This window comes from Eucalyptus grandis, chromosome 8, assembly GCF_016545825.1.
Source record: "Eucalyptus grandis isolate ANBG69807.140 chromosome 8, ASM1654582v1, whole genome shotgun sequence".
Lineage (NCBI taxonomy): Eukaryota > Viridiplantae > Streptophyta > Magnoliopsida > Myrtales > Myrtaceae > Eucalyptus > Eucalyptus grandis.
In genome coordinates, this window is record NC_052619.1 from 3828542 (window position 1) to 3900251 (window position 71710).

A 71710-nucleotide genomic window follows, 5' to 3' on the forward strand; every position below is an offset into this window, starting at 1 on the left:
ACGGTCAAAAAAAGTTTGCGATGAACTTGTTCAAGTAGCACTGATGGAGGACTTTTTGTGGCATCAATTCTTAAAAGAAACTATCTATCTGATTAGGCCATGTGAATTTGGTTCTGGCTCAATCAAGCTCAAATTGGACTTTCTAATCAAACGTCATTTCCCAAGTCTATACAAATTTGTCATTGCACCCATTTCCCTACCATCGATCAAAGTCTTAGAACAACGATCAACTTTATGATATCTATTATCTCCCGTAAAATTCAATGCTCCCAAAAATGCAACTACCATATTTGTTGTAGCACTTGCAAAACTAGAGAAATTTTCATCAAAGAATTATATCAAGAAAGGACAATATATAGAGATTGAAAAAATTGTCCAAAAAGTCTTAAACCTATTGTATGATGCCAATTCAATCATAAATCTTTTGATTGTGTCGATTTAGTTCTAAATTTTTTGACAACTTGCCAATTTAGTCATAAACATTTCAATTATACTAATTTAGTCCTTAAACTTTTAATGATTTTCCAATTTAGTCATTTCAATCAATTTTGATAGGAAATTGCTGACATGGTAGTGTAGTCAACATCGACCATCCTACATAGTATGACCAGTATTGACGTTGACAATTTTTACAATTTTTTTTCTTTTTTTCCTTTCTTTTCTTTTCCTTTCTTTTTATTTTATTTTTTATTCCCTTCGCCAGACCTCGTTGATGGCCAACGATCACTTTGGCCTTAGGCGAGGGCCGCCCTCATTGGTCTCGAACGAGAGACATTGGGCCTAGGCTAGTGAGGGCCACCTTGTTGGATCGAGCAAGGGTCGCCTCACTGGGCAGACGAGTTTAGGACTAAATTGGCAAATTGTAAAAAAATAAAAATGGCAAGATGTCAAAAGGTTTATGATTAAATTAACACAATTAAAAGAGTTATGACTAAATTGGTTGCCGTGCAATAAGTTTAGGACCTTTTAGATAATTTTCCCTATAAATATGTTTATTACTTTGTTTTGCTAGGGAGGGACTCAATCTCAAACATATTGATATGAAATGGTAAATCGTAAGTACATATATATATTTATATATCTGTCAATTTAAACTTTTATAAAAGGGGCCATGCAAATGCACACCTAGCTAACTTCGAATCTTTTGACATGTTCACTATTACAAAAGACACTGCTGAGACAACTACTCCTTGACTTGTTCTTAACTATTATGATATGCCGTTCAAAAATTATTTCACAACCGACATTTGATTCTTGATAGGTTGTGGAAGCTGACAAAGATAAGTTACGTGTGGACTCCATTAAAGCATTTGAAAGATTGTGAAATCCACTAATTTGAATTCCATAGGAGTTTAAGTTGCGCATCAGTCTTGATATTTCTCTTTCTTTTCTTTTTCTTTTTTTAACAATAAAATGTTGCAAATCTATGCAAATATTTCAGAGGAAGAGCGAGATTCTGAATCGGTATCATTTTGCTTCGAGACAAGCTACAAATTTGAACAAGTCTAGCATTTTCTTCAGTGGTGATTGTCCACGGAGTCTGAGAAGGAAGATGGTGCATGAATTAAGAGTACCTGAATTAGAGAAAACAGGAAAATATATAGGGATTCCCCCAAATTGGGATCAAACTAAAAAGCAAATGTCTGCATGGATATTGGCAAGGGTAAATATGAAGCTTGAAGGGTGGAATGAGAAAGTGATGTCAAAGGCAGGGAGAGAAACTCTTATAAATGTTGTAGCGGGGACCCTCCTGCAATACACGATGTCAATCTTCAAAGTGCCGATCTCTATTTTCCGAGTGATTGAAAAGAAAATCGAAACCTTTTGGTGAAAAAATAGCAAAACAAAAGCAAGAATTCAATAGAAGAAATGGGACGTGCTAAAACAAAGAAAAGATGGTGGAGGAATGGGATTTGATAAAGTACAATAAGGCAATGTTAGACAAACAAACTTGGCAAATTTTCCATAAATCCTCTAACATATGGGTTTAGGTTTTAAAAGGTTTCTATTTCCCTAACCACAATTTTTGAAGTGCGAGAAAGAGCTCTCATTCTTCTTGGGGATGGCATAATATATTGATAAGTAGAGAAAACATATCTAAAGCGATAAGATGGAAAATGGGTAATGGCCAAGAGATTAGTATCAGGGAAGACCAGTGGATGTCGTTGGGTATTATGGAAGGAGAGACAATACAAGGGGAACCTAAAAAAGTGGCTAAGCTGATAAATTAGGTGGAATGCAAATGGGACAAACAATTAGTGAAAGTTATTTTGAAGAGAAGATTGTTGATGAAATACTAGCAATCCTAAGACAAAGACAAGATAGTGTAGATTATGACTAAATCCGAATCCTTCACAGTCAAGAGTGCCTACAAATCCCTAAGCGCAATAGTGAATTAAGCATTGTTGGCATATCAACCCCCAAAAGATCTATGAAATAGGATGTGGAATCTAAATAACCCTCAAGGTCAAAAAATTCATGTAGAGCTTATGCCAGAACGCTCTCCCAACAGCCAAGAACTTATGGAAGAGGAAAATCTTATCTGAACCTATGGGCCCTCATTGTTGGCAACACCCAAAAACGGTGAAGCCGTGTGCCCTCTTTGCCTACGCTTCTTCTATTCTACTTTTGAACTCAAGTATTCTCTAGAGTCAGATGGTTGGTCAACGACAAGTGCATTTTCAGATCAAGAACTGCCAACGTGGAGCATCCAGCCTTTTATCTCTAAAGACAAAAACCTACTGGCCCAATACCAGAGCATCCGATTAGCCCACTACAGGAGAGACGCGTGCTAGTTAGCTGTAATCATGGAACTACTTGAAGTAATGAAAGAAGTTTATTTCGAACAACAGGAAAAAAAAAAAAAAAGGAAGTCCATTAATTTGTCAGTTTAATTGCAAAAAATTCTGATATAATATTTTTTTTATCTCAAATTTTTAAGTGTAATATTCATTCGTCGTGAAGTTACTCTATGCAATTGCACTCAAAGAATGAATTTATTTGCCAAAACTAAATATGTAAATGTGTAAATCTTTAAATCAGGTTAAACCGGCAATATATTTAATAAAAAAATGATTTTTTTCTTTATGGTTTCAATTCGCGAAATCCTTTATAAATTTCTTCCTAAGTAATATACCTTTGCACGTGAGGCACATTCGAATCATTGCACTTCAAATACACCAAAAAAAAATCTCCAAAAAAAAACAAAAGAAAATGTGAGTTCTAGAACTGCCATATTTTAAGAGAGGAGGATCTAAACAATTCCCACAGTGAAAAGGGGTGATTGCAAATCCAAGTTAAAACCCATCAATCTTCTCAAAGCAAAAGTTTCCAGCACTTGCATTATTAAAGTCCACAAAAAGGAAAAAAAAGTCCACAAACTATATTTTTAGTCATTATTACATGTTTAAGAAAAGGTTTGAACAGTCATCTTTGTCTCCTAAAGCCTAAGCAGCATGTCAGATGGAAAGTTTCATAAAAACAAGAAAAAGTCTAAATAAATGCCACGTACCCGTTGCGTTTCGTTGGCCTATACACGTGGGGGAAGAAACACAAGAACCTTCATAATTTCTTCTGCGAGAAAGGCATTTGCTTTGCAGTAAGTGCAGTGCTGTTGTCGACATGGTTTACACCCAGCAGCAGCAAAATATGACTAAACCAACATACGACCAATGAACGAATTCAACTAAGATTGTCTCCATTGATAGTCCCATAACTTTCATTTATTGGTTCTTGGTTCGTTGTTTTCGTAGTTTCTCCGAGCACTTAAAGTCACCTCGAAAGCTGGACAGAGAAAAAGGATGAAAGCGATAGGATTGCGTTGGATTTGTCTGTGTTTTTTCTTCCTTTGCTGTTTGTGTTCCTGTCCATAGATATATGTGCATGTTGAACTTTGAAGCAAGGGACAAGAGAATCGTACATGTTCAATTGATATTCTAGTGCCTCCATGCAAGTTCGTCAGCTCTTTTTTTTTTAAATAAAAAAAATACATATTTATTTAAGTTGGCCAGTTTGATTTGAGGGGAATACACCAATTTTATTGGTTGGCCAGCTTGATTTAAGAGGAATACATCAATTTTCTTGGTTGGCCGGTTTGATTTGAGAGGAATACATCAATTTTCTTGGATCTGCGGATCACGACTAGGGTAACGAAATCTCTCGATTTTGATTGATAGATTATGACATTTGAAATTACACAAATTTAATTTAGCTAAGTTTGCACATTTTATCCCACCAATCCTGATCGAAGAAATTCCCCCCCAACCAGTGACAAGGCCATTTTCATAAAATTTACAAGTTTGACTGTTGTAATGGTAGGATGTCCATCGTGCGAGGTCGGTAATTTCCAAACTGACGCGTGTTCATAACCTCTAATAGACTTTAATTTACATATTACTCTGGTGTAATTTTGGCCAATTTGCATATATCAAATATAACTCGGTAACTCAATAACAAGTAATCGACTAAGTTGTTTGCCGTATAAATAATCTTCCAATTGCACAATTGCTTAATCATTTCAAAATTATTATCACTTATCGGAAACCTATGCTCAGATCCATGGAGATTGGATTCGGTGTGATGTTTCCTAACTTCAGCTGCCACTTCAAGTTTTCAATTTTTCCCCCAAACCACCACATTGACAGAGACTAAAGCAAAAGTTCTGGCAAAGCACAGGGCTGAATAAAGCATACTATTAACGGCTGCGGCACTAAAAACACGATAAGCAGGAAGAAACAAGCTAGCCAATATTCTGAACACGCCAAAAAACCCAAAAAAGCAAGCACAGATTACCTTCCACAAAAAAAAAAAAAAAAAAAAAAAAGATTCATTTGCCATGCCTTTTTTGTACCATGAACTGAAGCAACCAAAACTTTTTAGCAAAAGAAAATATGATGTCAAGTCTCAATACATATTCCCTTGTCAACACAGGCTGTGTTAACATATATCGACGGAAGAATTCTATACGAACTAGCTAAGTGGAGTAACTGTATTTTATGCCTCAGACACATGCCCTGTCGGATACTTTAAATCTTCTTTTCCCTACAGTAGTATTGGCCTGAAATTCCCGGGTTTTGACCTGTAAAAGAAAAACCTCCACTGCCTATGTTTACTCCTGAACAGCCTGTACGCCGTCTGAAGCGACTTCCATCGCAACGTCACCATTAGGTTATCTTATGACGAGAGAGACGATTCCGGAAAGTGGAAACTGCTTCCCTGATTAACATACTGAAGTGGTACATGCTGGATGCATTGTACTTTCCTAAAACAGGGAAAAATTAGAATTGCCGTGCTTATCAGACTTAAGAAATACATACACAACACTCATACTACTCCCAGAGGGAACCCTATAAGGGAGGGGCAGAGAGATCCTCGTCCACCTTGTTCTCTTGACACTTCTTCAAAAGGTAAAGCTGTCTCCGCAAGTGCAAAACCTGCTATGTCAAGGCTTAATTAGAACGCTGCTCTATGTTCTCACCAAAAAACATTGTCGAAAAATGTTTCTGTCAAGGAAAATACTTACCGGAGACCCCAAAAATGTATATTCTTCAGTTGGTAGATTTGGCCTTTTTGACATTGATTATTTGCACACCATATTTAAACAGCATGACATTTCACTGAGTAGTTCTCCTTACTAAAGCAAGTATCAACTACCAGTAATTTTATAATCTACCAAGGAATCTGATCAGTTCAAGATCTAGCCCAACCCCGACCCAAGGAAAAGAACAAAGCAAGCAAAATAGAGAAGAATATATATTAGAAGGAATAAAAGGACCTCTTCTCCCAAAGACACTTCCCATCAGCAATAAAAAGATAGCATAAATGGGCAATGGCATTACAGATAAGGTTTCGAAAAGGGATATAAATACCTCTTCCTGAAGCATGGCGGGAAGATTACCCGTCAAAACAAGGCTCTGCACTTCCTCCAGAAGTTTCTTATCTTTGATACCAGACCAGGTTTCAGGTGGCAATGCCAAGAGAAGTGCTGTTAAGATATTGCTTCCAATCGGTTGAGTTCTAATACAGTTATTGGGATCAGGGGCACCACAACAGAGTTTCATCATGGATTGTGGGACCAGCATGTCGACTTTTTCCTCACTTTTACCATTCACAATTGTTGCACTTAGCACAGTCAAAGGTTTGTCAGTGCTCCCGTTCACACATTTAAGGCAAGTTTCACGACAGCAAGAGCAGTTTGAGGTGCCAGACCTTCCGCTCAATATTTCTAATCCCTGGCAACAGACGCTGGCTGCGATTTCATGAAGATTTTCATTGCCACCAAAAACCGGTTCTCTTCTGCTGCATGAAGTTGAAGACAAAAAATGAACTATGTGCTTGAAAAGACCAGTATCCTGAACTTGCTTTAACAGTTCTTCCTGCAAAAGAAAAAGAACAGACTCTCGGTCTTAGACGAACAAAAGTCCATTTCAAGCTCACGAAACAACAAATGAAAATGAACAAACTGCACCATACCTTGATCGCAAGTCTTCCTTTTTCTTCTTCACTTATCCCTATACCACCATCCCGTTCCCTCCTAACTTCAGCAAACCACTGGATAAATTTCCCGAAATCAGATGGGAGTGATGTGCAAAGAATACTGAGAACGCTATCCATATCTTTCACATCCTCAGATTTCAACAGATGCGAAACATCATCCATTAAGTACTTTGCAACACCAACCCAACTTTCATGTTTGCAGCTCTGCATGCATTTTTAACATTAACTGTTAAAACTCACAGAGGCAGTAACATGCATTCAAGACACAGAGCAAAAAATCTGATTTAATGGATAAGAACAGAAGGGGAAAGTAAATCTTGCACTAGTCATTTAAACTACAAACAAGGGTATGCATAGCATAAGGGGAACAAAAGAAATGCTGATTATATTTATCCTTCGCTTAAACTAGCATTTCCTGGTTGTTTCCACTGACATTTTGTCTCCTTGAATCTACAGTGACCGCAAAAAAAAAGGGGGAATCTACAGCGACAAACATCCACAATTACCCTAGTCAGGACCTTTGCTAAAAAGGAAACTTTTACATCTAAGTAATATTTGCAATCTAGATTTCAGAGACTATTTCAGCGGAGCGATAAACAAATACACATGCCACGAGCCTAATAACTTTCAGCTACCAATGAATTGTGATGGGTCAAACAAGAACAGAGTCATTCACAGTGGAAATAATAGAGAAGTTACTGATAGAAACTCAAACCTAACATGATATGGACACAATCAATCCAATTGATACAACTTGACACGTTCTAAGATTTTCCTATAAAAACTTATATTTGATCACATTGACAAAAATATGTACTATTTTAATAATGACAATGATATTGACACAAATTAACATTCATAATAACACAACACATAACACTTATTGTCAGTCCTAAATCTTACTGGAACCAGACAATAACTTAAGATCATGTCAGTTATATGATTGGCAGCTCACTGGCTCACTGGCGCATTTGATCACTATTAGAAAGAAAACACATAATTATGGATTTAAGTTACTAACTATGAAGTCCATTAATTCTGTCAAAGTTGAACTCTTCAAGTTAAAGCTCTACAGTGCCATCTGCCTTACTCACTTTCCGTTGCACAAACTAGGATGTCCAAATACTAGTATTGACATTCAAGATAATAAAGTCATGTAAAATATTTTGAAGAAAGTAATTGTTGTTTTGGTGAAAAGCAGATGTATATACACACACTTTCTAGAAGTTAAAACAAACAATCCCTCCAATGGGAGATGAAATATGTATATGCCATCTCTGGGAGTCTGAACACAAGGTACACCAAAATACAGAAAGACAAAACTATTCTCTTCTGCTTTCTGAAAATCGTGTCCTCAAACACAAATATGGAAAATTCTGATCAGTTTATATATGATCAAAACAAATCCCATCAACTAAACCATAACCAAAATATGAAACTGCACTTTTTTAACATGAGGTTAATATAAAGTAATACTCTGAAGCTTATTAACGTAGTTCCACAAAAAATAAGAAAATTACCAACTGCTAAAAAGATTATGCCCATCAAGATTTAGTCTGCAGCAGGGATTCTAATAACATATTAGTGACATGGGAGTCCGTGCTTATAGTATATTAAAGCCAAAGTACCAAGTTTGGCTCCTTTATGCATAGACCTCACAATAACATATTGAGCTGTTTGATACTGTAATGAAGGCATCTATCACAGTAACTACTGAAGTGGTGCTAAATATTTTCAACAAATGGGACTGAAAAAATAAATTGGGAAAAGAGAAAAACAAAGAAATACACAACATATGCAATTATAGCACATCTTGCACTACTGCACTAGATTTATTTAATGCCAATGCGTTATAAATTAGCATGACATTGCCCATACCAGGGTGTAAAGCAGCCCGGGCTCTCTCTGTGGCCTGGATATAAGCATGAACCTGGGGGAAATTCAATAATTGGATCTTAGATTACGAACTTACAAGGTTAAAGGGGTATATTTTACATTATCTTTGTCTTCTGACATTCTGGAATTTAGTGTCTATCTGATTTGCAGTTTAAGAATATCAAGCTTGTCTATACACTCTCTTGTCTAGATAATTCGTGCTAGGGCAGTTCAAACTAACTTCCATTTGTAACTTGTCGAAGCAAAACTAATTTGGTTCTTTCAAGATATTGAGAAAGATACCAATAATACCAAACCAAAATTTCAAGGATCTTTCCTCAACTTCTAATAAGGCATGAGATAGCATCAGGTATGCTACTTATTTACTTCGTCCATTTATCTTTGTAGCACATCATCATAGAAACTAAGAGTGGTTAGGTCAGCATACACATATGCATAGACACGCTCAAATACCCACAAGAACCCATGTCATATAGGTAATAACCCTCCAAAAATAACAGAATGTCAAATTGTTCACATACCCTCTTCTTTGTCCTGTTGTCTCATCAACGGTATCCATGGCTTCCCAGAGAAGAGTAAGTGGAACCCAATGAGGAGGATACTTGAAACGTGCAACATCCAATATCAGTACCATGTCACTTCCCACATGATAACCACCAATAGGTGAAAAATGGCCAGTTCCTGTCTGCAAACAAAGTTTTCCAACATTGAGCTGTCATCAACTTCTCCAAGCATCATAAAAAAACAAAACATATGTATAAAATAAATAAATAAATAAATAAAAACAATTCTCCAAGCATCATGCTCTCATTAAAAATTGAGCATCAGCTAACACATCAGAAAGAATCAAGGTGAAATTGTACATTAAACTGCAATTCAAGGTACATTTCCCTTGTAATAAACGCAATCGATATACACTTGGATGCTGAGGGTGCGCATGACAAAATTTCTAGAACATAAATTGATTTTTGGCAAGAAATTGATAAGTTAAAAATTTTAGCTTCTGATTTTTTCTTCAAATCAATTTCTAGAATAGAAATCTGTTCCAAAAATAAAAAAATCAAATTGCATTACCAAACGAATTTTTGTTCCAAACCTGTTCCAAGGAACAAAGAAACAAAGAAATAGAGAAGTAGAAATTTTATTATGCGCAGCCTGAGTCTTCTTTGAATTTCTTATATATATTCTAACCCATATTTTGTAAATGGGAGGCAACCCCCATGGTGCTTTATGATACACTTACTCAACGAACTATCCAGGATATCCACTATTAAACACAAACAGCAACTAATTAAAGAAGAGACTTGCACTTACCACGTGGCCAACTAGATACTTTTGTTGACCAACTTTTGTAAATGCTAACATAATTTACATATTTCACACTTCTCTACCAGAACTTGAGTTTTATATTCAATATTTGAGACTAGCTACACTGCCTCCAAAGAAGAAATTAACTGCAGAAGCTTTCAAAAGCTCTATTCAGCCAAGCACACACCCCCCCCACCCCCCCCCCAAAAAAAAAAAAAAAAAAAAAAAAAACCACCCCAGGCGAAATGTTGCCAAGGACAAGTTTATTCCAACTTGGAGAAAAAATTGTAACCCACAAGAGATCAAACAAGTTGATAGTACAGAAAATAATGAAATAACTTTATAAAAGTTCCGCTGAAGATGGACATAATCTGAAAACCCTAATAGGTATAAGACTCTCCTCCTTTTTTTATAGCAGATAAGTAATAAACTAGAACAAGTCCTAGAGAATCAGTGCAACAGTTCACAGTCTTGAGGAACAAAGTGCATATAGACACCTACTTAAATTAGCAATCATAATTTTAGGAAAGAGATGCAAAGGATTTTAATAAGTTTCTAAATTCTACATGAAGTGGGGTTCTTGAATCTCGCCTTTCTTCTTGGAGAAGGATGTTGGTGGAGTTTGTAAAGATGGTGTTCTTCCTATTGGGAAGTTAGAAAAAGAATGACTGAATTTCATTTCACTTTAAGCAATTGTTGCTTTAGAATCTTGTGATGCTATTATAGTTTTAAGTGTAATGATTAGGAATACTCCAATATGTTTTTAGGAGCTTCAGCCACACCAAAAAATTTCAATCTTTACAAGTTACTATCTACAAGCTCCATCTCAAAGCCCAATGCAAAGGTAGGTCACTATTGCAGAATATCTTCCTACATCAACCTAGCTAAGCAAAAGTTTGCTAAGAAACTAGCAGACATTCCCTCACAAAATATCACTGGTCCCCACTTGAGTCCCACTTCAAAGGGAAAACCATCATTAAAGCATTTGACTATATATATGAGCTAGTAAAACTTTAAATTTGTTGCACAAGACTGAGAGTCAGTGCTCCAATCATAGTTTCAAGACTATAACGTAGCCCCTGACTTCAGTAATTACTGAAAGCATGTCCAAAGCCTTGCACTTCTGGTATAGTAGTATACTATTGAGGGATGTAAATACTTCATCATGAATGTCGATACTTTGTCAAGTAAATGAGCTTTGTTATGGTTTCTGAAATCTTCTTGTGCATGGATTCCCTAACCTCAGACTCCAATTAAATCCCATTCCCCTAACTTTCGATTTACACATGCTCATGATAACAAAGCATCCATAGCAATGTTGTGCTCTCTACGAAATGCATTCCATTTTCTGAATTTAATCATTCAAAGGGATCAATGACCAAAAATGGGGGCAAAAATAGTTGTATCTGCCCCATCTCTTAAGTACTCACATTAAGACTGTTCTCATCTTCATCACCCTCTTTATTTCTTAAGCCTAAGCTCACTCCCTAGACCTTAGAAGGTGAAGAATAAATCAATCAACCAATTCTCTCAAGAGATGCAATGCCCCCATTCCAAAACACAAATCAGCACAATGCTTTTCTTTGTATATTCCTACCTGTTTAAAAGAGCCTCTGTGATATGATGAGACCACATGACAATTATCTGAAATAGAACATCTTTTAACAAACTGACGGAAGTGATCTACGGTGGTTTGACTAGTCCGAAACGCTTCAACTTCAGCTCCAGCACATTGAGCCAGACATACTACCTTCCCAAATGATATGCCCTCAGCTTTAACTTTTTCCAAAGGCTCACAACAGTCTAACATAGATTCATCAAACCATCTCCAAGGACCTGCAACATCAAGAATAATTTTATAATTAGAAAGATGCACACACACACACAAAACACTCATTCACTTATTATCTATATTTAGTGTCCAGATATCCATTGTAAGAATCCTAAGAGGCTCGATCTTCTCAAAAAATGGGAAAGGAAAGGTTGAATCCCACATTGAATAGATTGTGGTGATCCTACAAGGTGTTTATCCCTTTCTTCCTGCCATTTTGAACACTCATAAATGTCCTAAACATTCTCTAGCACCTCATAACCAAAAGCATGTGTCTTTATGCTGTCAAAGTAACAAATACATGGGCATGAAGAGGAAATGAACAGCTTTACATCTCCCAAATAAAAAGATACTAGGTTTGTACGAGAAAATTATAAAACTCTCAATATTTACAGGCCTAAGAAGAAAAAAAGATACTATGGAAATATATTCACATCAAATAATGCTCCAAGCAAGCTAACTCCATGCATGAAGCTACTAACACTAACTTCTATAAAAAGCTGAAATGTTAACAAGACAGTACAGCCCCCATAAAGCATATTCCAGTAATGAGGAAACACTTGTTAGAATCAAAGAATTTAACCACCGAACCCTCTCAAGACAAGGCCGAGAACTTTGGGCAATGTGCATATTTGCTTAACCAACTGATCAATCCTTCTCTTCTTAAAGAGAGCCTTTCTCTTACACACGCAAATGGAGTTAAAAAAGATGTCATGTTGTAAAGAAAGTTCACCTTTCCATTTCCTTCTGGGGTCGATGGCGAGAGCATTCAAGACCATTGAGACGCTAGCCAATCCACAATACGCGGGCTCTGATTGTGTTTGAAAGTAAGAGATCAACTTATAAAATCCTTCCATCGTCCCAGCTTGGATGGCATCAATGAAGAGCTTCTGTCCACAGCAAAATGCGCGAGTTGAGAACCATTTCGTTATCGATCATTGATGAGAACAGAAACACGAAAAAAGGATAAGTAACCATTGCTGTTCTGAGGAATGTTCAAAACCCATAATCCATATTTCTTTCCCTTTAAAAAGCCCATCTTATTTCACAAAGTCCACTCATTTCTTCATTCTTTCTTTTACCCACCATTCAAAGTGAGCAAAAACAGTCGAATTGCACAAAATCTCGATCGGAGCAACTCCTGTCTCCATACTACAGTGCTAAAATTCCAACAGAGAACTAAAGCAAGCACACCGCAGCGACATTTGAAACTGGGATACAGTCGAAGTTCACAGATCACGGCTGGTCAAGAACCATGAAGGGTCGAAACCGGGAGACGAAAAGGACGTACCTTTCCTTCAGTGGAAGCGAAATCGATGGCGGGAGGAGAAGGGAGGACTCGCCTGTACAGACCCGCCATCGCCATCTGCCGCTTCGCGACAAATTCAGCTCGATCTTGCTGGGTTGAAGGCGAGAAGATTCGGACGAGTCAAGAAGACGATCGCTTTCCTGGGAGAATCGAAAATTGTACGGAGAATTCTCGCTTGCTGAAGGAGTTTCTCTGCGTTATCCATCATTTCGAATGATTTTAGGAAAATTGCACGAATGATCCTTGAATTTTGACTTAATTTATAATATGATATCTAAGCTTTAACTTAATATCCAATTCATCGCTTTAGTTTTTGAATTCCTAAACTTTTTATATGTATTCAATCTAATTCTTACACTATGTAAAAATATTAAATATTATCTTTAAATTTAAATTATTATAATGCATATACCAAAAATTTAGATTTCACACTACGCATACACTACGCATTAAAGTAAAGTTTAATGGTCACATTAGATAAATAAATATTTAGGGTTCACGTTGCAATTAAATCAAAGTTCGGAGATCATGTGTATTACATGAAACTCCGTGCAAAATTTCAAATATTTGCTAAAAATTATTCACATTTGCCCCTAAAAATTTCAAATATTACACATGACCCTAAAACTCTTTTTTTTTTTCCCGGTGTTTAATCATCCGTTATACTTTATGTTGACATGTGTTTAATATTTTGCACGTGGCGGTCCTAGGACCAAACGGTCCGGTCCACGATTCGCAATTTTGGGAACTTTTAAGGTGGGGAAATGTATTTTCAATTCTCCTTCTTTTAAGAGAATCCCTCTCGTTTTGGTATACAGAAGTGAGAAACTAAAATATATGAAGAAAAATAAATTAACTAACTTTTCTTCCCCAACAAAAACTTTTCTAATCTATCACAAATTTTTATTTATTTATTTTGCTTACCAATGCCTTGAATTTACCAATTATTATATGAAACCACAGCCTTTATTTGAACAACTAATAGAGTTTTCTCAATTAAGTTAAGATTTGATTTGTCAATTTTTATTTGAGTTGCTTATCAATATTTATTTGGTATTTTCTAAAATTTACCAACTTTTTTTTTATCAAGTAACCAACTATTATTTGTCTCGCTAAATAACATGTTAAACTTGCCAACTCTTTTTAGAATCAACTTTCCTCTGGTGAAGTAATTGACTATTTTTACATTACCTACTCTTATTTGGATAAATTATTAACGTTGATATTGTACCAACTTCTTTTATCTTCGACACAAAAAAATTATCATACTTATTATTGACTTTTATTTATCTCCCATACCAACACCCTTAATTTATTAACTATTCAATGAAATTATCAATATTTATTTGAGCGACTTATGAATTCAGTTACTAATTAGTTTTGATTTGCCTACTCTCACTTAAGTTGTTTCAGACGTTTATTTCTTTTTTCTTAATTCACCAATGTCCCCATTGAGTATATGTCCTACTTACAAATCTGTTAAAATTCATCGGCTCATTGCAGAACAAATTATTCTCCAGGTACCAATTAGTTTTGCATTACAACTCTTATTTAAGAAATTAAGATAGGTATTGACATATTTTTCCTAATTAACTAGCTTCTCTTGTCTAAAAAAAAAACAAAATCTTATTTTTTTACCAACTTTCATTTACATTTCTTATTAACGTCATAAATTTGCCAACTATTAATCGAAATTATCCACATTCATTTTTTTATACATATATTTACGAACTTTCTTATCTTTTATCAACTTTTACTTGTCTTTATTACACATTTTGAATTTATTATATTTTTAAAATTATCTTCAATTAGAGTGATCACCAAACTTCCTCTAGTTAAGTTGGCAACTAGTTTTCATTATCAACTCTTATTTATGTGATGTACGGATATTTATTTGGCCATATCTAATAATCACCATCTCGTCTTATTTCTAAAACAAAAACAATGTCATTTTTAGCCATTGTCATCTATTTCTTTTTATTAACGGTTTGAACTCATAAACTATTATGAAATTACCAACTTTTACGAGTACTATTTACCACTTTTCTTTTATTAAATTACCAACTCTTATTTGAGTAATTCCTAGAAGCCTTTTTTTAATCTCCAACATTTTGGTTGCCTCTTTTTTCTTATTTACCAACTTAATTTTTTACCTACTTATTAGAGCTATCAATCTTAGTTAAGGGTGGTTACCAACTCTTTTTTTATCAACTAGTTTTGCATTATTCACTGTTACTTGAAGTAATCACTAATGTTCTTTTTGGTTTTTTGAGATTACCAACTTCACTATTTTCTTGAAAAAAATGTATATATATATATATTCTCCTAAGTCTAACAACTTCAATTTATTTTGCTAATCAACACCTTAAATTCACCACTATCAAATGAAATTATTATTTCTTAATGGAAACCTCTGATTGGATCCATGGAGACTAAATTGTGGGTGATTAGTCCCATCTTCATCTGCCATTTGAAGGTTTTCTTTTACTTCTCTAAAGCACCCATTGTCAGACTAAAAGACTAAAAGTATAAAACATACTAAAGCTCTGGTAATAAAACCACAGCCACCTTCCAACAAAGGGAGTGGGTTTCGACTCCCACGCCCGCAAGAGATATAAAAGTGATACTATTAACAGCTGCTGTAATAATAACATCATAAGCAGGAAGAAACAAGCTAGCCTATATTGTCTGAACAAGTTATAAAAAAGAAAAAGAGGAGCTAGCACTGGTTGTATTCTACATTAGGTTAACCTTCGCAGTGCTATTCCCACACCTTGTACTGAAGCAGATTTCACTTTTTAGAAAAAGATAATGTAATGTCAACTATCAATACATACCCCTGTCAAAACGGACTGTGTTAAACTTATCAACAAGAGAATTCTATAAACGCTAGCTAAATGGAGTTACTGCATTGTATGCCTCAGTGACATGCCTTGTCAGACACTTTAAAATCTTCATTTGCCAACGTTAGTATTGACCTCAAACTCCAGGATGTGACCTGACAAGATAATTTTGTAGTCTGAAAATGAAAATTACGCCTACACAGCTTACACACCATTTGTAGCCAGTAGCCACTTCAATGTCGCAATGTCCCAATTAGGTCATCTTACTTCGAGAGAGACAGCTCCAGTAAGTGGAAACTGCTTCCCTGCTTAACATACAGTAAGTGGTTCTTGCTTGATGCATTGTCCTTCCGCAATACTGGTCAATGTTAGAACTGCCGTGCTTATCAGACAGACTTAATAATATATACAGAGCACTCATCTAACTCTGAGAGGAACCCTATGAGCAAGGGGCAGGGAGAATCTCGTCCAGCATGTTCTCTTGACACTTCTTCAGATGGTAAAGCTGTCTCCGCAAGTGCAACACCTGCCATGTTAAGGCTGATTAGTACACTGCTCTAACATCTCGCCAGAAAACGAACATTGTGGAAAATTTTTCTGTAAGAAAAAATAAAAAAAATACTGGAGACATCAAAAATTTATATTCTAAAAGAGATGGCCCTTTGACATTCATTAAATTCACATCATAGTTTTCCCAGCATGACATTCACCAAATAGTTCTCTTTACTAGAGCATATGAAGGGTCAAGTGTAATGCAAATGATGAAAGCCAAAGATATTTGTGAAAATGCAAATTGTATTTGGTAAAATCTCTTTGTAAATGAACTCTGAGTTCAAGTTGTGTTTGGTAAAATAACTTTTCCAATGAGCTTTGGATATATATTTTATATTTTTTATATATCTTTTATTAAAAAAGACCCAAACTCTTCGCCGGCTATGGCCACCAAGGAGTGGCATTAGTGGCCATTGGTTGAGGTCCCCTGAGGTTGCACAACCTCGGTGACCCTTGGTGCCTGCATTGCGTGCCGCCTAGGTTGAGTGACTCTCACCAGAGTCAGGTGACCTTAACCAACGACCGCCGATGCCAAATCTGGCACACTAGTAGCTGTAGCCCTTTGCCAGACCGGCAAAGGGTTTGGGTCATTTTTAATTAAAAAAATATAATGAGGGACAAAATCAGAAATTTGAAGAAGTGGTGAGGGTAGTTTTAGAAGAAAAAACTAATTTCAGTATTTGGCCAAATGCTTCTAGCATTGGAATTTTAAACTTTTCAACGGCTAGCATTTGGCTGAAAGTCCTTTCGTAAAACTTACCAAACCTCAACATCTTCCCAAGGGTCTGTGGAGGCAAAAGCCCCTCAGGAAAGCTGTACCAAACGCATCTGAAATTATCAACTAGCAGAACTGAGAGCACAAAATGATCTGAGACATCTCAGTTCAAGCCCTACCCAAGAAGAAAAAAAGCAAGCAAAATACAGGTGAAAAAGGTGTGAAGTTAAAGTCTTATTTATGAAGAAATGAAAAGGAGCTCTTCTTCAAAAGACACTCTCCATCAGCAATAAAACAAAAGCAAAAAGGGGCAATGACGTTATGGTTAACATTTCAGAAAAGAGATGTCAATACCTGTTCTTGAAGCATGGCAGGAAGATTATCCATTGAAACAAGGCTCTGTACTTCCTCCTGAAGCTTCTCATCTTTAATACTGTACCAGGTTTCAGGTGGCAACGTCAACAGAAGTGCAGTTAAGATATTACTTCCAACAGGTCGAGTGCTACTACAGTTATTGGGATCAGGGGCACCACAACAGAGTTCCATCAGAGATTGTGGGACCAGCATGTTGACTTTTTCCTCGTTTTTACCCTTCACAATTGTTGCACTTAGCACCATCCCAGTTTTGTGACCATCAGTTTTCATGCATTTAACGCATGTTTCATGACCACAAGAGCAGCCTGAGGTGCCAGATTTTCCACTTAAAATTTCTGCCCCCTGGCAACAGATGCTGGCTGCGATTTCATGAAGATTTCCGCTGCCACCAAAAACTGGAACTCTTCCGCAGCATAAAGTTGAAGACAAAAAATTAACTATGTACTTGAAAAAACCAGCATCCTGAACTTGCTTTAATAGCTCTTCCTGCAAAAGAAAAAGAACAGACTCTTTGTCAGTGTCTGTTTAGACGAACAAGACTCCATTTCAAGCCTACGAAACAACAAAAGGATATGACATGCTACACCATACCCTGATCGCAAGTCTTTGTTTTTCTTCTTCGCTTATCCCTATACCACCATCCTGTTCCCTCTTAACTTCAGCAACCCATTGGATAAATTTCCCAAAACCAGACGGGGGTGATGCCAAAAGAATACTGAGAATGCCATTGATATCTTTCACATCCTCAGACTTCAACAGATGAGGAACGTCATCCATTAAGTACTTCACAACACTGACCCAACCTTCACTTTTGCAGCTCTGCATACAATTTAAGATTAGATGTTAAAATTACAAAACCAGTAAAATGCAGTAAAGACATGGAACAAAAAATCCATTAGCAAATGATAGCAGAAAGGCACAGTATATCTTGCGCCAGTTGTTTAAATTACAAATGAGGGTGTGCATAGCACAAGGGGAACTAAAGAAATGCCGATCATATTTCCCTTCGTTTAAACTAGCACTTTGTGATCTGTTCCCCTGACCTTTTGTCCTCCTTGAATCTACAGTGATAAGTATTCCCTACGTCTGCAGTCAGGACCTTCACTAAAAGGGAAACTTTTACATTGGAGTAATCTTTACAATACATAGTTCAGGGAAGAAGAAACTTTTACATTGAAGTAATCTTTACAATCTATAGTTCAGGGACTAATAATTTTCAGTGGAGCAACAAATAAATATGAACAGCATGCCACAAGAGCCTAATAACTGTCATCTAACAATGTGTGTGATGGGTCATACAAGAACCTGAGTTGTTCTCAAGGTAAATAAAGAGAAATTACCAATAGAAACCCAAACCTAACATGATATGAAGGCAATCAATCTTAATTGACACAACTTAACTTGAAAAATTATAACTCTTTGCCTATAAAACCCAATGTTTCATCACATTGATGAAATTTTGTACTATTTTAACAATAAAAATGATATTGACATGAACTAACATTCATGATAACACAAAATAATTGTCAGTCCTAAATCTTACTGGAACCAGGAAATTATTTGAGATCATGTCAGTGATAGGATCAGCAGTTACAGGTGCATTTGATCACTACTAGAAAGAAAATACATAATCACAGATTAGCGTAACTGACTATGAAGTCCATTAATGCTGTCAAATCAAACTTTTCAAGACTTTACAGGCAACCTGCAAGTTTAAGGTCTACAATGCCATTTATCGTGCATAGGTCTGCACAAACTCGAATTTCCAATACCAATGTCGATATTCAAGACATTGAAGTCACACTTTCAGGTAAAAGCCGATGCAAATAGTTGAAGCCTCCAATCAGAGATGAGATATGTATAAGCTGTCTCTCCAAGTCCGAACATACAGTACACAAATACACAAAGACTGAAAGAGAGACTACTCTCTATTGCTTTCTGAAAATTGAGTCCTCAAGCACAACTTAAAAAACAGAAAATTCAGATTGTGTCATTTTATAGGTAATTTAAATACCATAAACTAAATTGACTAAAATCTGAATCAGCACTTTATTATCACGAGATTAATGAAAAGTAATACTCTGAAGCTCATCAACAAAGTTTAACAAAAAATGAAGTAAATTATCTACTGCTAAAAGAAGTTATGCCCAGCAAGATTTAGTCTGTATCAGCAGGGAGGAAAAAAATTGGATCTGGAAACAGGATGAATACAGATATTGGCACCAGCACTCTGATGACATATCAGTGACACATCAGTCAGTGCTTATAGTATGTCAAAGCCACCAATTTTACCATGTTTAGCTTCCTTACATATAAATCTTAAATTAACATATTGAGCTGTTTGGTCTTGTAATGAAGGCATCTATCACAGTAACTGCTGAAACAGAGCTAAAATTTTCAAAAAAATGAGACTGAAAAAATCAATCTGGAAAAAGGAGAAACAAAAATAAATACAAGTTATGCGATTATAGCACATATTACATTACTGCACTGCATTTACTGATTAAGAATGCTTATAGATTAACATGACATTTGCCATACCAGGGTATAAAGCAGCCTGGAGTCCCTCTTTGGCCTGGATATAAGCATGAACCTGGGTAAAATAAAATAATGGACTTCAGATGACAAACTTACTTGGTTAGAGGTGTATATTATACATATCCTTGGTCTTTGACATTCTGGAATTTACTGTCTATATGATTTGCAGGTTTAGGCATATTAAGCCAGTTATATAAACTTTTGTCTAGATAACTCATGCTAGAACAATTCAAACTAAATTCCATTTCTAACTTGTAAAAGCAAAACTAGTTTGGTTCTTTCAAGTTATTGAGGAACATATAAACGACACTAGACCCAGATTGCAAGTATCTCACAAAAGTTCCCTCAACTTCTAATAGGCCATGAGAAAGCATCAGGTATGCTACTTATTTATTGACTTTTTCAATGTATCCTTGCAGCATGAAATCTTGGAACCTAAGACTGTTTAGGTTAACAAATGCAAATGCATAGACATGTTCAAATACCTACAAAACCCATGTTATATTCATAAGAACCCTCTGAAGAGACAAGTTCCGCTCCACTGAACAAATGACATTACACCATGTCAAATATTTCACATACCCTCTTCTTTGTCCAGTTGTCTTGTCAACAGTATCCATGGCTTCCCAGAGGAGGGTAAGTGGAACCCAATGAGGGGATACTTGAAACGTGCAACATCCAATATCAGTACCATGTCACTTCCCGCATGATAACCACCAATAGGTGAAAAATGGCCAGTTCCTGTCTGCAAACAAAGTCTTTTATGCTGTCATCAACTTATGCATCATTTTTCCATTAAAAACTAAGCATTGGCTGATGTGACAAAAAACAATCAAGATAACATCCCTCATTAAACCGCAATTCAAGGTACATTTCCTGTGAAATAAATACAATGCTCAGAATATGCATTTGGAAACTGAGTCGCTTTTGAACTTCTTATCTATTATTTAATTCCTATGCTGTAATTGGGAGGCATTGATGCTCATTAGTACTCTTTTACTTAAAAAAAAAAAAAAAACTACCCAGGATATCCGCTGTGAAATATGAACAGAAACTAATCAAAGAAGAGACTTCGACTTAAGATGTGGCCTACAAGATTTTTCTGATGACCAATTCTTGTAAATGCTGAAATAAGTCACATAGATAACCATTCCATACCAGAGCGCAAGTTTTCTGTTCTAAATTTGACACTAGCTATAATGCCTCCAACAAACAAACAAACTCCAGAAACTTCCAAAGTCTCTACTCAGCAAAGCTCCCCTCTGAAATGTTGCCAAGGACAAGTTTTTTCCACCCAGGTGAAAACTACGTAACTCACAAGAGACGAGATAAATCGGTGGTAGACAAAACAATTACTTTACAAAGCTTTGCTGCAGATGGAAAGCTCCATCAATCCATGGCTAATCTGAAAATCCTAATAGGAAAAAGATTCTGCTCCTCTTTCCCTTTTTTAACTTTTTTTTGGGGGGGGTGTTTATGTGATAAACTAGGAACCAGTCCTAAAGAATCAGTGAGACTGGCTCACAGTCTTGAGAGACAAAGTCCATATAGACTCCAACCAATCATTATTTGTAATATTAGAGATGCCAAAGATTTTAACATGTTTATTAATTCTACATGAAGCGGGTTTCTCAAGATTTGCATTTCTTTGTGGAGTAGGATAATACTGGAGTTTATAAATATGGTGTTCTTCAGATTGGGAAGTTAGAAATAGAATGACTGAATATCATTGAACTTTAACAAATTGTTGCTTTAGAATGGTGTGATGCTATTCTAGTTTTAGGTTTGATGCTTAAGAATACCCCATTATTATTCTTAGGAGCTTCAGCCACGCCAAAGATCTTCAATCTTTACGAGTTACTATCTGCAAGTTCCCTCTCAATGCCTGATCCAAATTTAGCTTACTATTCCAAACTATCTTCCTACATCACCCTAGCTAAGCAAGAGTTTGCTTAAATCCCATTCACCTAACCTTCGATTTGCACATGCTCAAAATCACAAAGCATCCTTAGCAATGTTCTGCTCTCTACAAGATGCATTCCCACTGATCTTCATTGTCTGAATTTAATCATTCAAAGGATCAACGACCAATAATGGGGGCAAAACTAGTTGCATCTGCCCCATCTTCACCGAACCACTAAATTTGTTGCCATAAAAAGTAATAAGGTTAAGACTTTTCTCATCTTCATCACCCTTTAACTTTTAAGCCTTAGCTCACTCCTTATGCCTTAGAAGGCAAAGAATTAATAATCAACCAATCCTCTTAAGAGATGCAATGCCCCCATCCCAACACACAAATCAGCACAATGTTTTTGTGTTGAAATTCCTACCTGTTTAAAAGCAGCTCTGTGATAGGATGAGACCAGGTGACAATTATCTGAAGAAGAACATCTTTTAACAAACTGACGGAAGAGATCTACAGTGGTTTCACTAGTCCGAAATGCTTCAACTTCAGCTCCAGCACATCGAGCCAGACATGCTACCTTCCCAAATGATATGCCTTCAGCTTTAACTTTTTCCAGAGGCTCACACCAGTCTAACATAGACTCATCAAACCATCTCCAAGGACCTACAATTCGAAGAACAATTTTATATTATACAAATGCACATGCATATGCAAAACACTCAGCCAATATTTGCTATAAGAATCCCAAAAAGCTTGATCTTCTCAAAAAAATGGGAAAAGAAAGGTTGGATTCTCAAGGCGTTTATCCATTGAAATAAGAAAAATTCAATAGGTTTCTTCCTCCCATTTTGAACACTCATAAAAGTCCTAAACGTTCTCTAGTCCATGCACCAACAAACCAAGCATGACCAAACCAAAAGCGCATCTTTAGGCTGTCAAAGAAACAAAAGCATGCAAATGAACAACTTTACATCTCTAATAAAAGGCAATCGTTTGCACGGAAAACTTATCTAATTCTCAAATTTTACAAACCTAAGAAGAAAAAGATTTTATGGACATATTCACAACAACTAACGCCTCAAGGAAGTTAACTCCATTCATGAAGCTACTAACAACTAACTTCATATGCAAGCTGCAATGTTAGCCCTCAACATTCCATGCTACAAGACAGTACAGCCTCCACAAAGTATATTTTAGTAATAAGGAAATACATGTTAGAATCAAAAAGAATCATGGGTTTGTTGATCACTGGTCCCACTCAATACTAGGCCAAGAACTTTGAGAAGATGTATATGTTGAACTGAACACTATTTAAGTCCATACACTCAATTCTCCTCGTTAACCCAATCCTCCATTCACATTTTGGACCTCCTTTAGTCAACGTGCATTATATGCTTCAACAATGTAGTACTCCTTTCTTATTAAAGAAAGCCACTCTCTTGCAAATGCGAACAGAGTTCAAAAAGATGTCGAACTGTAAAAAGGCCCACCTTTCCATTTCCTTCCAGGGTCAATGGCAAGGGCATTCAAGACCATCGAGAGGCTAGCCAATCCACAATATGCAGGCTCCGATTGCGTTTGAAAGTAAGAGATCAACTTATAAAATCCTTCCATCGTCCCAGCTTGGATGGCTTCGATGAAGAGCTTCTGTTGATGACATAACACGAGTTGAAACCAAGTTCATTCAACGACTACTGTACAAGAGAACAGCAAAAAGAAAGCATAGCATCCTCTAAGCATGTTCCGAGAATGATTTAAAGCCGTAAGTCATCATGATATCCCTTTCAAAAGCCCATCTTATTTCAGAATCCTCCAATTTCTTCATTCGCCCGTCAAAGCTAGCAACTTTTTCAAATAATCGGTAATGCTTCTCTACAAGACGCAAACTTTTCAAAAAAAGCGCGCGACCCACAAAACCAAAAACGATCATACGGCACATAATCTCGACCGGAGCGACTCCCGTCTCCAAACTTCAAGGCGAGAATTCCAACAGAGACTAAACCGACACAATGCAGCCGACACACGAAGCTCAGGCACAGTCGAAGCGCTGATCACCGGCATCGTTGGGAACTGAACAGGTCAGAGAGTTCACGTTACCTTGCCTTCATCGGAGGCGAAATCGATCGCCGGAGGAGAAGGGAGGACCCGCCGGTAAAGACCCGACGTCGCCATGTCCCAGGCGCTTCGCTTCCCCCTCGTTCCTGCCGCTCTGCAAGACTTCAGTTCGACTCCGCCGGATCGAAGGGGAGGTGGGTATTCGATTTCGACGACGAAGAAGAGAGAAAGGCGACGGCTTTTTCGGGGGAGGACTCGAAGCGGGTCTTCTGGAGAAGCTTTTTGCTTGCTGGAAAGGTCTTCCGCAGTGGAAAAGAATGGCCGGAGGAACACCTCTTACCGTAGCCAATTTTGAAAAGTTAACGCATAAAACTTAGATACGTCGAAGGATGGGTCAATTCCCCCAAAAAGGACGGGTCGACTCGGATTCCTTCCTACCCAAAAAAAGAAAAAAAACTCGGATTCCGATTTAAATAGATTTTTGGGAAAATTTCAAATAATGACTCGAGATATTTTCAATTTCTTAAATAAGGATTTAAAGTGAATATTTTTTTAAATAAGAACAAAATGGTATATCAATCTCAAATAAAAGGCTTGAAATATTTATGGCTGTTTCAAATAAGGGCTAACCTCATCGGCTTACCCGTCAGCAAAAAATTCCAACCAATCGCATGCATTTTTGTCTAAATACAATTTAAATTTAATTATATTAAAACTTAAAAAATAAAAAAAGAAGAAGAAGGAACACACATGCAAAGGGCTCCCTCCCATTTGTGACCATCACACCATCGCCAGCTAACTGTCATATTTAATGAACTAGGCTCCCTCCCATTTGCTCAAATGGGGGCACAAGTGGGCAACCCTACCTAGATCTAAGAGATAGTAAAGGTGCGCATAACAAAATTTTGGAACAGAAATCGAGAAGTTAGAAATTTTAGCTTATTTCTTTTTTAAATCTATTTACGAAATAGAAATGTTCGAGAAATAGAAAAATCAAATTGCATTATCAAACGGATTTATGCTTCAAACCTCGTTTCAGGAAATAGAAAAGTAGAAAAATAGAGAAGTAGAAATTTTATTATGTGCGCCTTAAGGGTCGATAAGCCCCCACCCTTGGTCGGCGGGTTCATCGATGCTCATCCATGCGTTGATGACCCCATCAGCCATCGCTGCCGCCGATGAGGTGAGGGCCCCACCTATGTTTTCCCTTTTTTTCTAGTTTTATTTATTTTTTTACAAAAATAAATAAATAAAACTACAAATTTTAAAAATTTAAAAAAAATTAAAAAGACGAAATTACCCTTCACAATTGGTGAGTTCGAGCCCTTATTTGAGACTAATATGATTATTTCGAGTTCTTATGTGCAATAATGTCTACTTCAGGCTCTTACAACTAACTTGATCTGTATTGTTAAAATATTTGCATATCTAACTAGATTTAGGAAAACTCACGTCTAAATCGAGGTGAGATCAAGTGAAGGCGAAAAAGAGGAGAGAAAGAGTCATAAAGGTAGGCGGGTTAAGTCTAAAGTTTCGTTTATTTTATGGAAAATAAATGGTTTGGAAAACATTCTCCTAAAAATGATCGTTTTTATTGTCTGGAATAATTAATCAACAAAAAAATCTTCTAAATCATTTATTTTTCACGAAAAAAATAACTCTACAATTTTTAACCCAGTTCATTAAATATGAGTTAAAAATTGTCCTATAATTTATTTTAATAGGTCTTAGGAAAATTCCCCCATATACTACACTTCACTCCTAAATTTTCGTTCTTCACTTTCCTCAAAATATTTAATTTTTTTCCTATTTTTTTAGTGGAAAGAAAGGAAATATTCCAATAACGGGACAAGCTAGTGCGCTTACATACGGTCAAACTATCAAAAGTTGATTTGGAAAGAAAATCATGTTGTTTCCCAGAGTCAGTTGACATTGATAGTAGGGGCAATGATCCCGCTTGACACGTTTACTTAGATTGATTATTTTCTCAAAAAATAATTTTTAATAAAATATTTTCTTAATAATAATTACTTATGTTTTTTTTTAAATAAATGAATCAAAAATATTTTCGTAGTTCACAAAAATATTTAGATAAATTTATTATTGATAAATGAAAACATTTTTCATTTGTTAGTCATTCAAAACGACACAATCGATAATTTTTAGAAAAATATTTTTTATTTTCACGAAATAAAATGAGTATACTTTTATTTCGAAATGAGGCATTTTGTGAAAAGTCCCAGACATTTATAAGTGTTGGGGAGAGTCTTTAGATGTGTAGGTCCGTGAAATAGGCACCATATTCTTGGTGGATTTATAGAAAGTAGCAAATCTTCTTTCCAATTTTTGCACTCAAAAGATCAATGCCTTAAGGTTCGATCTAAGATTCCATTTTTTTCTCGGAAAACGAACGGTTTGAAAAATATATTTTTTAAAAATAATTACTTGTATCACTTATAAAAATGAATAAATGAAAAATATTTTTGTCTTTATGAAAATGTTTAAACATAAATTATTATCAATAATCAAAATATTTTTATTGACTAATTATTTCAGACGATACAAGCAATTAAATTCATGAAAATGTTTTTAAAATTATTCAGGGCCTACATGTTTTCATTCTTTTTTTCTGTTTATGAACAGAAAATTTTTTTTGTTATCGGGAACAAAAAAGAACAGTAAACGCGTTTGTTTGCGTTTTTGTTCAAAATCAGATTTTTTGTTCTCGGATCACAAAAAGAACATAAATGAGAAACAAAAAAAATTTGTTTCTTGCTCCGTAAACACTTCTTTATTTTCTTCTTTTCTTCTTCTTCTTTTTCTTCTTCTTTTCTTTAGCCGGTCATCGGCCTCGGCCATGGCCGTCGAGGGCCGGCGACCTCGCCGGTGGCCGGGCGAGCTCGAGCTCGCCGGATCCAACGAGGCCGAGCCTCGCCGGGGGCCGGTGACGCTCGGTCTCGCCGTGGCTGGGCGACGCTCGGCCTTGCCGGCAAGCCTCGCCGTGGGCCGGCGAGGCCTCGTCCCGTGGCCTCCGGGGCGATCGGCCGAAAGAAGAAAAAATAAAAAAAAAAGGAAAAAAGGAAAAAAAAAATTAAAAATTAAAAGAAACAAAAAAAGAATAAAATCTACCAAATGTGTTTCTATTCATTTTTTATTCCCAGAACAAATTTACCAAACGCATCTTACGGGTCAAAATTGTTCCGAACAAAATATACTTTTTTTTTTTTATTTCTGTTTCCTGGAACAATTTTTGAACAGAAACGTTACCAAATGCGCCCTCATTTTCCATTCAACTAACATAGCCTAAACGTACTTTCATAATCATTGTATCCATATCTTCTTCAAAGAGGCATAATCTTAATCAAGCAATTAAGTATCAATGAATTAAATACTCGAATGTCAACGAAAACATTTCTTATTTGATATGTTGATATCTAACCCTTCTAATTATTCATTGATACAATTAAGTAGATGTGACAAGCTGAATAGGTTCTTTGAAGGGCTTTTGTGTTCTCATCCTTCTTCGATCGCAGGAAATTTCTTCTAGCCGGTGGTTACAAACATGGACATCGTCCTTGTATAAATTTAATTGTAAATAAATTGGGGAAGGATCTTCATAAATTTTAATTTGTCAATCATGCACCAAATCTCCTTCAACTAAAGAGGGAGGGAAATATGACCTTCTTGAGAAAGTGACGAACCATCCAGTGGAAGCTCATGTAAATGCAAAGAGCAGGAAGACAAAAAAAAAAAAAAATCATAATTTGGAAGGTCAATTCGTTGAGGAGAAAATGCTTCTTGTGCTGACTTTGGTCTAGTGGCTTTGGTCTAGCAGAGCTCAGTGACTTGAACCAAAGCCAATTAACTAACATGGACAGGGAAAAGGAACAAACTTAGCCATTTATTGAACAAGCAAAAGCATCGCTTTTTTTATTCGACACTTGGTCTCAAATTGAATACGAGCACTGCTTACAGAGCGCTCAATTCTCCGGACAGTCGATCGACGACAACTTACACTTCCTCAAACGGGTAATTCTCGTATCTCATCCTACAATCATCAAGTTGAACCTGCCCTCCCATGGTGTACACGCACGAATTCTGCAGCCGGTACCTTGCGAAGTTCATGCGGACGTCACAGTCCGTCGGTGAGATCGTCCCGCTACAGGCCCCGAGGCCGTAGCGAGGCTTGAGATGTTCTGGGGGCTCTCATTGAGATACTTAAAACGCAAGCTCGACGTCTTGGCGACCAAATCCACAGTCACGTAGCCGACGGCTTGCCAATAAGGATCGTCGAGAGAGTACTTATCAGGACTGCAATATATGTCTTGCACCGTCGTGTCAGGATTTGCCCTAATAATGTAGAAAACGTGAAAGATTGCAAGAATCCAAACCAGGCTCCTCCCAATATTAGCCATGCATATATCCATCTTCGATTCGTCTCGTGCATCGATTTGGGTTTCGTTTTTTTTTTTTTTTTGGACAATAACGGAAACACTTCATTAAGCACTTGAAAATGAGAGTCCCAATACATGGGCGTCATTACATAGTAGATCTAACAAAGTTTGAGGAGGGGATGAAACCTAATTCATAGAAAAGCAATTGTTCCGGTGGGCTTTGGCTACCCAATCTGCCACAGAATTGGCCTGTCTTGAACAATGGGCTATTTGAACTTTTGTGAAGGCCTGCAATTTTTCCTTACACTTGCTGATTATAGGCTGAACTTCCCAACTTACCTGCTGTGAGCTGTTCATGGCTTTAACTAGTTGCGAACTGTCTGACTCAAAAAGAAGTACTTCGTGTCGATTAGGGAAGAAAAAGGTAAGGGCTTCCCACAAAGCTAGGGTTTCTGCCATTAAGGGGGAAGAGGCTCTTATTTCTTTAGCAACTCCTCCCAACAACCTCCCTTCCGAATCGCGGCTGATGCAAGCTATGGAATTCTTCAGCGAACCAGGTACATACGTTCCATCTATGTTGATCTTTAACACTCCAACTTGCGGTGGAATCCATTTCTGAGGTGTTTCACTTTCTGGGTTTACTGATGTATTAAGTTCGTGGGTTGTCCATACTGCAGCTTTTCGGATCTGGGGACTGATTCTGGGTTGTGGTCGCTGCAGTCCGCGTCGGGCTCTCCTCCATAAATCAGCGAAGCTTTCTTCTTCCGGCACATGGTTTTCCTGCCTCCGCTCCTCACCCTTCGGAAGACAGGGACCTTTCGGAAGAGACGGCCCTCCGTCCTGCTCGCGTTCACTCCTTCCCGAAGTTTCTTCCTCTCCCGTTTCCTCTGCTGGAGTTCGGGTTTGCAGCACACCGTGCGGTCTCCTTGTCTCGTTTAGAAGCCCCAGAATCATTGGGTAATCTATTCGAGTTGGTCTTAGGGCTTTCCGTCACATCCGATGTCTCTCCACTTCTTTTGTATCGATTACTAGATCATTAAGTTTTCTTTGTACTTATCACTAGTTTTTAAAACTATGAAGGGACAGCTCTCTTTGCTTGGATCGACGGTTTCGTGATCTTACGTTTGGCTTATTCTTCAGTTCTTCCCCGCCAGGATGATCCCACCACCTAATTTTGCATGTGGCAAGTTTGACATTCAAAATTTTTTTTAACCTATTTCTTTGTTGTTATTGAGGAATTGATTGCGTGAGAGTCTTTAATCTACGATTTAAATAATAGTTTATTTTAGACTACAAAAAATCAAATAATAAATAATTATAAATTATTGTAAAGTTCGTTCCTTCAAAAATTTATAGCTCACAACAAGACTATTACTTTCATAGTAAGTCATGTTAGCAAAACTTTTATTAGTATGACAAGGGATATCCGAAACTTTTTACTCCGGTAAACCTTACACACATGCACAAATCACCCTATCTACGTGTATCGCATAAAGCAACGCTCATGGAGAAATGGGTGCGGCCTCGATTATTAATTTTGAATGGGATATTCTCTAATTATATCCGAACCAAGCGCTTAAAAATCACTCCGGCCACTCCTTAGTGGTTTATTAAAATTTGATTTGACCTCTGGTGGTGGTAGAAATTCAGGCAATCACAATAATGAAAAATATCTTTTTCCACCTGAGGGAAGAGGGGCTGCTACAATTCACACAATCGGTTCTCCCTTTTCTTCCTTAAATATCCTTGGTATCTTATAATAACTATAGACTACTTGTGGACAACAATGTGAATTTCACTTCGAAGATTATGAAAAGGAAAATAAAAAAGATTTAACGTGAGTAATAGTAATTTTATTATTTCCATCTCTAGTTTCAATTTTTTTGTTCTCATTATGGTGGGGAATCAAATAAGCTCGTCTGCATGGATGTCGTATAATGGCTATTCTGGTCTGACCTCTCACTTAATGTCTTAGATTCTCTTTCAGCGAAGTATACATCGTGTTTTACTGTCACATGCGTCAGGAGAATCAAAAGAAAGAACAATATTAAGATTTCTGTTTTTGGGAGGATTTCTAAACCGTTTTGCATTTTGTCTTCATCAAGAACAGGTGAGCCGTTGTCCAAGAATATCGTTTGCCTTTTCCCTATCTGTTTCCCTCAAGACTCCCCGATAAGAATTCAAGCTTGAAATTGACAAATTTGCGAAACACGCAGTCGTTCTATCATAAGATAGATTTACTAAAAGTCCTAAAACATGTTAGTCCTAAAACTTTTAAAAAGTATTATAAAGTCCTAAAACTTCTTACGAAAGTGTAATAAAATCTTAAAATTTTAAAAATATAATCATAAAAAGGATTTCATTGGATCAATTTGACAAATTTTAGAACCTGATCACACTTTTCGAAAGTTTTAAAACTTAATTATACTTTCGCGACAAGTTTTAGGACTTAATTATACTTATTGAAAGTTTTAGAACCTAATTGCACTTTCGCAACAAATTTTAGGACTTAATTACACTTATTAAAAGTTTTATGACTCATTTACGTTATGGTGACAAATTTTTAAACTTCTAATGTATTCATCTCATCTATTATTGATTAGATAACACTTCTCGTCTTGCCAACCTCATGAAAATATCATTTTGTAATAACAAAGTTTCACCATAAGAATTTGTGTATGATCACCAATATAAATGTTGAGGTACAAACATGGGAAGGTGTTAGAAAGTCTCTTATTTGAGAACTTGTGCATGTAGCGTGAAACAATGCATCATGATAAGCTCACAAGACATTTGCTTAAAAGTTTCCATCAAGATATATCTAATTAGATATCTCAATGGTTCTAACTAAACTCTTTCTTGGGGATCTCCTTATGTAAGTGTTGAGCTATTGCTGTATATCTCAACAAGTGGTATCGAGCCAAAGAGTAATTGGTAGGGTCCTAAGGTGTACTAATGTTTTTGACGAATGTAGAAAGAAATCGCGCAATGAACGCAGTCCCTGAGTAATAATTGCCATCACAAGCCAGTTTGGAGGAGAGAGACCACGGGCAATGGCGGGCGTTGGGTTGTAGAGAGTCGGCGAATGGGTAATTTTCATACCTAATCTTACAATCCTGTGGTTGCATATGAGCACCACGCAATTGGTAACTCGCAAAGTTCATGCACGTGTCGTAGTCCGCCCGTGAGATCGTTCCGCTGCAAGCTCCGAGGCCAAAGCAAGGCTTGGAGAACAAGGATTGACTCTAGCTCTTGCTAAGGTAATGAAAGCTTGAGCTCAACATCCTGGCAGCCCCGTCCGGGACGACATAGTTGACATTGCGCGAGTACGGATCGTTGAGAGTGCACTTACTTCCGTTACACCACCAAAATGTCAATGAAGTGTCAAAGGCCTCTTACAACATTGGAAAAATGAAACACAAGGAGGGTTCAAACGATAGTTATCCTAAGTAGAGCCACAAGTCCATCTTCATACCTTCATTTAGCTTTCGGCACGATTCCACATATCTAAGAATTAATTTTCAAAGTTTCCGTTACTTCCCATATGTTCACGATTTTTTCTGATCTGATTGATATTATACTATTATACGATATTATATATGTTGTGCTCAACATTGTTTTCCATCTTTAGAATTTCATATTTGGCCTTTTCTTAAGTCATTCGACTAGGAAGATTCCATGACCCCCCCTCTCTCTCTCTCTCTAGTTTTGGAAAATTCGAGTTCTCAGGAAAAATATATATTATCCTCATCCTACCGCAATATGATAAACATAATCAATCATAATTTTTCACTATAAAAGAATGTGTTTTCTATGGTCGGTTAAGTAGAATATAATATAGGTCTCCTTTTTATTCGATATGCAATTGATCTCGTCTATTAACTATAATTCGCTTTCAAAGAATTTTTTGAATACTTGTTTGCAAATTGCAATTCCTCGTTTCTCACATTTTCAAGGAAGCAAAATAAGAGTTGATAGACATGATAATGACTTGTAAATCCTTTCACGAGAACACTCGTTTGGATTTGGTATATAATTTTACATCTAATTAGCCTAAAGGTAATTTTTTTTTAATTCGATATACATGTTTGTATTAATTCATTTTAACATACAACTATATACAACAAAGCTTTTCTTTTGAATTCAAACCAGATATCCAGTGCGGTCCAGTCTTTATAAGATTCTCTAGACAAATCAATTGTCTTCCATGAAATTACGAATTCGATTCATGTATTGAGTGAATATCTGAACAACTCGTGTTGCGTTACTTAGTGGTGCCGTGCTAGAAAACTTTTTGGTCACCGAGCATTTTGGTGGGGTTGAGGTTGGCAAGCCGGACTTTTGGGTGTTATCATATATTTCTACCTATCTTTTACTTGTCGAAAAAGAGACTTTACGCGGAAATGCTTCCTACTATATTATACAGAGTTAATAAAGATTTAGTCATGATCTTTCATTTGTCTATCTTAGAAAAAGAATCTAGAATCTACTTGATTACATATTCTCGATAGATTTTTTATTGTTCAGAATATATTCTCGATATAAGAAATTCATCCCATCAACATCAAGTTCTACTTTTTTCAAACCATGGTCTTGCATAACTAGATTTTTTTCAACATTAACATATGTGGTCATCATACTTAAAACTATACCATATCAGATATATATTTTAGCGTTTTGGCTACAGCTGCTAATTTTTTAATGTCTGCAGTGACTCAGGCCTTTTTCTTTTTCTTTTTTTCTTTTCAGTGTAATAAAAGAACTAGATATAAAATATAAAATGGCACAAAAAACGCTAACGACTGAAGGATTATTCCAAAATGGGCTAGTTCTGGGTCCATAATCTGGAACCGGCAAGATCGGGACAAGGAACCGGCCCGTTTCAAATTTTGGATGGAAAAGGCAAGTTTATAAGTAAAAGTTTCACCATTTCACTACAAAATTAATCTTTTTATTTTTGTTTGGAAATTATTTGTTGGTCAAGTAATTATGTTGCTATTTCATCATGTTGAAGACCATGGTTTAATTCTTGACGGGTGCAAAAGTATTTCTTTTCTATGAAAAATCTTCAAAACTGGTTTAGAACTGGTCCAGCCAGGGAACCAAGCTGGTTGAACTGATTTTGACCTTAGAACCGAGAATCATACCCATATTGTGCTGGTTCCAGTTTTTAGAATCAAGAATCAAACTAGTTCCCCTTAGAGTCGGGAATTGTGCTAGTATTGGAAAAGAGTTTCAAAAGTTTTGAGAAATTTTGGATTTTTCAAAATAAGAGATAGAATCACCACCAATCAATTTTAGAAATTTAGTTTGTTTGGACACCTGGTGCACGTGAGACAACATTGGCCATTCGTGAGAATTAGAGAAATTTCTGGTCCATGAGTTTGGTTACATGTGAGGAGGGATTAGTGTACTCACAATGCTGAATTTTTGGTAGTTAGTTCATGACCCAAAAAGTATTTATATTTATTCTGGAAGAGAAAAAAAACCAGAAGATGTGGTAGAGCTATGACAATTCAAGATACGCTGAGCTCCACGTATTTTTGTACAGTCAAAGGGAGGATCGATTCCGTAAAAGATGATTTTCTTTATTGGGAGAACCCAAGTGCTAATCTGCATCCTGGAGACACTAATTAGAGATCTTTTATTTTCTTCCTCTTTTAAAAGATAGAGGAGAAAATAGGACTGCTTTAGTTACGTTTTCATGTTTTAATTAGACACTTTCCATGCAATTATCCAAAATACCAACTTGCCAAAATAAGCTCATTTGTACATCGTTTGGTCTCAACAGAAATAATAAAAAATATTCTTCACTTCCCAAAGCAACATACATGCACCAACCCTTACGGCCATCCTTCTTCATTACGCAACCCATTTCACTTATTGAAACTTAAAGCTGTGTGTAGGGCAATCGTATAAAGATTAGTGACTACCCCTTTCCACTTAATAAAAAGAAACTTTGCTCTCAATAATTTGGTCATAATATAAGGAAAGGAATTCCTTTATGCCGCGCTAGCTCGACGCAATAGTGACAACCCACGATTATTGACTCTATAGAGTATTCGAAATCCGCTTTATTCCCCATAAGGTGACAGCCAGAAACAGATGTGCATGTATTTCCATGCAAAAGCTTGCCAAAATCTGACACCCTTATAAGGTCACGATGCCACATTAGTTCCATTATCCAAAATCAAGAGACAAAAATGTGCTTCTCACTGATTCTGTTCTTGATCACCCTTCATCTCTCAAGCTCAGTTGTTTCAGGATATCCCCTAACAAAGAGACCTTCACCCTCACATTTCTCCGTGTTCCCTAGAGCTTCGACTCTGGCCACTAGATCGGCCTCCAAGGCTGAGCTTTTCGAGGGCTCCGTCAAGCTTGCCTTGGCTCATGTCGAGTCGGCACGGGCCATGGCCCAAAACCTTACCCTTTCACACCACAAGGTGCCGGCGAAGTCGCCTCCGAGCAGCATTGCCGACTGTTTGGAGCTCTTCGATGACACCATAGACCTGCTTGCCAACGTTGTCTCGTGTGGGGGTGGAACCGCCAAAGGCTGCCAGCCCGACGACGTCGAGACATGGCTCAGCGCCTCCCTCACGAATCAAGAGACCTGTCTTGACAGCCTCCAAGACATTAACAAAGTTCGAGAGAGCCGCGTTGACATGATGAGAACGATCTCGCAAAACATAAGCCACTCGCTCAACCACACCCTTGCGCTCTACGCCTCGACTAGGCCAACAAAGGAAGCAAGTCGGCAACGACGTCGGGCTTTGCTGTCCGACACATTCCCTCACTGGGTCTCCGGCACGGAGAGAAAGCTTCTTGAAGCTGCGGTCGAGGAAATTAAAGCGAGCGCCGTCGTGTCGAAGGACGGGACCGGCACGCACATGACCATTGGAGAAGCGCTTCTCTTTGTGCAAGCCTCAAAAGCGAAAGAGGGCGGCGGCAGCAAGGGCAGGACCGTAATTTACGTGAAGTCCGGGACCTATAAGGAGAATCTGAAGATTCCTTCCAAGCAAAAGAACGTTATGTTAGTCGGCGACGGGAAGGGAAAGACGGTCATCGTCAGCGATCGGAACGCCAAGGATGGATGGACCACTTTCCAGTCTGCCACCGTAGGTAATCAAAGAGCCTATAATTTTTCCGAACTTTCAAGAAACATTACACATAAAAGCGCCTGTTCATGTGCTTGGTTTTCAATCTCTATCGTACTTCTTAATGTATATATTCTCCAAATAAGCTGCCATGGGCGAAGGATTCATGTCGCGCGACATCACGTTCGAGAACAATGCCGGGCCTGACAAGCACCAAGCCGTCGCCCTTCGAATTGGGTCGGACAGATCGGTTGTGTACCGGTGTTCCATCCTCGGCTACCAAGACACCCTCTACACGCACTCGAAGCGCCAATTCTACCGAGAAACCGACATCTATGGAACTGTGGACTTCATCTTCGGCAACTCGGTGGTTGTCTTTCAGAAGTGCAACATCTACGCGCGGAAGCCCCTGTCGGGTCAGCACAACTTCGTGACCGCACAGGGCCGGACAAGCCCATACCAGAACACGGGCATCTCGATACACGACTGCAAGATCGGGGCTGCTTCAGATTCGGTCCCGCTGGAGTCCAAGCCCACGACCTTCCTCGGGAGGCCATGGAAACAGTACTCTCGGACCGTCGTGATGCAGTCTCTCTTGGACGGCTCGATCCATCCTCTGGGATGGTCTCCGTGGTCCGGTGATTTCGCCCTGAAGACGCTTTTCTATGGCGAGTATCAAAACTCGGGACCTGGCGCGCCCATCGCCGGAAGAGTCCAGTGGGCTTCATACCATGGCTCTCTCACATCAGCACAGGCTCAGTCATTCACGGTTGCACAGTTCATTTCAGGGAATTTGTGGTTGCCATCGACTGGCGTATCTTTTGATTCTGGGTTGATTGGATGAATGTTCATCCTTTTCTGGGGTTTGTACTGTTGATATGCGCAAGAAAAAGTTCGGTGTTTAGGATTGGCAAAACCTTAGTTTGGATGTTTTCATGTTGCATTTTCATTGCTATTATTGATGTGATGTCTTTCTGAGAAGGTAGCGTTTCTACTTTTTTTTCTCATGTCCTGTTTTGGCATTGTCTTTTTTCAAAATGAAGCATCTGGAATCCACAACGAATTCAAACCTAGAAACAAGGATCAATGTCGACCCGAAAATGAAGCGATCCAAGGTCAAACCAAATGCTATGTGACCGGCTAAGCTCCGCCGGCTGAGCTTCACTCTTGAAGACGATGAACGGTAATTTTTTAGGGTAAAACGGGAAAACACAATTATCAATAATATTGAAAGAAAAAAAAATCATTAAACCCCTCTTTAGCATTTCAAATGCAAGCATTTGGCCAATAAGCCTTCAAATGCTGAACCAAACGACCTAAAATTTTTCTCAAGGGGCTTTCGGGGTTCAAAGTTGAACCGAGGTCCGACTGGTGTGGTGCTAAGGTGTCCTGATGTTTCGACGAATGATACGAGATAGAAATCGCACAATGAATGCAGTCCCCAAGAAATAATTGCCATCACAATCCAGTTTGGCAGAGAGAGACCATGGGCAAAGGCAGATTTCTTCTGAGCAACGGCAAATCTCTTCGATGAATGTTCTGAGATAGAAATCACGCAAAGAATGCAGCCCCCAAGAAATAATTGCCATCACAATCCACTTTGGCAAAGATAGACCATGGGCAAAGGCAGATTTCTTTTGAGCAACGGCAGATCTCTTCTGATATTTCGACGAATGTTTCGAGATAGAAATCACGCAATGAATGCAGAAATAATTGCCATCACAATCCAATTTGGCAGAGAGAGACCATGGGCTGTTAAAATTTTTTGGATGTGTGCATGTGGAAGTATGATTTTGGTATTAGTTATAGTTTTTGATTAGTGATGTTGTGTGCAAGTGTATGATATAGTTTGTAGAGAATGGACAATGGATGAGATAGGATAATTGAAGGACAAAGAACATGGGATATGGGAAATAGTTTCATTAGTTGGATAAAATAATTTTACAATAGTTGAAGGAAGTGTTGGTGGAGGAGCTTCAAGATATGGAGTTTTATCTCATGCTCCTCTCACTCTTCTAACATTTGTTGTTTTGCTATGCTCTCCCCTCTTTCCTTTTTATAGGGATTAAATACAACATTCTAGATTTATGTGGAATGTCGTCCAGTTAGGCTTATTCTAGGAAATTCTAAATTGTAGTTTATCCATTCTTCTTCTAGAGATTTCTACTTGCTTCCTTTCTCACATGAATCTTCTAGATTCATTTAGCAACCTCCATTCTCAACAATTCTAGACAATATCAACCTTGAAGTTTCTAGAAAGTTTTAAAGAAAATGGATCACAATTTCCAACACTTCCCTTTGATCCATTTTCAGGATAGTCCAGACTTGTGTTGTAAAGTTTTGGACATACCTTGAAATTTTTATTGTAATTTTTCACATGTCTTTTATTCCGTCTTCATTACACGATCCCTTGCATTCTCTTGTCGAAACAGTTGCACTTGCCTTTGAATGTGCATGTCTTTTGTTCAACGATGTCCCATATGCCTTGGCCATCAAAATGCTAGCTGTAGTTGTTAGCTCGGGCTCTGGCTCTGGCTCTGGCTCTCGTAGGCTCTGGCTCTACCTCTGGCTTTGATTCTAGCTCTGGCTCCGGCTCTAGCTCTCTTAACTCTCGCTTGGGCTCTGGCCTTTTTAGTTGAGGATGGTCATGACAAACGCCCAACACCAACCAAAGACGTGGCTTTGATACCATGTTAAAATTTTTTGGATGTGTGCGTGCATGGTTTTGGTATTAGTATAGTTTTTGATTAGTGATGTTGTGTGCAAGTGTATGATATATTTTATAGATAATGGACAAGAGATGAGCTAGGATAATTGAAAGACAAAAAACATGGGATATGAGAAATAGTTTCATTAGTTGAATAAAATAATTTTACAATAGTTGAAGGAAGCATTGGTGGAGGAGCTTCAAGATATGGAGTATTATCTCATGCTCCTCTTACTCTTCTAACATTTGTTGTTTTGCTACGCTCCCCCCTCTTTCCTTTCCTATTTATAGGGACTAAATACAACATTCTAGATTTATGTGGAATGTTGTCCACTTAGGCTTATTCTAGGAAATTCTAGATTGTAGTTTATCCATTCTTCTTCTAGAGATTTCTACTTGCTTGCTTTCCCACGTGAATCTTCTAGATTCATTTAGCAACCTCCATTCTCAACAATTCTAGACAATATCAATCTTGAAGTTTCTAGAAAGTTTTAGAGAAAATGCAGATTTCTTCTGAGCAATGGCAGATTTCCTCTTTGCCATGTTCTCTTCATGCTTCTTCAGATTGTAAAGCTGTCTTCGCAAGTGCAACACCTGCCATGGTAAGGCTTGATTAGTACTCGTCCACCCCTATCAACTAGCAGAACTAGGAGCACATAATGATCTGAGACATATCGGTTCAAGCCCTAGCCCACCCAAGAAGAAAAAAAAGCAAGCAAAATAGAGCAGAAAAAAGTGTGAAGTTAAAGTCTTATTCATGAAGAAATGAAAAGGAGCTCTTCTTCAAAAGACACTCTGTTGGCAATAAAACAAAAGCAAAAACGGCCAATGACGTTACAGTTAACATTTCTGAAAAGAGATGTCAATACCTCTCTTTGAAGCATGGCAGGAAGCTTATCCGTTGAAACAAGGCTCCGTACTTCCTCCCGAAGTTTCTCATCTTTGATACCGCACCAGGTTTCAGGTGGCAACATCAACAGAAGTACAGTTAAGATATTACTTCCAACCGGTCGAGTGCTAGTACAGTTATTGGGATCAGGTTCTGCCCCATGACTACAGACGCTGGCTGCAATTTCATCCAGATTTTCACTGCCACCAAAAACCGGAACTCTGCTGCAGCATGAAGTTGAAGGCAAAAAATTAACTACGTACTCGAAAAAACCAGTATCCCGAACTTGCTTTAACAGCTCTTCCTGCAAAAGAAAAAGAACAGACTCTTGGTCAGTGTCTGCTTAGACGAACAAGAGTCCATTTCAAGCTCACAAAACAACAAAAGGATATGAACATGCTGCACCATACCCTGCTCGCAAGTCTTTGTTTTTCTTCTTCGCTTATCCCTATACCACACTCCTGTTCCCTCTTAACTTCAGCAACCGACTGGATAAATTTCTCGAAACCAGACGGGGGTGATGCCAAAAGAATACTGAGAATGCCATTGATATCTTTCACATCCTTGGACTTCAACAGATGAGGAACGTCATCCATTAAGTACTTTACAACACCAAGCCAACTTTCATTTTTGCGGCCCTGCATATATTTTAAAATTAAATGTTCAACTTACAAAACCAGTAAAATGCATTAAAGACATGGAACAAAAAAAATCCAATTAGCAAACGAGAGCAGAAAGGCACAGTATATCTTGCGCCAGTTGTTTAAATTACAAATGAGGGTGTGCATAGCACAAGGGGAACTAAAGAAGTGCTGATTATATTTCCCTTCGTTTAAACTAGTACTTCTTGATCTGTTCCCCTGACCTTTTGTCCTCCTTGAATCTACAGTGATAAGTATTCCCTATGTCTGCAGTCAGGAACTTCACTAAAAAGGGAACTTTTTACATTGAAGTAATATTTACAATCTAAAGTTCAGGGACTAATAATTTTCCGTGGAGCGACAAATAAATACAAACGACGTGCCACAAGAGCCTACTAACTGTCATCTAATAATGTGTGTGATGGGTCATACAAGAAACTGAGTTGTTCTCAAGATGAATAAAGAGAAGTTACCAAAGAAACCCAAACCTAACACGATATGAAGACAATCAATCTTAGTCGACACAACTTTACTTGAAATATTTTAACTCTTCACTATAAAACCCAATGTTTCATCACATTGGCAAAATTTTGTACTACTTATATCGACATGATTAACATTCATGATAACATAAAATAATTGTCAGTCCTAAATCTTACTGGAACCAGGAAATTACTTGAGATCATGTCAGTGATATGATCGGCAGTTATGGGTGCATTTGATCACTACTAGAAAGAAAATACATAATCACAGATCAGTGCTACTAACTATGAAGTCCATTAATTCTGTCAAAGTCAAACTTTTCGAGACTTTACAGGCAACCTGCAAGTTTAAGCGATGCCATTTGTCGTGCTAATTTTTACTCGTTTTGTTGGTCTGCACAAACTCGTATATCCAATACCAATGTTGATATTCAAGACATTGAAGTTACGCAGAAATTTTGAAAAAAAATATCATTGTTTCAGGATAAGGCCAATGCATATACGTACACTTTCTAGAAGTTGGAAGAAAAAAATCCCTTCAATTGGAGATGAGATATGTATAAGTCATCTCTCCAAGTCCGAACACGCGGTACACAAATACACAAAGACTGAAAGAGAGACTGCTCTCAACTACTTTCCCGGGAGAATCGAAATTTGTACGAAGAATTCTCGCTTGCTGAAGAAGTTTCTATGCGTTTTCCATCACTTCAAACTATTTTAGGAAAATTTCACGAATAGTCCCTGAATTTTGACCTAATTTAGAATATGACTTATAAGTTTTTAATTTATTTAATATAATGCCTGAGCTTTAACTTAATATTCAATTCATCGCTAAATTTTTGAGTTCCTAAACTTTTTATACATATTCGATCTAATTCTTGCACTATGTAAAAATATTAAATATTATCCTTAAACTTAAATTACTAGAATACATATACAAAAAGTTTAGATATCACACAACACATTAAAGTAAAGTTTAATGGTCACATTAGACAAATAAAAATTCAGGGTTCACGTTGCAATTGAATCAAAATTTGGAGATCATTTGTGTTACATGAAACTCCGCGCAACTTTGCGGATTGTTCACATTTGCCCCTAAAATTTTCAGAATTATAAGAAAACATCATATATTGGCCATCAGGTTAAAGAAACAAAAGAGACAGCAAAATGGGGGCTTCTTCTCTGCACTTATCCAGTAAAGTGCAACCAAGTAAGCTCGGAGCAGAGCGAGGGCGCTGCGGGTCATCGGCTTCGGGGTACGGCGAAGGCAGAGCTACGGCGTCGCGGGCTTCAAGGCACGGCTAAGGCAGAGCTGCAGCGTCGCGGGCTTCGGGGCACGGCGAAGGCAGAGCTGCGGCGTCGCGGGCTTCGGGGCACAGCTTTGGGCGCGACTTTGGGGCACGGCGAAGGCAGAGCAGCAGCGTCGCGGGCTGCAGGCGAGGCGTGGCGAAGGCAGCAGCGGGCGGAGCAGGAGTGACGTCGGGGCACGGCGAAGGCAGAGCACCGGCGTCGCGGGCTGCAGTCGAGGCGCGGCGAAGGCAGCAGCGGGCGGAGCAGGAGCGACGTCGGTGCGGGCTACAGGCGAGGCGCGGCGGGGATGCTACTTGGTGGCGTCGAGCAGAGGGCGAAAAGAGAACTCGTGAGAGTGAGACAGTGAGAACAGAGGGCAGAACCGGAACCGGAACCGGTCCCCTTAGAATTAGGAACCGAACCGGACCCTCCGGTGCAGTTCTCCGGGTCCCGGTTCTACCGGGTACCGCGCTCACCCCTAGAGCCCAGCAAGATTTAGTTTGTAGCAGCAGGGAGGAAAATAATTGGATCCGGAAACAGGATGAATACAGATATCAGCACCAGCACTCTGATGACATATCAGCGACACACAAGTCGGTGCTCATAGTGTGTCAAAGCCACCAATTTTACCATGATTGGCTCCTTTACATATAAATCTTAAATTAACATATTGAGCTCTTCAGTATTGTAATGAAGGCATCTATATCACAGTAACTGCTGAAACAGAGCTAAAAATTTTCAAAAAAATGAGACTGAAAAAATCAATTTCGAAAAAAGAGAAACAAAAATAAATACAAGTTATGCGATTATAGCACATATTACATTACTGCACTGCATTTATTGATTAACAATGCTTATAGATTAACATGACATTGTCCATACCAGGGTATAAAGCAGCCCAGCGTCCCTCTTTGGCTTGGATATAAGCATGAACCTGGGTAAAATAAAATAATTGGACTTCAGATGACAAACTTACTAGGCTGGAGGTGTATATTATACATATTCTTGGTCTTTGACATTCTGGAATTTACTGTCTATATGATTTGCAGGTTTAGGCATAAGAAGCCAGTTACATAAACTCTTGTCTATATAACTCATGCTAGAACAGTTCAAACTAAATTCCATTTCTAACTTGTAAAAGCAAAACTAGTTTGGTTCTTTCAAGTTATTGAGGAACATATAAACGACACTAGACCTAGATTGCAAGGATCTCACAAAAGTTCCCTCAACTTCTAATAGGCCATGAGAAAGCATCAGGTATGCTACTTATTATTGACTTTTTCAATGTATCTTTGCAGCATGAAACCTTGGAACCTAAGACTGTTTAGGTTAACAAATGCAAATGCATAGACATGTTCAAATACCTACAAAACCCATGTTATATTGTCAATAACCCTCTGAAGAGACAAGTTCTGCTCCACTGAACAAATGACATTACACCATGTCAAATATTTCACATACCCTCTTCTTTGTCCAGTTGTCTTGTTAACAGTATCCATGGCTTCCCAGAGGAGGGTATCTGGAACCCAATGAGGGCGATACTTGAAACGTGCAACATCCAATATCAGTACCATGTCCCTTCCCGCATGATAACCACCAATAGGTGAAAAATGGCCAGCTCCTGTCTGCAAACAAAGTCTTTTATGCTGTCATCAACTTACGCATCATTTTTTCATTAAAAACTAAGCATTGGCTGATGTGACAAAAAACAATCAAGATAACATCCTCTCATTAAACCACAATTCAAGGTACATTTCCTGTGAAATAAATACAATGCTCAGAATATGCATTTGGAAACTGAGTCGCTTTTGAACTTCTTATCTATTATTTAACTCCTATGCTGTAATTGGGAGGCATTGATGCTCATTAGTACGCTTTTACTTTAAAAAAAAAAACTACCCAGGATATCCGCTGTGAAATATGAACAGAAACTAATCAAAGAAGGGACTTGGACTTAAGATGTGGCCTACAAGATTTTTCTGATGACCAATTCTTGTAAATGCTGACATAAGTCACATAGATAATCATTCCATACCAGAGCGCAAGTTTTCTGTTCTAAATTTGACACTAGCTATAATGCCTCCAACAAACAAATGAACTCCAGAAACTTCCAAAGTCTCTACTCAGCGAAGCCCCCCTCTGAAATGTTGCCAAGGACAAGTTTTTTCCACCCGGGTGAAAACTATGTAACTCACAAGAGACGAGATAAATCGGTGGTAGACAAAACAATTACTTTACAAAGCTTCGCTACAGATGGACAGCTCCATCAATCCATGGCTAATCTGAAAATCCTAATAGGAATAAGATTCTTCTCCTCTTTCCCTTTTATGATAAACTAAAGAATCAGTGAGACTGGCTCACAGTCTTCAGAGACAAAGTCCATATAGACTCCAAGCAATCATTATTTGTAATACTAGAGATGCCAAAGATTTTAACATGTTTATTAATTCTACATGAGGGGGTTTCTCAAGATTTGCATTTCTTTGTGGAGTAGGATAATACTGGAGTTTATAAATATGGTGTTCTTCAGATGGGGAAGTTAGAAATAGAATGACTGAATATCATTGAACTTTAACAAATTGTTGCTTTAGAATGGTGTTATGCTATTCTAGTTTTAGGTTTGATGCTTACGAATACCCCATTATTATTCTTAGCAGCTTCAGCCATGCCAAAGATCTTCAATCTTTACGAGTTACTATCTGCAAGTTCCTCTCAATGCCTGATCCAAATTTAGCTTACTATTCCAGACTATCTTCCTACATCAACCTAGCTAAGCAAGAGTTTGCTTAAATCCTAGTCACCTAACCTTCAATTTGCACATGCCCAAAATCACAAAGCATCCTTAGCAATGTTCTGCTCTCTACGAAGATGCATTCCCACTGATCTTCATTGTCTGAATTTAATCATTCAAAGGATCAACGACCAATAATGGGGGCAAAACTAGTTGTATCTGCCCCATCTTCATCACCCTTTTAATTCTTAAGTCTTCGCTCCATCCTTATGCCTTAGAAGGCAAAGAATTAATAATCAACCAATTCTCTTAAGAGATGCAATGCCCCATCCCCACACACAAATCAGCACGATGTTTTTCCTACCTGTTCAAGACCAGCTCTGTGATAGGATGAGACCAGGTGACAATTATCTGAAGAACAACATTTTTTAACAGACTGACGGAAGAAATCAACATCGGTTTGACTAGTCTGAAATGCTTCAACTTCAGCTCCAGCACGTCGAGCCCAATGTACTGCGTTCCCGAACGATATGCCTTCAGCTTTAATTTTTTTCAGCTCCTTAGGGCAGCCTAACATAGACTCATCATACCATCTCCAAGGACCTGCAATTCGAAGAACAATTTTATATTATACAAATGCACACACATACGCAAAACATTGCTATAAGAGTCCCAAAGGCTTGATCTTCTCAAAAAATGAGAAAAGAAAGGTTGGATCCTACAAGGCGTTTATCCATTGAAATAAGAAATATTCGATTGGTTTCTTCCACTCATAAAAGTCCTAAACTTTCTCTATTCCATGCACCAACCAACCAAGCACGACATAACCAAAAGCGCGTCCTTAGCTGTCAAAGAAACAAAAGCATGCAAATGAACAACTTTACACCTCTAATAGAAGGCAATCGTTTGTACGGAAAAATTATCTAATTCTCAAATTTTACAAACCCAAGAAGAAAAAGATTTTATGGAGACATATTCACAACAACTAACGCCTCAAGGAAGTTAACTCCATTCATGAAGCTACTAACAACTAACTTCATATGCAAGCTGCAATGTTAGCTCTCAACATTCCATGCTACAAGACAGTACAACCTCCACAAAGCATATTTTAGTAATAAGGAAATACATGTTAGAATAAAAAAGAATCATGGGGTCCGGTCCCGCTCAATACCAAGAACTTTGAAAAGATGTATGTGTTGAACTGAACACTATTTAAGTCCATACACTCAATTCTCCTCGTTAACCCAATACTCCATTCACATCTCGTTAACCCAATACTCCATTCACATTTTACAGCTCCTTTAGTCAAAGTGCATTATATGCTTCGACAATGTAGCGTTCCTTTCTTATTGAAGAGAGCCACTCTCTTGCAAACGCGAACAGAGTTCAAAAAGATGTCCAACTGTAAAAAGGCCCACCTTTCCATGTCCTTCCGGGGTCAATGGCAAGGGCATTCAAGACCATCGAGAGGCTAGCCAATCCACAATACGTAAGCTCTGATTGCGTTTGAAAGTAAGAGATCAACGTATAAAATCCTTCCATCGTCCCAGCTTGGATGGCTTCAATGAAGAGCTTCTGTTGATGGCAAAACACGATTTTAAACCAAGTTCATTCAACGACTACTATTCATGAGAACAGCAAAAAGAAAGCATAGCATCCTCTAAGCATGTTCCGAGAATGATTCAAAGCCGCGAGTCATCATTATTATATCCCTTTCAAAAGCCCATCTTATTTCAGGAAGTCCTCCAATTTCTTCATTCGCCCGTCAAAGCTAGCAACTTTTTCAAATAATTGGTAATTCTTCTCTACAAGACACAATCTTTTCACAAAAAGCACGCGACCCACAAAACCAAAAACGATCATACGGCACATAATCTCGACCGGAGCGACTCCCGTCTCCAAACTTCAAGGCTAGAATTCCAACAGAGACTAAACCGACACAATGCAGCCGACACACGAAGCTCAGGCACAGTCGAAGCGCTGATCAGCGGCATCGTTGGGAACTGAACAAGTCAAAGAGTTAACATTACCTTGCCTTCGTCGGAGGCGAAATCGATCGCCGGAGGAGAAGGGAGGACCCGCCGGTAAAGACCCGACGTCGCCATGTCCCCCGCGCTTCGCTTCCCCCTCGTTCCTGCCGCCGCTCTGCAAAACTTCAGTTCGACTCCGCCGGATCGAAGGCGAGGTGGGTATTCGATTTCGACGACGAAGAAGAGAGAAAGGCGACGGCTTTTTCGCGGGAGGAACTCGAAGCGGGTCTTCTGGAGAAGCTTTTCGTTTGCTGGTAAATATTTCATGTATTCATGTGATTTATACGTTAAGTGATATATTACTTAATATTGGAAATTTAAGGATGGATATTGCACGTGAGGGCGTATATTGAGTAAATATATTCTTTTGACTCAAAATAAGAAAGGAGATTTTTGCGTGCGGGCCGAAAAAGGAAGTGAAATAATCCATGAAAATCAGGTTATTCACCTATAAGAGAGAAAATCGAGGGAGAGGCTGGTTAAAAAGAAGAAGAAGGGAAAATCAAAAGTGTCAGAGAGAACTGCCGAGAGAGAGAGGGCTTCGTAATAGAAAAGAGGAGGAAGAGAGAATTGTCAAGAAAAAGACAAGAAGGAAGTCCTCTCTTTATCCATGGTGACTCCCACAAATAAAAAAGAGAAGTGTGACATGAAAGCGGAGAGAGAGAGAAGGCTCGAGATTGGAGAGTTGGGCCCCTGCGTCATCTCGCTCCCCGATTGGCGCTGTGCCTGTGTTGCTGCCGCACGCTGGTTCCAACCGTCCAGTTTCCAGTCCTCCAACGAACTCCCGCGACGAGCAGGACGTTGTTCCTCTTGGGAGCCCCCTCGGCACGACGAAGCCTGTTGTCCTTGCGGCTCTTGCGAGCCAAGGAGCGTTAAAGATCCCTCTTGCTCGTGAGTCGTGACGACGAAGATATCGCTGCCTCCTAACTGAGTTAGCAGCGACGTTTTTGTGCTTCTATTTTTGCAGGTGTTGGACGAGTTTTAGTCACATTGACGACCAGTTCTGCAACTTCCGACTCTCCGCCACCGGTTGCCTTCCTTTTTGTCGTTTGTCCGTAAAGATATCTCCACCTGTAGCAAATCCCCAAAGTCAAGTGCTCTGGGGGAAGTCAAAAAAAAAAAAAAGTCAAAGTATCAGGTCTTCAGTGGCAACTCGGACAAATATAAATTAACCAAGAGATTTGAATATTAGGGTCATGTTACGCATCTAACTTGGTGGCTCCTCCCATGGGCATCTCTTGGAAACCAAATTCAATACCTAAGACATAGTAGATACAATACTGAAGAAATCGTTCCCATGATTGATCTAATAATAGCAGTGACGTGGCATGAGCATGTGATACATTGAAGTCGAGAAATGCGCTTCATGAATAGGGCATGCCCTCCAATCCGGACTAAATGGCTCTGTAACCTTTGATTGAAAATGGGTGATGACACAACTGAATGTCATATTTGGAATTGATATAGCGCTCATTTTGCGAATTGCCAAACATTACCAAATAAAAAATTCAATCAATCATGAAACTTTCTAATACAACTCATACATGTATCTCAACAGTGACCCGTAATGGATTTGCCACAAATAGATTTAACACTTATCATTGATAATAAAGCTCAAACTAGCATCTATCTATTTAAACTAATCTTTTTACTACTAAAAATCCTAAAACGGTGCATTTGTGATAAATTTTCTTTAAACAGCTACATTTATAACAAACATATCATTTGTTAATTTCCATTTAATTTTACTATCCATTGCTCCCGGTTGTCATAACCGCAGTGAAGGCCAAAGTTCTTTGGGCTGCTGTCATCGTTCTAGTCACATATTGAGCCGAAATACCTCAAAAATATAACAAGGTCACTTCGCCCCTCAAGAAGAAGGCTGCATGAACTATTGCTCCTCCTTCGTCCATGGTCTCTGCGGCCGCAAACGCTGCCTTTGGTGGGATGATACATGGTTCCGGCGAGGTCCTCCAAGCTGATGAAGATGGGGATGCGGTCGTCTTCTTCGCCGGCTTCTCGTAGACGAGCTTTATCCAGAGATGTAGGTCTTGCCGGAGAGGAACTCGTCGAGGGACTTGAGGCCCAACCGCGATTTGAACTCCTTACCATGCGTGGCCGAAAATAGATCTGGCCAAGCGTCCGGTTTGCAGCCAGGTTTTTCAATGGATCGGCTCCATTGACAGCGTACTTTGAGGGGGTCTTGATGAATTGCCCAGACAAGAAGCCAAAGAGAAATTCCCTTTCGATCTCTCGTTGTGCTTTCTTTCCCCACCTCTGCATCCCCAATGAGTTCTTGTTTTTCCCAAGTTATTTCTTTACATATTAATTGAGGAGTACAATAAATGCTTACGCCCGTTGACCGCGAGCCTTACTCGGTGTTCAGGAGCGAGTTCTCCCTCTGGCCGCTTCCCTCCGATCCCTCCGATGCCGCCGCGCCGGATTACTTCTCCCTCGACGTCGGCGATGAGCCCGAGCCCGAGCCCAAGCCCGAGCCACTCGAGGCTTCGGCTGCCCCCGCCTCTGCTGCAGCGGCGGTGGAAGTGGCCAAGCCGAAGACGCCGGCTAGGGCACCTAGTGTACTTTTGAGGTTTATTTGGTCTTAAATTTTCCGATCGATTGGTTTCTCCAGGCACCTTCACTCGCAATACTCTCAAATGCTGGCTTTGATGGAGTTCTGATTCTTGGCAAATTATTAGAGCAGGATAATTTCAATATGGCATTTGATGCTGCAAAAGGTTTGTTCCCTTTATCTCAAATTACTGTAAATTCCTGGATGGGTAATCAATCGGACCCAATTCCCGGATTAGTATAAACTAGTTCCGAATTTTGGGAACCGATTCCCAAGCTTGTTTTCTGGGTGGGCCAGTTCAGTTCCGGATATACCCGATCCGGTTGCACACCTCTAGTTTCAACAAATAAATGCTAATATGAGAGTCCCCTTAAATCTGTTATTCCGATGCTCACATCGGTCACCGCAGCTCCCGTGACCAGCCCCGAATTGCGTCTCCAAAGACCAGCGATCGGCGCTCCTGCTCACTCGACGTCTTGCTGCTTGAGCCCGACTGTTCTGCGCCACTCTTGCTCGCACGTTCGTCGCCAGCAATGCCCGTGACGACCTGCTCCTCTGCCTAGAAATTTTCTGTTGCTAACAAGGCCACGTATGTACAAATATAGGGCTCGCATTAAAACATAAATAGAAATAGAGTTGACAAGTAGTGCAAATAGAGTACATATAAGTTGTGCAATTAGTTCTTACATTAAACAATAGCATGTGAAAGAGTTCAAATAAGTCACCAACACTCTAGTGATGATTGGGCTTTTTGTGAGTTATTCAACGAATAACCTACCGCATAGACAGTGACTCAAAAATGTAAGAACGAGTGACATGAAGCCGTGCAAGGCTTAAATCATTGCATGAGAATCACACATTTGAATTGGTGAAGTTATCTAAGGGTAATAGAACACTCTTAAATAAGTGGGTGTACATATAGAAGAAAATAGTTTACAACTACGACAATATAGAATTACTTCCACTCCTTCAAGCAGTAGCTTCTTTGTGGCATTCTCATTTTCACTCAAACCATTCCAATCATAAGAGACTTCGGATGGGTTGGGGCTGCACTAAGGAGGGATGGCGCCATCCCACCCCGTGGATGGGTCAACGCCTGTCTTCACTCCTTTTTTTCTTAATAAAGAAAAACAACTTCAATTTTAACTTAAGTTGTTAGGACGTTTCTAACATTCCGTGAAGTTAAAATGCCAAAGCTAGTTTGAAGAGGTTAATTCAGTTTTAAACTTTTGATTTGACCAATTCAATCCAAAATCAATCATTAATGTGAATGCTAACTACCATATGTGGTAGGACCAACGCTAGCTATAGATAATTTTTGCATGTTTTATAAATTTTAGAATTCTCTTTTTTATATTTTGGTGCTTTGAAGCCAACGGATATCGAGCCGCTCTGGGTTCATGTCACATGCGCGTGGTTTCGCCCTGAAGTTGGTTTTCTGAATCATGAGAAAATGGAACCGGCCACTGGAATATAGAATTCCTCCAACTTCTTTTTTGAAGGTAATCCATACTTATTTAGATTTACTGAAGGATTCACCTTTATGTGCAGCGTCCCTCTGTACGTGAAGATTGGAAATTGGTGGGGCTTAGTTTGACCTTAAAGGCTTTTTTTTTGTATTTGTCCTTTTTAATCACTTTTATATATATATATATAAGCGGATAGACGAGGAAGAAGATCATAAAGGCATTTTTTCTACCCCAGCATTTTTTGGCATTCAAAAATTTTGTCCTTTTTAATCATTCTTTTAGTTTGTGTGAGTATGGTTGTTCTGTATAGTTTAATAAAGGGATTAGAGTCTCGAGTTCGTCGCTCGAGAAATCTGTACTTGTTAACTAAATAAAATGTAATTAAAAGAACCACTTGGGAAATTATACTTACACATTACACGATGCATGCACGGATTAGGAATTTTAACCCAAGTGGTTAATTGGCTCTGGTGGCTTCCATGTAAAGCTATGTAATGGGGCCGTGATACCACTAAATCTCAATAAATATCGAAAATTGTTGAGTGGGTCCGTAATGCTACTAAATCTATAAAATTGCTCGATGGGGCTGTGATTACCACCCAATATAAGAAAATTGCCAGGTGAGGCCGTGATTACCAATAAACTTAGAAAATTGCCAGGTGGGGCCGTGATGACCACCAAATATAGAAAAGTTGCCAACGTAATCACCATATCTTAGGCAAGGGTTGCAATCCTCGCCAGCCACCGACAAGGGCTTGTAGGCCCTCACTCAATGGCCAGTGAGGGTGGCTCAAAATAAGATAAAATAAAAAATAAAAGAAAAATAATTTAAATTCAAAAATTCAAAAAAATTAAGTAATTGCAAAATTATCCACTTCAATGCCAATGGTACCACATACAATGACCAACGTCTATATCATCAATTTTAGCTACGAACTTGCGTGTAAAATCGGGTACTTCTTAACGAAGGAAGTCTGATGGTACTACACGATTCTCCTCACCTCTTCATCTGGCTTATTTCCAATTTAAGCGGGCACCGAATCGCATTAGGATCCTTTCGCGCATTCGATCTCAATGGTCGTCCCTCAAATTTTAAGTACCATCTCCTAATCTCCATCGGTACAAAAGAGAGATAACGGCGAGAAATCATCTAAAGAAACCACAAAGATCATTTCTTTGAGTGAACCTAATTTGACTAAACAACCCGTTTTGCCTGGCAGCACGGACCACCTTGATGGTTCCTACAGCGGCGGTCGGCGGCGACGGTCAGTGGTCATGCGGCAATTGTGCTGCGGTCGCGCGGCAATTGTGCATGATAAAATTTCTTCACGCAATAAACAAACCTCATGGTACGATCGCATTTATCAGGGATAGCAAAACATACATATGGTCATCTTCATAATAGGTTTGTTCCTCCAGCCCTTGACATGCTTGGCTAACGAAGCAGGTAAAGTGCATGGTTGAGCTGTTATAAAATTTTGTAAATCACCTAGATAGATTTTTGTTAATCTTCACTTTCTTGTCATTGCTTCCCAGCATTATTGCTCAAGTATGCCTTTCTGTGTAAATTGTTCCCCACCATACCGGGGGAGACAGATATACATGATCAGATTTGTCTGCTTGCAGTAATTGATGATTGACTTATGCTAACGACACTGGGATGATTGATTCTGCATTACCCTCAGACAATTTTATGTTTCTCTTTAATATCGCACTGCCAGCTTTCTGAGGCACAACTGGCTGCTCGTCATGCAGTGTCTCTAGCCCTCGATATGCCTGTGAAAAATTCAAGAACAGGTTTGCTCTATCTGCCAGCAAAGAATCCTCTTTATTTTTTAGATTTAGCTTTATATTGCAGTATTATGAAATTTACTCTGTTCTCTAGTTGGCGAGTTTCATCGGCATTTTATGTGCGAGGAGGATACACGGTGAGCAAATCTGATCCCTCAAACGAAGAGGTTCATGTTCGTATTCTGTATAGAATTGGTAGTTAGGGGAGAGTTGTCACTTGTTTGGGTAAAAGCATTTATTTACACCATGCATCCCAGGAAGCGTGTCGCAGCAAAATCTGCGACATATAAAAACTTAGTGAAGGAAGTAAAATTGCTTGATAAGGAGTAGTCTTCTTCTTCACATGTACGAATTCGAGGAAAAATTACTAAAAAATTATTAATATGTTGTGTAGATATTAATTTAGTCTTAAACTTTATAATTTGATCAATTTAATCCAAAATCTTCAACGACTTGCCAATATAATTTTTTTGGTCCAAATTTGGCCACCCAATGAGCTTAACCTTCAGGATTCAATTTAGGGAGGGCATATGACAGCATCGCACATGTCTAACTAGGAGTCTAATTATTTCCTCATTTGGAAAGATAAGAGTTAGTAAACTAATTTTTTTGACTCATCTGATAGAATAGAGGACATGCATAAAAAACAAAATTCTCATAATTCTTTAAATCAGAGAGATTTTATCAAATCTCTTTAACAAAGAACATTCACAAAAATATTGAAAAGGAGAAAACAAAAGTTCCCAAATCTTCACAAAAAGGGATATTTGAAAAAGCAAGTTTTATCACCAAATCGCGTTTTATCTATAATAATTAAAGTTAGGCTCTATAATGGCTTCATTTCGCAACCCAAGAGATATGGGGGAAAAGAACATTAAAAAAAAAAATCCAAAAAAAGAAAAGAAAAAGAAATCAGATACAGCTGAGGCATCTGCTACAAAATGCACCACCGAAAGCAAAACATTCCATCTTCCCACTCAAACCAACTGCAGACATAACCCTCGGAACCGGTGAAGCTAGGCGAGACAAAAAGCCAACTGGAATTAATTTCTCATCACTCATTATCTTTTTAGGAGATGTACCTCATAAAGTATTTGTGAAATCCAATTGGGAAAAAAGAAGAAGTAACTCATAGAAAGAAAAAAAAAATCCCTCACGTCACCAATAAGGACAATTAGCACGTAAGTACTTGAATGTTACAAAATACAAAATATTTTTGAAATGAATTAGATACTTATACGTTTTTTTTTTTTTTTTTTTCCTCCTCTACACTCACTCTTAGACTTTTGCCTACTCTACACTCACATCCCCCTCCTCTCGGACTAGATACTTATACGTTATTTTCTGCTTATTTGTCAGGAAATGTGGGATTGGCTCATGCTCAATTGGGCCAGGCTGAACTTCACCTGCAGATGCTTTGCTCCGAATCCGCCCACATCTAACTTTTCGGCCATTTGGTTTGGGACGGGATCGGACGTCGAAGCATCAAAACAAAATCAAGTGACCACACCGTTGAGGACCGACGTATGAACGCGCAAGATTTAATGAATAGGTCATGGTACGCATCTAACTTGGTGGCTCACTAGTGATCCCTAAGCTCAAAGGTTGCCATCCAGTGCGCAATTGCAAGTCGCCATCCCAATTTGGAAAACATCATCCACGCAATATTGAGAGCTAGGTGAGATTCTTGATTTACTCAATTTTCTCAGATTTTATTGCCTAATCCATGGGATCTCGATTTATTTTGAATATTTGTTCGTTATTGCCATATCCAAGAGATCTCTTGATCTCTTATGAATTAGGGAAATCTTCCTAATTTTCGCAACGTGCATGACAGTCCGATTTCACGCTCGAAATACGACTTGCAATCGCACGGAAAAATCACCAATTCGATCTCACGCTCGAGATACGATTCGTGATTTTGTTTAAAATTGGCTAATCCGATCTCATGCGCGAGATACGATTCGTCAATTTATTTCCAAAATTAAATGGACATGGATGATATGTTGCTTGATTTGTTGCTATGCTATTCTTTATGCCTTTATTTAATTGCTCCCATAAAGGAAAAACCCAAAAAAAAAATAGAGTTAGATTAAATGCATGTTAGGATATCACTTGTTTTGGGGTTATTTTGCATGTTTAGGATAGGAAATTTATTTTGAATTTCTTAAATAAAAAGACCAAAAACATTAATTTAGGATGTTTTCTTCTCATTAATTTAAATTGCACATTTAATTATTTGGCAATTTTAATTTCGAATTTTATTAAAAAAACAAAAAAGAAAACCTAGAATGAGGGCATTCTTTGCACGTCATTGCATTTTAGGGTAAAATTGCACGTAATTTAGTTCTAGATACTAGTTTTTAATTTATTATAAGTTTAGATAAATTTTTTTAGATAGATTGCATTTTAGTTAGGGATTTCTAAGTTAGGATAACATTCTTGTTTAAATTAGGATTTAGCTTAAGCTCATTCCTTCCTAATACAAATTAGATGATATTTTAATTTAGGTAGATAATTTTCACATTTTTATAATTTCGAATTTCAGGGAAAATACCAAAAAAAATGCCTTAGAATAAATTGCTTTCATTTTTTTAGTATAGACTGCATCTTATTATGTAATATAGTTTAGATCATGTTGCTATATTAGATTATTAGCATGCATCGCATGATTTTCATTAAATAAAGTGAAAACAAAAATTGAAATTGCGCGTTAATTATAAATCATATCTAGGATTGTTGATGTGAATTATAATTTAACATTGTAGATGCTTTCATTACTATAAGGTAAGTCCTGAATTTTTTTTAGTTGCTTTCTTGAGTGCTAAATTGGTGGATTGTGCATCTGCATGATCACCTTACATGTTAAGTGAATTAAAATTAATTCAAGTTGCCTGTAAAATATTTTTTTCAAAATTAAAAGAGAAAGGTACCGGAAGGGCATTAGGGAAATCTAACGTAACTAAGTCCTTGTATTCCAAGTTTCTGGTTCATGGAAGTAGAATAATTATCCCATTATTTTACTTAGGTGTTTAATCGACCTACCACAATTCGATTAGTGGTGACTCCCCTTTGCATGCTAGATATTTAAACCTAAGTCGTGAATTGATATGGGTGAGCTCGAGCTACCATTAGTCTAATTTTAGGTGGTGCACCCGAAATTTAGGTCGTGACAACCTAAAACGTTTATGGTTGTTTGAAACAAGGGCCTAATCCAATCAACTCACTCGTTGGCAAAAAAATCCAACTAATCAGACATATTTTTTGTCCAAATACAATTTAAATTTAATTATATTAAAACTTAAAAAAAATGGAAAAACACAGGCGAAAGGGCTCCCTCCCATTTGTGATCGCCGCCCCATCGCTAGCGCAATAGTTAGTGACCCTCGCCTAAATGGGGGCAAAGGCGGGCAACCCTCACCTAGATCTAAGAGATAGTAAGGGTCAATAGGTCCCCACCCTTGGTCGATGAGGGTTGTCAATGCTCATCCATGTGTCAACGACCTCATCAGCCATCGCCGCCGTCGATGAGGCGAGGGCCCCGCCTGTGTTTTCCTTTTTTTTTTTTTTTAAGTTTTAGTTTTATTTTTATTTTTTACAAAAAAAAAGATTGAGAAAATAAAGAAAAAGAAAATTTAAATTTTTTGAAAAGACAAAATTACCCTTCATAACTAGTGAGTTCGGGTCTTCATTTGAGACTAATATGATCATTTCAAATTCTTATTTAAAATAATATCCACTTCAAGCCCTTATTTGCAATAATATCAATTTCAGACCCTTATAATTAACTTGATCTATATTGTGAAAACACTTACATATCTAACTCGATTTAAGAAATCTCGTGTCTGAATCGAGGTGAGACCATGAAAGCATAGGATCAAGTGAAGGCGAAAGAGAGGAGAGAAAGAGTCATAGAGGTGGGCGGATTAAGTCTAAAGTTTTGTTTATTTTACGGAAAATAAATTATTTGAAAACATTCTCCTAAAAATGATCATTTTTACTGTTGGAATAATTAGTCAATAAATAATATTTTCTAAATCATTTATTTTCTACGAAACAAACGTAATAATAACTCTACAATTTTTAACCCATTTCATTAAATATGAATTAAAAATTGGCCTATAATCTATTTTAACAGGTCTTAGGAAAACTCCCCATATACTACACATTCACTCCTAAATTTTCGTTTCACTTTCCTCAAAATATTTAATTTTTTTCCTATTTTTTTAGTGAAAAGAAAGGAAAGATTCCAATAACGGGACAAGCAAATGCGCTTCCACATGGTCAAACTATCAAAAGTTGATTTGGAAACAAACGTAATAATAACTCTACACATTCACTCCTAAATTTTCGTTCTTCACTTTCCTCAGAATATTTCATTTTTTCCTATTTTTTTGGTGGAAAGAAAGGAAAGATTCCAATAACGGGACAAGCTAGTACGCTTCCATATGGTCAAACTATCAAAAGTTGATTTGGAAAGAAAATCATGTTGTTTCCCAGAGTCAGTTGACATTGATAGTAGGGGCAATGACCCCACTTGGCACGTTTACTTAGATTGATTATTTTCACGAAAAATTAATTCCTTATAAAATATTTTCTTAATAATAATAATACTTATTTATGTCTCTTTGAAGAATAAATGAATGAAAAATATTTTCATAATTCACAAAAATATTTAGATAAATTTATTATTGATAAAAAAACATTTTTTTATTGGTTAGTCATTCAAAACGATAAAATCGATGACTTTTAGAATTTTTTTTATTTTCACGAAATAAAAGGAGTATACTTTTATTTTGAAATGAGGCATTTTGTGAAAAGTCTCGGACATTTATAAGTGTTGGGGAGAGTCTTTAGATCTGTAGGTCCATGAAATAGGCATCATATTCTTGGCGGATTTATAGAAAGTAGCAAATCTTTTTTCCAATTTTTGCACTTGAAAGATCAATGCCTTAAGGTTCGATCTAAGATTCCATTTTTTTCATGGAAAATGAACAGTTTGGAAAATATTTTCCTAAAAATAATTACTTGTATCGCTTATAAAAATGTATGAATGAAAAATATTTTCGTCTCTATGAAAATGGTTAAACATAAATTATTATCAATAATGAGAATATTTTTTATTGACTAATTATTTCAGATGATACGACCAATCAAATTCATGATTTTTTTTTAATTATTCATTTTCCATTAAACTAACATAGCCTAAACATATTTTCATAATCACTGTATCCATATCTTCTTCAAAGAGGCATAATCTTAATCAAGCAATTAAGTATCAATGAATTAAATACTCGAATGTCAACGAAATCATTTCTTATTTGATATGTTGATATCTAACCCTTCTAATTATTCATTGATACAATTAAGCAAATGTGACAAGCTGAATAGGTTCTTTGAAGGGCTTTCGTGTTCTCAACCTTCTTCGATCGCAGGAAATTTCTTCTAGCGGGTGGTTACAAACATGGACATCGTCCTTGTATAAATTTAACTGAAAATAAATTGGGGAAGGATCTTCATAAATTTTAATTTGTCAATCATGCACAAAATCTCCTTCAACTGAAGAGGGAGGAAAATATGACCTTCTTGAGAAAGTGACGAACCATCCAGTGGAAGCTCATGTAAATGCAAAGAGCAGGAAGACAAAAAAAAAATCATAATTTGGGAGGTCAATTCATTGAGGAGAAAATGCTTCTTGTGCTGACTTTGGTCTAGCGGCTTTGGTCTAGCAGAGCTCAGTGACTTGAACCAAAGCCAATTAACTAATATGGACAGGGAAAAGGAACACACTTAGCCATTTATTGAACAAGCAAGAGCATCGTTTTTTTTATTCGACACTTGGTCTCAAATTGAATACGAGCACTGCTTACAGAGCGCTCAATTCTCCGGACAGTCGATCGACGACAACTTACACTTCCTCAAACGGGTAATTCTCGTATCTCATCCTACCGCAATATGATAAACATAATCAATCATAATTTTTCACTATAAAAGAATGTGTTTTCTATGGTCTGTTAAGTAGAGTATAATATAGGTCTCTTTTTTATTCGATATGCAATTGATCTTTTCTATTAATTATAATTTGCTTTCAAAGAATTTTTTGTATACTTGTTTGCAAATTGCAATTCCTCGTTTCTCACATTTTCAAGGAAGCAAAATAAGAGTTGATAGACATGATAATGACTTGTAAATCCTTTCACGAGAACACTCATTTGGATTTGGAATATAATTTTACATCTAATTAGCCTAAAGGTAATTTTTTTATAGAAATACTTTGTTAAAAGAGGGTTTTTATGCACTTTGTCGATATACGTGTTTGTGTTAACTCATTTTAACATACAACTATATATAACAAAGTTGTTCTTTCTGAAGTTCAAACTAGATGTCCAATGTGGTCCAGTCTTTATAAGATTCTCTAGACAAATCAATTGTCTTTCACGGAATTACAAATTCGATTCATGTATTGAGCGAATATCTGAACAACTCGTGTTGCGTTACTTAGTTGTGCCGTATCTGGTGTTAGAAAACTCTTTGGTCATCGAGCATTCCGGTGGGGCTGAGGTTGGCAAGCCGGACTTTTGGGCGTTATCATATATTTTTGCCTATCTTTTACTTGTCAAAAAAGAGACTTTACGCGGAAATGCTTCCCTACTATATTATTCAGAGTTAATAAAGATTTAGTCATGATCTTTCATTTGTCTATCTTAGAGAAAGAATCTAGAATCTACTTGATTACATATTCTCGATAGATTTTTTATTTTTCGGAATATATTCCCCTTAGATTAAAGACATAAGAAATTCATCCCATCAACATCAAGTTCTACTTTTTTCAAATCATGGTCTTGCATAATTAGATTTTTCTCAACATTAACATATGTGGTCATCAGACTTAAAACTATACCATATCAAATATATATTTTAGCGTTTTGGCTATAGCTGCTAATTTTTGAATGTCTACAGTGACTCACGCCTTTTTTTTATATTTATTTTCAGTGTAATAAAAGAACTAGATATAAAATAGAAAATGGCACAAAAAACGCTAACGACTGAAGGATTAGGGTTGTTCGATTCCAATATGGGCTAGTTCTGGGTCCATAATCTGGAACCGGCAAGATCGGGACAAGGAACCGGCCCGTTTCAAATTTTGGATGGAAAAGGCAAGCTTAACTTCGTGACCGCGCAGGGCCGGACAAGCCCATACCAGGACACGGGCATCTCGATACACGACTGCAAGATCGGGGCTGCTTCAGATTCGGTCCCGCTGGAGTCCAAGCCCACGACCTTCCTCGGGAGGCCATGGAAACAGTACTCTCGGACCGTCGTGATGCAGTCTCTCTTGGACGGCTCGATCCATCCTCTGGGATGGTCTCCGTGGTCCGGCGATTTCACCCTGAAGACGCTTTTCTACGGCGAGTATCGAAACTCGGGACCTGGCGCGCTGATCGCCAGAAGAGTCAAGTGGGCTTCATACCATGGCTCCCTCACATCAGCACAGGCTCAGCCATTCACGGTTGCACAGTTCATTTCGGGGAATTTGTGGTTGCCATCGACTAGCGTATCTTTTGATTCTGGGTTGATTGGATGAATGTTCCTCCTTTTTTTGGAATTTGTTCTGTTGATATGCACAAGGAAAAGTTTGGTGTTTAGGATTGGCAAAACCTTGGTTTGGATGTTTTCATGTTGTTGCATTTTCGTTGCAATTATTGATGTGATGTCTTTTTGAGAAGGTAGCGTTTCTCCTCTTTTTTTCCCTCATGTCCTGTTTTGGCATTGTCTTTTTTCAAAATGAAGCATATGGAATCCACAAGGAATTCAAACCCAGAAACGAGGATCAATGTCGACCCGACAATGAAGCAATCCAAGGTCAAACTAAATGCTATATGATGGGCAATTTTCCGGTGCTAATATATTTATGATAGAATCGATAAATGTAAGCAACTTTGGATAAAGAAATATATTGGTCACCGTTTTTTGGTAGCTTGATGGTAACTTAGTGATACTTTTATGAAATTTCCAACTCTTAGTTGTACATTATCAATTTTTCGCATCTTTTATCAACTTTTATTTGATTTTTGTATCAACGCCTTAAATTTATCAATGCTCATACAAATATACCGATTTTTAATCAAGTGACTTATAATTTTTTTTTTGAATAAAATTACAAACTATTTTGAGTTATTTACTAGCATTTTTTGATTTTTATTCATTTATTAGCTTTTATTACTGTTTACCGATTATTTGTATTCTTCATAAATGCCTTACTCTTATATGAATTAATAAACTTTGTTATTTTGTATAACTATCGAGTTAATCTCTCATTAGGGTACGAAATAGTTTTAATATACAAAATCTCATTTGAGTTTCTTATCGAGGATTTTTTCTATTAAATTTAAAACTTATATGAATTTAATGAACTTCACTAACTTAGTAACTTGTACCAGTTTATCTCTATTAAAGTAACACTAGAAAGGAACGAAACTTGTACATCTCCAGCTAGAGAAATTGCAAATCATTTTCTAAGATGTGCAAGCGATATTTCCTAGACAACTGGTTTGTTTGTTGCATCTTATCAAAAGTCAAAAGAAAACTTTTACTTTCCCACCAAAATCTTATATACTGTTCAAATTTGGAAAAAATTAGTCATGAATACATGTGTCAACGTCAATACATTGAGAAAGTTTCATGTGTTCAAGAGAGAAAGGTCAAGGTACATAAATTGCAAGCTTTGAGAAAAAACGAAAAATCACAAGTGAAAACAAAGCATTCTAGTACTAAATGCATGGGTGTGAAACTCAAATGCAAAAGGTGAACGAGCAAATTCACCAAACATACATATACATAGAGAGACATCATTTAACATGAAATCGCATTAGTCATCAAAATGATGATTCTCAAGCCTAATTTTACAATCCTTGAGCTGAATTTGAGCCTCGATAATGAATTTGTACGCATCTATTGTCTTTCGTTTGCATAACTCAAGCACAGGCAATAATAATCATGCTTAAGCTCTCTGTTACAAGCTCCATCACCCTCACGATATTAAGGAGACAAATCGCCTTTTGGAGTCTTGGGATAATAATCGTCCCTTTTGGATGAGGTGAGCTCTACTATCTATCATGTCGAGAATATGTTCAACAGAGTTTAAATTAGGACTGTCCTGAGGACAATTTTCCTCACTACATATTTAAAATACAAATGTAGTATCCGGATTACCCCTTAGTATGTTGAGACAACTCAAGAACACAATGAAAATAAAGTGCCATTTTTTTTGAGAAAGTGCCACCTATATTATCAGGTGGTGGAGGTGTAGCTTTGATATCAGATTCAAAACCCCGACAATGTTGGCTATAAAAAAGGAGAAATATTATTTTTGATGGCCGACACGAGTTACTTTTGGGTTATCCTGTTAGAAATCCTTGCATTCTCTCTCTTTTCAATTAATATTTTTACTTCCTTCTTTTTCTTTCTTTTTTCTTCTTCTTCCTCCGCTCACTCCGCCGGGGACAACAACGCCTCATCTCGACTCAAACTCACTGTCAACTTCATCCTGTGAATCGTCTCCCACCACCACCTCACCGTCGTCTCAGTCTTCCATCGTTGAGCTCGAGCTTGGCCGGCACAACGGAGCCCGCCATTTGACGAACCTCGCCACCGCCTCCGCATCTGCCTCGTCCATTGCCTTCGCTGTCCAAAGAAACCACGCCCAAGGACGCTGTGTGTTCTCTCTGTCTATCTCTTAACTGGCTCTGTCTCGCCCTCTCCACCGCCCGACGAGCCGCGCTGCCTCCACCTAGGTACTGTTTTGGAGAGAGAAACGCGAAGGGAGAGAGAGAGAGAGAGAGAGAGTCTCTCCGCTTGAAATTGAAATAAAGAGACGGAGAAGGTTTCTGGCACGGTGGAGCCTGGAAGACACGTGTCTTTCAGTGAATGGAGTGGGCACGCTGGAATCCCAGCTCTATCTAATATTTTCTTTGGGGTCGGAGCTGGAAAAAATAAAAGTTGAACGACTTGAGCTATCTCGAAAGAAATCAAGCAAAGATCATTCTTCTCTGTGGTTATGGGAGCTGGAGCTGCAGAAACCAAGAAGAGGGCTCATATATGGACCATCTGTTGTGGCAACTTCTTTATGGAGCTTATTAAATCAAGCAAGGGCTCAAAAAGCTTCCTTAAAGGCAAGGCATGCTGCTGATGAGTTTAACAAAGTCAAATGCCAACTTCTCTATGTTGACTGCAAGATAAAGGAATTGAAGTATCTATTCTCGATTTCTCCTGTGGGCCTTTGCCTACACAAATGAGCATGCTAAGTCACTCCCTAATCATTTTTTTTAATCATTTCATATGGTCTAAACTGCTTTTTTGCGTGCCTTGGTAGGTTAATGACGCGTCTAGAGGACCGGTGCCAGATTTTTCTACATCTACTGCGCATTCTTCTTTATCTGCACTTGACCCACCACATGATGGGGTAGTAAGAATAGTGTAAAATAGAGTAGCATTATGGCTTAATGGGACTTTAAGAAAGAATAATCAAGAAACATGAGAGAAAGAGGGTGAAACAGTGAAAATGCAAAAAAGAAAAAAGAAAAAGAAATGAGCAGATGAAGTATAGTAAAGTCAGATTTTTTGAAGAATTTTCTCTCCGTGTGCATTTCCTGATGCCTGGTGACAGGAGAAGTTTAATGGCTGATGCTGAGGAAACTTTCATGGCTAATTCATGATGACGATGACGGTGATGATCATGAAGAGCAGGAAGAAGAAGAGGAGGAGGATGAATTCGTGCTTATATACCCGACCTGCAGAAGAAGAGATCATAGTAGATGACACATTTGGACTTTTTGTTGTTAAAACGACTCGAAGACTTAATCCCCTTTAAAACTTGTCTTTAATACTAGTAGCAGGTACTACATGATCTGATATGATACATTCTGTACTTGAGTTTGAAATACTCCAGTAGAAGATCTCTGGAGTTAGCTTGAAGCTTCATTTTTTTTTTTTGTCATAATATTTTGAAGTTAGCTTGAAGCTTCATTGTCTAGTTATATTTTGCATATTTTGTGTCCAAAATTTGTGATATATCATGTCATAGATGGCGGTCCTATTCACGACAGTTTTAAATGTCCCCATGCATTAGTGGCCCTAATGTGGTGACGCTACAGATTTCTCTGAAAAGAATTTTCTGTGACACTAGCAAACCGTCGTCAAAAGATTATAGAGGTGTTCAACTAGTATTTGATGATACATTTCTAGCGACAGTTTTTCCTTCTATGGTGTCATTTAGGGAAATTGCTGCCATGGCATCTGGCATCGTCTTTCCTTCTTTCAGCGACTTCCTGATATTCCCTTAGTGACTGTTTCTGTTATAGTGAAAGTTTTCACCAACATCAAACAAATTTAGAAAAAACAAAGGGACTTTCCATTATTGTGCAAAGAACTCGAGTAAAAATTGATCTTGGAGAATCAGGTTCATTGATAACCAGCACCAACTCAGATTTCATCTGGCTTTTCCTTGCCTTCAAAGAGGCTTCTGTGCTCTATCCCCAGTTATTATAACTCGCGCGCTAGCCCTAGAACTATTTCAAGGAGTTGGCACTCTTGAATACCCAGATACAGGTGAGTAAGGAAGTGCCGTATCAGGCAAATTTATTGAACATGCTTGCCTATTAGACAAGACCCACTCTCCTCTATATCAAGATAGATTCTCAATTATTCACGAAACATGTAATATTCATACCTAAGTCTACAGCCCTTGAGCTGTATTTGAGCCCCAATAGAATAGCAGCATGCATCATATAATTGTCCCTGAGCCGAAACCATGCATGCAGCGCAATCTTCACGCTGAAGCGCTCCATTGCAAGCTCCATGGCCTTCGCACAAAGGCACCTAAATATGCCTCTGGATGATGTCTCATGAACCAGTCGGTCCAAAACATATAGCACAGAATCCTTGTAGAGATCCTGTGGAGGGATATCTTCCACAGCACACGTTGTATACACAAGGGCAGTGTCTGCATCGCCCCTTGCGACATTGAAACCACCAAAGAACACAATCAAGATAAAGACAAGTTTCTGAGATGGAGCCATATGAGTTTCAACTTCTGTAATCCCACTTTGTGTGTAGATTCAGTTTCGCACTTAGAGAACCTAGCTGAGGTTGATACATAAAGGAGGTTTGTCAACATTGCTTTCTCCGCTATCTGTCTTGCTAATTCTTTTATTGGATCAATGCTCTCATTTGGAATTATATAATACATGTACTTAGGTCTTGCTCGCTATCAGTCAGTTGCAGAAAATACCTCGACAGCTTCAATTAAGACATCTACTTAGATTATTCATTCTCGGCAATGGCGTAGTCTTTTGTCCCATTGTTCCATGGGGGCATTTCGTCTATAGCGAACCTAGTGTTTTTCTTTGGTTTTTCCATTGACATAATATCTTAAAAGATATGGTGCACGGTTTTGTTTGTATACGATTGTGTCTCACATGATACACCGTACTTGGCTTACTCCGGAAATGCTAACGTAGATGAGTTCACTTGTTCTTTTCTTAGTGGGAGACAAGAGAATGTAAGATGCGTACTTAAAAAAGGTCACTGCGGGAAGATATTTTAAAAAAAAAGAACCCATAAAAAATTACTTTTACATAGGATGGAGTTAAAATACAGTTGTCAACGACCAAACATATCATGTTTTTGCTTATGAAAGTGTTCAATATCATAAGAAGTCTCAAAAGGTATTAGTGTGATCTTACAATCTGTGAAGGTATTTGAGTTCATTCTATTCCATCCTGTGGGCATTACTCTAATGGCAAATGTTTTCACCAATGATATGAGAACTTAGACAATTTGATTGTCATGAATTCACTTGACCTCAAGCAATATGTAACACAAAAAAAAAGTTATGATAGAGCATATTATTAGAGAAAGGGAAATAACACAAATGATCCTTAAACATTGATCTAATGTGCAATATTATCCTTAAAATTTTAATTTGTTCAATACGATCCTTAAACTTTAGCCCAATGTGAGTGGTTCATGAACTTTTAAATTGTTTAATATGATCCTGAACTTTTAATACATATTCAATTTAGTCCCTAAACTAGTGAAAATATTTAATATTGTCCTTGAACTTGAATTAATGAAATAACAATATTGAATATTTTCGCATAGTTTAAGGACTAAATTGAACATTTACCAAAGGTTTAAGGATTATATTGAACAAATTAAAAGTTCAAAGACTACATTACAAATTTTGATAAAGTTCAAGGATCTTATTGAACAAACTAAATGTTTTGGGACTACATGACACATTGGACTAAAGTTCAAGAATCATTTGTGCCATTATCCCTTAGAGAAAATGTTGCACCTCCTTTTTTCTCCAAGAAATCTAGAATTTTCTAAGTCACTCCTCAAGTATCTAGGTATATTCTTGGAAGATATTTTAATAGAATTGTGTAGCTATTAGATTAAGCAGAAAATTGTCCAAAAAGTCCTAATCCTATTGTATTTTTGCCAATTTAATCCTTAACTTTTTAATTTTGCTAATTGAATCCTAAAACTTTATCAATTGAGTCAATCCAGTAAATTTTAGCCGAAATCGCTAACATAGATGTTGGTCGTCCTACATGATAGCCGGTAAAAACATAACAATTTTTAATAATATTTTAATATTCTTTGAAATTTTATTTTATTTTCTTCTCTTTTCCTTCTTTACTCCCCCCCCTTTTCCCTCTATTGGTTATCATCAAGCCTCATCAATGGTCGGCGACCTTCATTGGCCTTAAGTGAGGGTTGCACTCTCCCGCCTCAGGGGAGGGAAGAAAAAAAGAAGAAGAAGAAAGTATAGAAGGAAAGTTGAAGAAAATTAAAAAACTAATTAAAATGAAAAAATCGAAATATTATTAAAAATTGTCTACATCAGCAATTTTTGGCTAAAATTGGATAGATGAACTCTTGGCAAAAGTTAAAAAGGTTTATGGTTCAATTGGAAAAACTAAAATGTTTAAGGCTCAATTAGCAAAATTGAAATAAGTTTAGGACTTTTTAGACAATTTTCGGTATCTAGATTTCTCTAGAATTATCTATGATCGAGGAAAATATATTCTCTAGAAACGTGTGTTTAATAGATTGACCACATCTAGTATTCTCTAGAAATATCTGAGTAGTTACACCTCCTTGTATAGCTCATCAATAGCCAATAAATACTCCCATTTAGATGTGCCTTTAGCTCACATTCAGCTATTTAGGTGCTTTCGGTAACATTTTTATTTCGGGTAATAATTTCTTTTAAGAAATAGTATTTTTCTATTTCTATTCCTTGAAACAATTTCCAAGTAAAAGAACGCATTTGAAAATTATACAAAATTTCTATTCTCGAAATAGAAAAAGAATATGAATGTGTTTGATGTGACTCTTAATTGTTTTTTCTTTCTTTTAATTTTTTAATAATTTTTGTAGATTTTTCTTCTTCTTTTTTTCCTTTTTTCTCTTCTTGCTTGTCGACGGCGGCGGGTGACTGTCAGCTGGCAATCGATGACCATAGTAGCCGATGGCCAGTTAGGGGGCAGCGGACGGGGGAAGGGCGAGAGGCAATAAATAAGAAGAAAAGAAAAAGAAAAAAAGAAAAAAATATTTCTAGAGATCGTCCCCGAAACAAAACTCTACTATTTTTTTACTTTTTGTTTCATTCCACATCTATTCCTCAAATACTTTTCAATTTCAGAGAAAAAAAAAATATTGACGTTACCAAATAGATTTCTATTCTTTTTTTTTTCGAGGAACAAAAGAATAGAAAAACAAAGAAATTAGAACATTAACAAATAGACCCTCAATAGCCTTAGCACACTTGAGCTTGTAAGTGAAGGTAGAAGAAGAAAAGTTTTCAATAATATAGATTTATGTGGATGATATGATCATCATTGGAGATGATGTAAATGAGATATGTCAAATTAGAGCCAATCTCTTCTTATCGTTTCGGATGAAGGAGTTTTGAGAACTCAAAACACTTTTTGGGACTCGAGGTTGAGCAAACCAAGGAAAGGAACAATAGTATGCATGAGATACCTTGAAAAGTTTTGAATGCTTGATTGCAAGCCGATACCTATACGTATGGATGGAAATATCAAGCCATGTGTTGTTGAAAGATGAGAGTTGGAAGATTCAACTATGTGTAGGCAATTGGTGGATAGTCTTATCTACCTAATGAGATTTCCCCCACAATGGGAGAAGCAAGTTAGTTCATGGAGAGACCACAAAAGCCTAACTCGGATGTAGTCAAACGAATACTGAGGCACATTAATTTTTTATTTTGGGTTCTTGTATAAGAAAGAATCATTGTGTGAGATAGTACAACATTATGAAGCTGACTTTGCTGGAAATTGTGACATAAGGTGATTGGCTACCAGGTACATGTTTGGTCTCGGATCAACAGTGTTATGGTGCAGCATTGTGAAGCTAACTTTGCTAGAAATTGTGACATAAGGTGATTGGCTACCAGGTACATGTTTAGTCTTGGATCAACAGTGTTATGGTGTGCTAAAAGATAGCCACTTGTGTCATTTTCCACAACAAAAGTTGAGTATAGTGCAGAGTACACCAAACCAAATGATAAAGTTGCAAATATTTCATTAAAGGACTCGGAGCTGCAAAGTTTGAAGAGTTTCAAAAGCAACTTGACATAATTGCTATATCCACATCGGAAAAGGAAAACATTGCACCTCCTCTCTTCTCCAAGATACCTAGATTTTTCCCGGCCACTCCTTAAATATCTAAATATTTTCTTATAAAATATTTTAAGTAACAATATGAGACAAATAGATTCGCTAGATCTAGTAATCTTTACAAATATACAGGAAGATAATTTTGTCATAAATATCTAAAAGATAGTTACACATCCTAAATTAGCCCCTACATAGTCAGGCAGTGCTCCCATTTGGGAGTGCCCTCGCCTCATAAGTGTATATATAAGAAGTTCTCCCAATCAATATAGTAGAGATTTTTTTAATAAAAAGAGTTTTTTTTTTTTAATTGAACATCCTATGTCTTTCTCAGTTCTCCCAATTAATATAGTAGAGAGATCCTTTAATAAAAGAGTAATAAAAAGAGTGCGTGTGTTTTTTTTTAATTGAACATCCTATGTCTTTCACAACACATAACACGTTTAAAAAATGTATGGCCATTTCATACTTCTTGTAAAATCTTCAAATTATTGCACAGCTGCTAATTTCCTTCATAAACTTTTAAAATGTGGTCCTAAACCATTCTGAGACTGATTTCGCAATTTAAAAAAAAAAAAATTCTGAAGTTTTTTTCCTTTTTTTTAAAATTCTATTCTTTCCTTCTTTGTCTCTTCCCAATGCCGTATGCTGCCTGCCAGGCTCAGCGATGGCCGACGAGAGCCGGTGAGGGTTTGCAGGGATATTGTGAGGGTATGGTCTGCATCTCTCTCTCTCTCTCTCTCTCTGTGTGTTTGTCTATCTATCGATTTCGGGCACCTTCAAACTCCACATTTCTCTGGACAGGGAGGAGTGCTCGAAACCTGTTTCTGTTCTCTGCCCCTTTCGTTAAGGTCTTACACCACGGCCATTAACGGGGCGCTGTCCTGCATTGGTGGATGCTCTGCTTGTTCTTGATGTGGAGGAATTAAGCAAATGGGTTTGAGAATTCCTGGTCTTCAGCAATTGGTTCTAGCGGGGGCCCTGCTTTGGAGGCGAGAAAAGGCCCGTCTTCCATCCATGCGGGCGGGCGAGCTGGTCTGAGAGATGGCGGTGGCAAAAGCGTGCAAAGAAATGGCAACCTTTTGTTGTTTCGCTCTCAAAGGAACCACAGACAAACGGAGAGAGAGAGAGAGAGAGAGAGAGAATTGTGAGAGATGCAAGATCGGAGGTTGGAGACAGGCCGACTGGAGTTTGGTGACGATAATGTATAGTACGAAGAAGACGACGTGCAAAGCTACAGCGGTGAGGATTTAGGAGCTTCCCTCGCCAAATTGAGGGCGTGTGGCCCTCGTGCGCCTAGGCCGCGACCCTTGCTTGTTGCGGGCGACCTTTGCCGGCCATTGCCCAGTCGCAGAGGGAAGAAGATGAAGAAGGAAAAATTAGAAAAAATAAATCAATAAAAGAAAATATTCCGAAAATTAAAAAAATTGCAAAACAACCCAGATCGTCCATTTCAGCCACTAATCATGTCACATAGAATGACCGGTGCTGATTGAACTACCATGTTAGTGCTCTCCTATCTAAATTGATCAGATAAATTGGAAAATCATAAAAAGATTTAGGACTTAATCGATCAAATTTAAAAGTTTAGGTTTAAATTAGCGATTGTATAATAGGTTTAAGACCGTATAATAGGTTTAAGACCTTTTAGACAGTGCCCCAAACTTTATCTCAAGGAAATTCATCCATTAGATCTGACGGAATTTTTTAGCATGAATTAATTCGGCTATTGGGCTGACAATATGAGACATGGATTTACAAACCGCATTATCATGCATGATACCCTAACTTGCACACATTAAATTAACCTAATGATCTGTAAATGCACAAAATGACGTGCTAAATGAAAGATAAAACTTCTAATCTTAATTTAGAAACTCAATTAAATGCCTAAGTGATGCAAAAAATGGATGCTTAAGTAGAAATTTTGTTGAAGTTAAACGAATTCCATTTTTTTTTATGCAATTGCGAGAAGAATGGCCTTGGGCGACCACACTAGTTTTAAATACAATTTTTTTGGATTATTTTGGGTTGGTCATGGTGTGGCATTGCGAGTCCCACCTCAAACGGACGAGGCCTTCTGGTGTTACTTAAAAATAAAAAATTCAAACAAATGGTTACTATCTTGAATAGTCAAACTAAGTAATCCTTCTGAAGACTTGACTCACATGGAATAAGTCAGTGAATTAACAAATGGTATTAGAGCAAGATTCTCTTGAATAGACGTATGGTTCACGAACGGAATATGCTCGTAAACACTCCGACGACGTCGAGGGGTGCTACCTAAGACAAGAGGGATTGGCATGCTTCTAAAACGGAGGGATAAGAATGAATGGAGTTGCATGGAGTATCACTTGGCCAAGTGGTTACCACCTTCTTGGGTTGAACTTTTTTATATGGATAGACCATAGTACTGATCAAGGAACTCTACTCTCAGAGACATCACTTGTGATGGGTTCACAACAAATGACTCATACAAAACTAGAATCATGCCAATTTCACAATACCCGAGTCGAGTCGTATGAGTGTGAGGGATCGGCCCACATATCATGAGAGAGTGTCGACTGGGATCTCACACTGCTTAGATATGTAATCATAATTGACTTCTACTCTCTCTCTCTCTCTCTCCCTCTCTCTATCAAATGACTTGAATTTCTAAATTGAATATTCTAATAAGTTAACGTGGGTAACGTCAGGTCACACAGCGCAGATTCGCCATGTCCATTCATCATTTTTTCTTAAGTTCATTGGACCAATTGATTATCTTGGCTTTGCGTCCAAAACGAGACTACCAGAAAGATTAAGCCAAACACGAGACACAAAGCATAATTTGGAAAGGAAGTAATCAAAGTGATTAGGAAAGGAAGAAAAAGAGGAAGAAAAGAAAAGGTTCCTCCGATAGACAAGTGGGTGACCGAGCCATGTGCGACCATGTGGTGGTTGGCCCTCCCCGGGTCCACAAGCCCACTTCACCTCTCTTCCTTGATAAGGAAAGCAATTTTGTTCTTTCCCTTTTGTTCTTTCATTTTTTATAAACAAAGCTGTTCTTTTCATCTCCCCCATCATTCTCCTTCTTCTTTTCCTTACTTTCAAAACTCCTCCAATCACCCATTATCATTCTTCCATTAGCGCAGAGACCTGATTACATTAAAATCCGTGAAATCCCCCGACGCTGCAACTCCTCTTATTTCTTAGTGTAATGCGGTGGAAGCTACATGGTGTTATTAGTTCGAAAATATGTGATGTTGCAGAATTTCAATCTAAATTTGAAAATTGTTACCTCATGAATCCTAGATTTTAGAAAAGAAATTAAAATACGAGGCTCTATTTTGTACAAGGTCCTCATATTAAGTGAAGTGTATTGAATTATGAAATCATATCTCATTATGATTGGACAACTACTTTTAACTTCGCTTTTAGAGTTTCGCAACTACCTTTACCTAATTGAAAGAAAGCTCGATAGCTGACAATATTGGCTCTTTCTTTTTGTCATTTCGATTTAACCACAACTAATTCTATTATTTACCTAAATGCAATTGCTCAATTTCATCCTTGTGTCATAGCAAAGTAGCTAGTCATAACTAAAGGAAAACAAATGTTGAGTCGAATAATTCATCAACATATGTATTATTTTGCCCTAAAGTAAAGTAACTTTCAAGTAAGAACGAAATATACTCTTATTTAGAATCTAGAAAAGTGCCCATTTGCAAAATTCACCATCAGCCATATTTTTTGCATGCATGCATCGCAACACAATGCTAAATACATATTTGGTGTTCGGTGCCCAAAATAATAAAGCCATTACGGACTGAAAAATTAGATTTATTATCAAATAAGATGCCAAATTGTACATGTGAGGACCAATACAAGTGCAGATATTCTGTGCATCTAATTTCATATTTTAGAAAAGTTGTCCTCCCACGACGGCGTGCTTTTCACGCACCTTCGGATACGGGCGATTAGACACGTCGTCATCTTTATGCTAATGATGATGCGCAATGGAGTTTTAAATCTGAAAAATCTTCCTCTCAAATTCTAAATTCTCTTCCGGCCGTCCAATTTCAATCCTCTCTCTCTCTCTCTCTCAACT

General features: G+C 37.7%; 5 protein-coding genes across 6 annotated transcripts; 2 read left to right on the plus strand and 3 right to left on the minus strand.

Moving 5' to 3' along the window:
* Nucleotides 1-4839: 4839 nt before the first annotated feature.
* LOC104456285 (glutathione gamma-glutamylcysteinyltransferase 1) lies at nt 4840-13039 on the minus strand. 2 transcript variants are annotated; one of them, XM_039300660.1, is made up of 9 exons: nt 12822-13039; nt 12264-12420; nt 11297-11541; nt 8913-9076; nt 8374-8425; nt 6472-6699; nt 5868-6374; nt 5379-5432; nt 4840-5260 (listed from the first exon to the last, which is right to left on the minus strand). In XM_039300660.1, exons 1-9 carry the CDS (start codon nt 12894-12896, stop codon nt 5219-5221), a joined length of 1524 nt encoding a protein of 507 aa, XP_039156594.1. In that variant the 5' UTR covers nt 12897-13039; the 3' UTR covers nt 4840-5218. The 2 variants fall into 2 exon arrangements, with proteins under 2 accessions (XP_039156594.1, XP_010069350.2); XM_010071048.3 differs by having other exon boundaries at nt 11297-11535; nt 12822-13038.
* A 2574-nt stretch (nt 13040-15613) lies between these two features.
* Nucleotides 15614-24170, minus strand: LOC104456288 (glutathione gamma-glutamylcysteinyltransferase 1). The gene is given in 9 exon segments (XM_010071052.3): nt 15614-16208; nt 17304-17810; nt 17916-18143; nt 19866-19917; nt 20445-20520; nt 20523-20607; nt 22193-22431; nt 23259-23415; nt 23866-24170. Coding segments are annotated over 9 exon segments (1506 nt in total). The 5' UTR covers nt 23941-24170; the 3' UTR covers nt 15614-16121.
* A 4373-nt stretch (nt 24171-28543) lies between these two features.
* Nucleotides 28544-29389, plus strand: LOC120286602. Its single transcript, XM_039298907.1, has 3 exons — nt 28544-28774; nt 28938-29174; nt 29298-29389. The coding sequence occupies exons 1-3, from the start codon at nt 28573-28575 to the stop codon at nt 29387-29389; spliced, it is 531 nt and encodes a 176-aa protein (XP_039154841.1). The 5' UTR covers nt 28544-28572.
* A 5031-nt stretch (nt 29390-34420) lies between these two features.
* Nucleotides 34421-36292, plus strand: LOC104456286 (pectinesterase-like). The gene is made up of 2 exons (XM_010071049.3): nt 34421-35336; nt 35458-36292. The coding sequence occupies exons 1-2, from the start codon at nt 34421-34423 to the stop codon at nt 36153-36155; spliced, it is 1614 nt and encodes a 537-aa protein (XP_010069351.3). The 3' UTR covers nt 36156-36292.
* Nucleotides 36293-38356: 2064 nt separating this feature from the next.
* On the minus strand, nt 38357-46334 carry LOC104416196 (glutathione gamma-glutamylcysteinyltransferase 2). Its single transcript, XM_010027621.3, has 8 exons — nt 46082-46334; nt 45470-45626; nt 44416-44654; nt 42782-42945; nt 42203-42254; nt 39318-39545; nt 38888-39211; nt 38357-38612 (listed from the first exon to the last, which is right to left on the minus strand). Exons 1-8 carry the CDS (start codon nt 46154-46156, stop codon nt 38475-38477), a joined length of 1377 nt encoding a protein of 458 aa, XP_010025923.2. The 5' UTR covers nt 46157-46334; the 3' UTR covers nt 38357-38474.
* Between the last annotated feature and the right edge of the window lie 25376 nt (nt 46335-71710).

Bases quoted from the DNA above. Each gene is read 5' to 3' on its own strand.
- LOC120286602 (XM_039298907.1), top strand. From the start codon at position 28,573: ATGGCTTTAACTAGTTGCGAACTGTCTGACTCAAAAAGAAGTACTTCG. The intron at 28,775-28,937 runs GTACATACGTTC...TGGTCGCTGCAG, and splicing joins GGAATTCTTCAGCGAACCAG to TCCGCGTCGGGCTCTCCTCC. The intron at 29,175-29,297 runs GTAATCTATTCG...AAAACTATGAAG, and splicing joins AGAAGCCCCAGAATCATTGG to GGACAGCTCTCTTTGCTTGG.
- LOC104456286 (XM_010071049.3), top strand. From the start codon at position 34,421: ATGTGCTTCTCACTGATTCTGTTCTTGATCACCCTTCATCTCTCAAGC. The intron at 35,337-35,457 runs GTAATCAAAGAG...TCTCCAAATAAG, and splicing joins TTTCCAGTCTGCCACCGTAG to CTGCCATGGGCGAAGGATTC.
- LOC104456285 (XM_039300660.1), bottom strand. From the start codon at position 12,896: ATGGCGATGGCGGGTCTGTACAGGCGAGTCCTCCCTTCTCCTCCCGCC. The intron at 8,426-8,912 runs GTATGTGAACAA...AATTTCCCCCAG, and splicing joins ACAACAGGACAAAGAAGAGG to GTTCATGCTTATATCCAGGC. The intron at 5,433-5,867 runs GTATTTATATCC...TTGACATAGCAG, and splicing joins CCGCCATGCTTCAGGAAGAG to GTTTTGCACTTGCGGAGACA.
- LOC104416196 (XM_010027621.3), bottom strand. From the start codon at position 46,156: ATGGCGACGTCGGGTCTTTACCGGCGGGTCCTCCCTTCTCCTCCGGCG. The intron at 45,627-46,081 runs GTAATGTTAACT...TGCCATCAACAG, and splicing joins TCGCCTCCGACGAAGGCAAG to AAGCTCTTCATTGAAGCCAT. The intron at 44,655-45,469 runs GTGGGCCTTTTT...TTCGAATTGCAG, and splicing joins CCCCGGAAGGACATGGAAAG to GTCCTTGGAGATGGTATGAT.